Source organism: Choristoneura fumiferana, chromosome 7, assembly GCF_025370935.1.
Source record: "Choristoneura fumiferana chromosome 7, NRCan_CFum_1, whole genome shotgun sequence".
In the NCBI taxonomy this organism is placed as follows: Eukaryota; Metazoa; Arthropoda; class Insecta; order Lepidoptera; family Tortricidae; genus Choristoneura; species Choristoneura fumiferana.
In genome coordinates, this window is record NC_133478.1 from 3111957 (window position 1) to 3184045 (window position 72089).

Sequence of the window (72089 nt, forward strand, 5' to 3'; positions counted from 1 at the left end):
GCGTATGATCGACGTGACGTGACCTTTTTTCGGACATCTTTGATCCGATACTAATAAATAGATAGGTAAAGTTATTGAATTCAACAGTAGTATCATTTTGTAGGTATAAATAAAAAATACAAAATAAAATATACATGATCACAAAAATCCATGTACTTTTTCTTGTCAGGTAAGTAATAAGTTTTACAACCTAGTGTTAGTCGATATTAAATACATATTTGAAATAGATGTCTCGTTATAAATTGTACCCTTACTTTTTTTCAAATTTTGGAAAAATATATGGTTTTTCCTACTCTTTGAATCAAGAGCACAATCGATTCCGATCGTTTAAAAAAATGTCTCCATTTTTTCATACAAATTTTTATGAGTCAGTTTTGTCATGCCCATACTGGGTGTATGAAAAAAAGTCGCAAAACTGAAGTTTTTTTAAACTATCGGAATCGATTGTGCTCCTGATTCTGAGTAGGAAAAACCATATTTTTTCCAAAATTTCAAAAAAAAAAGAAAGGGTACACTTTATTTTGAAAACGCCTTATCACTATCCCAGACTTGTACGTTAATTTATTAATTTAGAAATGTAAAAGAATGTATAAATATTCTACACTACATTTTTGATTTAATATTTAAGTTCGGTTATCATTGCAAGTACAGTCAATAAAAAATACAGTCACCAAGTTTTTTTTTAAACTTGACTTTACAAGTAGATTATAACGGTGAAAAATATTAAATATCTAGGTATATAACAATTGTTATATATAGCATTTATCTATATAAATTAATTTTTTTTTTATTTGACTGGATGGAAAACGAGCAAGTGGGTCTCCTGATGGTAAGAGATCACCACCGCCCATAGACACCAGGGGGATTGCAGATGCGTTGCCAACCTAGGGGCCTAAGATGGGATACCTCAAGTGCCAGTAATTTCACCGGCGGGTTTATTTCAGACTTTATTACATCCATATAATAGTGTTAGTAATTCTATGTTAGTTTATCGCCTACTTAAATCTAAACCGCGCTACAGCCTTTACTTGACCGACCCAGTACTCCAGAAGGGGGCAGTCGTACCTATCAGCTGTGGCACTCGAATCAGGATGGATTAGTACTCTTCCTGAGTCTGCCCAGCAACGAGACAATCTTCTTACGCATGAGCACTTGAAAACCGTCCGTGCGAGCCTCTGCAAACATCAGCGATGCACTGCACCACCTGGGCAGTCCCAACAGCAACCTGAATGCATTATTATATTGCACACGCAGGGCTTTGTAAGACTCCTTAGTGTACCTAACTCATAGGCTGCTCGAGTAGAAAGACTGGCAGTATGCTTTGAATAAAATGTGATTTTAACTTCGGTGGAACATCGTGGAAACCTGCGAGCAATCATTTTAGCCCTTACAGCCAACGCCCTGCGCTCACGTTCAATATCTAGGTCATCACTAAAGTCAGATGCCCTAAATATTAAATCTATTAACAACCGCTAGGGGGGTCCCATGGAGCACAATTGGTACATTAGGCGTATACTTTCCTGCCTTAAAATATAATACTGACGTTTTTTATCTGATTTATTTCAATTGACGTGAAATATGGCGGAGATCGGATCGATTATCCTCTCAGGGCCACACAGATAATGGGTAATTAGTGACTAGTCTAATGGGAACCGGAAGATAACATAATTTTCAGTGTTTTATTGGATATACTTACTTTGCAAAAAAAATAGACTTATTCGTTCGTCATCATCAGCTGGGAGACATCAATTGATGAATAAAGGCCTTTCCCTTAGAACGCCACCACTCGCCACTTGCATTCACTGATTGCCTGCAACTGCAACTCTCACGATGTCAGTCCATCTGGCGATTGCGTGATCGCTGAGCACGTTCAACTCGCACCTTGTCTTTTTTTTACTACTCTAGGTACTTACTCCTATTACCCACCAACTCAGAACAAAATTTAATACAGAACGAACAACATTTTTACCATTTCAGAATCGAATTTTTATATCTATTATAAATATGAACTATGGACCCATGATTTCAATATTTGACATTTGAATGCAAATTCATTTAAGACGTTTGCTTTTGCTGCTATGAAAAACTTACATACATTGGCCGATTGTCATTGCGTCGATCGTCTCACAATGAGGTTACGAGTTACGGCCGTCCATCGATTGAGAGGAAGTGGTCGCAATTGTACTTGTTAATCTATTGACTTTCCGAATTAGGCGAACCGACATAAACTTGACTCTTTACAGCTACTTAGCACAAACGTTGCCCGTTCTTACGATGTGCGTTTAGAAGGAGCTTCTGGTAGCATGGTGTACAGTTGTGTTGCTCTGAAGATGAGCTCTGGTTGAGTTCGAAACGCGTAAGTGTAGTTTTGTGTGATTTGTGTGTGTTCTTACAGTGTGGAGGTGGAGGAACTGCATGAACACGCATATCTTGCATAAACAGCTATCATAAGGTCGCGGGTGAGCAAAGAAATTCTTCATTGAAGAAGTTCATTATATCATATGTTATTTTGTTAGTTGTTTTTTGTTCTAAGCTAGAATTTAGCAAAAAACATCATTAGCGCAACAAATAGACCAATTAAGATAATATTAAGTACAATGTAAACAAGAAACCAACTAGGTAGTTTCCTGTTATTGTACGTGTACAGTACAGTGTTTCGGAAATGGCAGTGTTATCGCTGTCTCTTAGGGGCCTTTAAATTATTTTAATGTTCTGTCAACTTAGGTTGTACAGTCACCAGCAATAATATCTGCAACAGCGGAGCGTGCAAAAATATCTGACACGTCCTTCCGGCCCTAGGAATAGAGTCGTATCAGATATTTATGCACGCTTGTTGTGTCAGATATTGGTGCTGGTGACTGTACCTATTGTATTGCATAAGAGTACGTACATTGAAAATTACATTTAATCAGTAGGAAAAAAGATGAAATAAATGTCCGCAATGTCTTTTCGTCCAAAACTCCTCAGTGCCTTAAGACGCAAATCTTCAACCAATGTGTGTTGCCAGTACAGTACATATGGATCCGAGGCGTGGTGTTTTACTGTAGGCCTTATAAATAGGTTCAGAGTTGCTCAGCGAGCTATGGAGAGAGCTATGCTTGGGGTTTCTCTACGGAATCGAATCAGAAATGTGGAGATACAAGAACAATGGTCACCGACATAGCCAAGCGAATTAGCTCGTTGAAGTGGCAATAGGCGGGCCATATAGCACGGAGAATAGATGGCCGTTGGGGCCGAAAAGTTGTCGAGTGGAGGCCGCGGATCGGCAAGCGCAGCGTAGGACGTCCACCAACGAGATGGACGGATGACCTGGTTAAAGCCGCGGGTTCAATTCACGGTGGATGCAAGCCGCTGCCAACCGAAGCAACTGGAGGTCTATGGGGGAGACCTATGTATGTCGAACTGTGGACGTCCTACGGCTGAGATGATGATGATATATATAAAATAAAACTGAATAAAAGTAGCTCCGTTATGTGAGTAGAATCGAACCTTGGATTTAAAGCCTGACCATGGCAGAGACACACTGTAAAATGTTTTCTTTATTATCACTCTATTGGTTAATTCCTCTATGTACAGTCACCAGTATCAATATTTGACACAAAAAGCGTGCATAAATATCTGATACGTCTCTATTTCTAGGGCCGGAAGGACGTGTCAGATATTTTTGCACGCGCCGGTTTGGCAGATATTAATGCCGGTGACTGTACTCGTACTTATGGCATTTTTAAGTCATATTTTATGCCTCTTGCGGGATTCCAGTACGGGTCACACTTAGGGACTATTAACCTTCATCTAGTTTCAAGACTGTACGTTTGGCTTTTTTTCTATTAAGTTGTAATGTTTTTTGGAAAAGGAAAATGCACAAGGTATAAATTGATGCGAACAACTTTTAAAACGTGTATTCGACGACCATTTAGTACAACAAACAGATAAAATTAACACCAAATAGGTATGCTTATGTACTATGATACCAACATAATTATTTTAAGCTAGGTAACGTTTGACTAGAATTTGATTACTTAACTATATCGCAGACATAAGAATAGTAGTTATTTTTTGTTCTGATGACCAAGGGAAAATACTGCAAATACTGCATGTAACACAAAATGATCCAACTATATCTACAAGGTGTAACAGGAGCAAAAAATTAAACCACAGCTTCCACTCTTCATCTTGAGCTTATTTAGTTCTACAACTTTTGAAAATATAGGTAGGTAATGAAATTGTCTTTAATTAATATGTAATTATTAACAATTAGTATTATGTTTTACTAACAAATATGTTTAACTTTAAGGTTTAACGTACGCTGCGCTGCACAGCTTATGTATTGTTTTCTCTGTAAGTGAACATTGTTCTTTTGAGAAAAATAAATGTCTTTAACCTGAAATAACTTGTATTATGATGGAAAATGTATGGACGATCGGCTGTTGCGGTTTCTTTGCAGTTTGGATGCAGTCTGGCTGTAACGGGCAGTAACTGCCTCACCCAGGCTCGTCAATTCGGCCCTCTCGAGGCAAAAGGTAAAAAACACTTTTGAGTTATTTGTACCATCAGATGCAGAATTTCGTAAGCGACATATACTTAATGGTACAAATAACTATTTTTTTTGAGATATCATCTTTTGCCTTAAGAAGGCAGAATTGTCATAAGGCGATAGTACCACATAGTACTATACATTATTAAAAATAGTAAGAGTCAAGGGGTTATCACACTTAATAACAGTCTCCGATAACGGAAATTAGAATTAGAGTATAAAATTAGTCATAAATTTATTTTATATTTTTTGTCGGTTTTTTTTTACGAACAATTATAGGGTAATTGTTCAAATGGAAACATCTTGCCGAACAACCCTGAATAAAAACGGAGTGTCTCTACCGGCTGCCCCAAATTAGCGTCATATATAGGTACATACAATGTTATTGTTCATTGTTCTACAATCATCTTTTTTTCTGGATTATCGCAGATTAAATCTCTACGTTGATAAACGGAAATTAAAAAAAAAAACTACTAATATCACGTTTGGAAGTAAGCCCAGTGTCACCTTCTAGGTCCACCTGAAGCTTAGTGATGTGGTGTTAGTCTAACACTACGACCACGACTGCTTATATGACCTACTTTGGCTCGAAAAAACTACTTTCCAGTACTCGTAATATACTCTCTCTCAAGGATCACTTTTTCAGAAGGTGAAGAATCATATCATAACATCTAAGCATATTGTTAAACAGGAGCGGATGGCGACGTCTCACGAAGGCCCTTTGTACCACTGGGGTACCATAGGACAACAACACACACACACACACTTGTTAAATAAGGGGAAGACCATGTTTTACATTTGTGATTGCAGGAAAAATGTAACACAGCCTTTTCTTTGACTTTACAGTGCCTGTAGAAACTTAAAATAACGTTTTAAAATTTCGTGATTTTCACTCATACTCAAAATATCACAAACAGGACTTATCAGGCTAAAACACACGAGTAATATTTACTTCGACGTTTCGACCACATTACAGTGGCTGTGGTCACGAGTAGATACCACTCTACTCGAAGACACCCACCCGAGACTCGTCACCACGGCCACTGTAATGTGTGATAAGTCCTGTTTGTGGTATGCTGTATGAACTTATTTGAAAAAAAAAAACTTATTATTTGGATGCAGTTAAAAATTTTATTTAAATCAAAATGAAGTCTACTTTTTCCCTCCATGCGACATAGCCGTATACTTACTACTTAGCCTGTATAAACAGCCGAATAATGAGAAACTGAACGTTTTGCGGAAAGCGCACCTTTAGAAAAAAAAACACTTTTTGGGAAAATATGTTTTACGTGCCTTAACCGCGCGACCGGCTTAATAATTTGTTCCACTGAATATTGGAGTATTCCTTTATTTATATTTTGGCAATAAACATTATATTAAACGTCTAGTAAACTAATGATAAAATCATATAAGTACAGAGCATTATTAGTAAATTACTTACTAACAGAGGATTCAACCAATAGAGTGATAACTAGGTATACTTGTCACTGGTACTGTATATTATGGCCTTTCTTTCATGGTAGATGACTCTATAAAACAACAATTTCAAAATGCACTTAAAAAAAAGCACACTTTATTTTAGGCCTGAAAATCAAATAAATTATCAATTATTTGCAAAATTCCATTTTTTGTTGCATTAAAATAAATAAATAGTTATACGATTTAGTTGTAAAATAAGTGACGTCTGAAGCTAGTATACTAACGATATCGAGAATAATTCAGCTTGTCAAACTATAGGGTCTTGCTTGATCTTAGCCGGCCAACCAGAGTATAGAAATAGCTGCCGTAGTGTGGAGATTTTTTCTTCAAACAATTCATATCACCATGTCCACTCTATTGGTTAATTTCCCTACGCTTACTAAAGTTTTTCAGGATTTCAAAATCACCTATCTACTTACACAGTTATAGACAAAATGTCTTTCTTAAACATATTAATACACCAATATTTGTCTCGAATAAAAAAAAAACTTTAACCCCCTATTAAAAATTACAGTGCCACAAAGATTGCAGATTGTAGTTGCACGAGGTCGCCACAGTCAAAGCAACACTAATTTATGTGCTAGTTTCGTTTTCTGACACGTTCAATAAGATCTTTGGCGCACTGTAGTTTCTTTTTATCTGTCACTTTGACATAATGTCCTTGACACAAACAAAACCGTAATTCTGCTAATCTGACAAGAATCTGACAAAAATCTCATAAATGTGCGTGACGTTTACAGGAGGGCGCAGGATTTATTTTTTATTTTATGATTAAATTAATATTATCAGCTTTATATTAGTGCTAAAACCATGAACAAAACAGCGACTTTCACGACGACCTGTTAAAGATAACTTTGTCGCACTTTGATCACAGGGAAATATATTTTTGATTGAGATTAATCTACAGAGAGCAGGGTTTCTCAAAGTTCTGTATCTTATTATATGTACTCCTAAAAGGTACGTACGCCAGTTCGGTAACTCAGAATATGGAGTACCTATATACCAGAAATCTCGTATTACTTCTTTAGGTCTATAAAAAAACAATTTTCTTTTCTTCTAGAAACGTAGGAATCGGTAACGTTATTAACAGAAACTCTGCCATGATCACAATACTGTAAGCACAATGCGCAGCGGCGTCTTTAGCCCATGTAGCGCCCGTGTGCAATTATTACTTTAGCGCCATCTAGGAAGCGCGCGGTCAAAATGGAATTGGTACAAAGTGCCGCGGCCGGCGCCCCTAGCACCGCTTGCACCCGTGTGCAACGCACACCCTTCACTATAGGTAAAGACGCCTCTGACAATGCGTCTGTTTCTCAATACTCTTCTTACTTCGCGTTTTGACGGTTCGGGATTCGATCATTAATACAGTTTGCTATTGACCAAGTATTGACCGCATGAAATAATGAAAAAATAAGGCCATAATAATTTAAGAGTGCGATATTATATCATCTGCAATTCAAACTGAATACATTTGGAAGTCTGAAAATTGCTTCGCCATCATTACAATTGTTTGTTACTAATCTAATAAAAATATTCGGGTGAGAATTTCATCGGAGCAATTATTGTAAAATTTAAACAGCTGAATATACTTAGGGTCGATTTGCTTACACGCAGTTCATTAAGTACATTAGAAAACTTTGCGAGGAAAACGTAATAGTAAATAATGTACTATAAAGGGTACAACATAGTTTGTAGTGCCGTAAAACATTTTCATCTCTTAAGGCCCACGTTGTTAGTCTGTCCGTTTAATTTTAAACTCCTATACTACAATAGTTATTTAAAATTGTGTTGAACTTCTTAGGCCAGAGCTCCACATAGAAGAAGCTTCACATCAGTATATACATATACCACGTATTTGTCAGTTATATTATATTCTATATAATATAGTGGCATTCTGTCCCTTTTGGATTAATAGCATTCATTTTATAACTTTGCAGTTTCATCTTTAAATAGTTAATTAAATTTTTGTTCAATTACCTGCTAACCGTATCTGTGTTAAGCCAACAAACCTGTTTTCAGTTTTGTTTCCCGTTTATTTACTTTTACTTAAATGAATCAGTAAGTGGTGGCAGCTTTATTGGTTTATGTAAATTGTAAATTGTTTATTTTATGAACCATTATACCGTTTGTGCCCAAATAAACATTAAAACATTCTTTACAATTTGCCCAGAAAAAGCACATTCGTAAAATTCAATTAAACAATATAAAAAAAACGCACTGCATCATGAAAATAAAAGAAATATATGTAAGTTCGTGCATCAGTCTGTTACTTCTTCATCAAAGGATATGCAGTCTATAGTGAAATTTAATAGGAGTACGTGTACTATAAGTTTGAGAAACCCTGTCCTACATCCGTAACTAATAAATAGTACAAGCAAATCGGCCTCAAAAGAAACTCTTGCGCACAGTCAGAACTCCTTCGAATCCAACTTGGCGAGCAGCAGCGGCGGTTTAGCACGAAACCTTCTTCCTCTAGTTTCAATAGACTCGTGAAACGGAAAATAACCGGGTATTTGGACTTGCCTCCTTTCGACTTCGTATAGGTAGAAGAGTTCTAGGTAGTTGGGTTGCTCGGTGATCAGGGGGTGTTGGGGCCTACCGCCCCAGCCCCGCCCACAGCAGCCCCGGGTCGTGACGGTTGGCCCCCGGGTACACGTGGTCCTCCACCAATGATCTGCGGTTGTAAGATCTAAGTACAACGAGGTTGTGTTAGTATGTTAGCGAATTGAACCAATACAGTAATTACGAGTACACTAGTACTAAACACTATGCCAAGAATTGCTAGGGAAGCACTGGGGGGAAGAATTAGTACGGCGTCTGTCCGGCTGTAAGTTTACATAAGTCATACAGTAGGTACCACATGGGGTCATGTATAATAAACTTTTGACGGCTCCAAAGTTACCCAAAGTTTCCAAAGTTAAAAAACAAGTCTGCCTATAAGTTCTTGAGGCGAGGCGTGTGGTTAGCGGGGGGAGGCTCCCTCTCTTCACCTCAGACCCCGCGCGCTATCTGTAGCCCATCAAGATATCCACACCTATCAACGCGGCTATGGAGTTCAGGCAGACTTGGTCTTTTTTTGTTACGAAGTCGGGCCCAAAGTTAAGTCCACACTTGTCCCCACGTGATAAGTAAACTTATACTAAGACGTACAGTCAGCAGCAGAAGTGGATGAGCAATTATGATGTTCAAAAAGATCTAAACACTCTTATTACCTTGGCAGTAGAGTCGTGTGTAGATCATTTTGAGCACAGTAGCCGCTCGTCCACTTCTGCTGCTGACTGTACTATATTTAGTAGGTAAGTAGCGTGTGCTGGTATAAAGACTTAATTTTTTTTTATCTTTTTCGATTTACACTTAATTTTATTACAGTGCTAGCTTTTGCCCGCGACTTCGTCCGTGTGGAATTCGGTTCTTATGCACTGTTCCGTCGGTAACTGTGCATTTTTTCGGGATAAAAAGTAGCCTATTTCACTCTCTGGCCCATAAACCTATCTCTATGCCAAAAATCACGTCGATCCGTCGCTCCGTTTCGACGTGAAAGACGGACAAACACACAAACACACACACTTTCACATTTATAATATTAGTATGGATGTTCAAACTGTAATAAAATAAGTAGTCCATTCACATTACTCAATTTCTAACAGTCTGGTAGTGACCACGGTCACTTCAATGTAGCCGAAACTTCGGCGTAATTTAGCAATCTAAAATATTTTTTGAGACGTGAGTTATCCGGTACAATATCATAGGTAACGTTAAACTTACAGAAGCTTAACAACCGTATATGTATATTTTAATTGGTGTACAGATAGGTATGTATAAATTCATGTAACTATCATTATTAGTTTCGTTAAATCCCCCTAAAATTATGACTAACGTTATAAAATGCCCAAATTATAGTCAATTGTAAGATTTGTTGTGTCGTTAGCATTCTAGGCTCTCTAGTATAGAACTGTAAACCTAAAATGTAAACTGCTTTAAATAAATGAGATAAGGGGACAAAGCTTCTCAATTTTAAACACGGAATTTATGGGAAAAACGTTATTTATTAACTTATATTCACATTACGTAAACAATTACGTAATAAGGATAAAATTCAGGGTACCAATGGATGGTCGCGGTTTTGCCGAAGCTAACTACATAAAGGCCGTTACAGACGGACTCCACTCCAAGCATATTTATGGTACAACTGTAAGCAGTCTGTCTGTAATGGCTCTAAGGCTACGTATAGGCGGTGGCAGGAGAGTTGAAGTTAATGATTGCACACACAGATACATAAAGAACTGATTGCATGTAACCTTACCAACAAAAAGTTGGAAAACTCCCGACTTTGTCACTTCAAAGTTCAATATCTCAAAAAAGGCTGAACCGATTTTAATAAAACATGACTATGGTTCCATCGCTAGAAAATCTGCTTTCAAATAAAAAAAAAACGTATTCAAATCGGTCTACCCGTTTAAGAGCTACGGTGCTACAGACACACACACACACACATACACACACACACACAGACACACAATGCGGTCAAACTTATAACACCCCTCTTTTTGCGTCGGGGCTGAAAAGGAGAATGAATGAATGCCAAAATCACGCTGTACGTGACCTCAAATCTGGTGGCACTACCTATTCGCACTATGCGGTTAGCCGCGCGGTTTTAGCACACCATCACTTCCAGCGTTTATTTTTTTTATTTTCTTGGGCACATGTTTGTTTAGGTACATAATATAGAACTGGGGTCGGCAACGCGCGGGCCGCGGGCTGCATGCGGCCCGAGACCTATCTCCTTGCGGCCCGCGACTGCTTTGTAAATGAAAGTCTTATACCCGCCTGACCTATAATAAGTAGATGACTAAGTAATATATCTATAAAAGGTACAAAATTATGTTACAAGTGCGGCCCGCCTTCATCTATTTTTGTATCACTAATATTGCCCAAATGTCTGCCAAAAGGTCGCCGACCTCTGTGATTTCTATCACATGTGATTCTGTTACAGTTTCCAGACTATCTAGTAGAAGGACAGGGCGTATAAAAATAAACGAAAATGTCATCAAATTCTACAGCCAATTAAAAAAAATGTGACCACGAAAATTGAAGCGGTTGAAACGATCAATCTAAAACCGCGCGGCTAACCGCTTGCGTTCTTGCACTTAACGCCTATAGGCGTGTTGTGCGACTAGCGCGCGCACCTGATGTTGCCCGTGGGCCGGAGCGGCCGGAGCGCATGCAGTTTCCGCATCCCGCTCCCGCCGCCGCCTCCTGCGCACACAAACATAGCATAAGCACAAAGTTGCATAAGCCAATACATACATACCGGGTGTGGCCTGTAATATGAGCAAATAATTAAAACATAGATCGTAGGTACTCGTTAAACTGAACAATTAATTCAGCGAATTTTAAAAATAATTTGTTTTTTTAATTTTTATTACACTTTTAAGTTTATGCGAAGAAGAAATGTAAAGCAAAATGTAGTGTGACAGGCGATGCCGGTATATTCTAGGATATATTTAATTTGTATGAAAAAGGGAAATCTAAAGACTCCGTTATTTTTAAAAGTCACTGAACTAATATTGTTCAGTTTGACGAGTACCTAAGATCTATGTTTTAATTTTTTGCTTGTCTTACAGGCCACACCCAGTATAAGTAGGTACAATCAATAATTCAATAGATAATAAAATATATAGATATACACAGAGCGTTTGCTTACCTACTGAAATCTAAAGGTTTTTTTTGGATAAAAAGTACTGTCTGGGATGCATTACATTGCCAGGCTGTAAAGCGAATGAGTTTTTAGTGGTCAAGCGAACGCCGCAATGTAATGCAACTTGCACGCTTTTTCTTGCAGGCCTAAATTTTTCTTTATGACAATTATGAGTTCATTAATGTTAACTGTTTTGGCTTTTGTATTATGTACCTAAAGATTAATTTTAATAATTGTTTCCCATTAGCAATAAAAAAACAGGGTGTTTTCAAATACCTAAAAAGTTTTGAGAGTGTCACAAACTTTTGAATTTAGATTTTTAGTAATGTTTATCATTTTCTGTTTATTTATTTGTTAGGTCTAATTGTTTGTTTACTGCACATTGTGGTGTAATACAATAAACAGTCATTGTACCTATTGTATTGTAGGTTAGCTAGACAGGACCCCTGTGTTAGGAATAAATTCGCCTTTGTTCTTTTCCTGTGAATCTGTATTTTTTAATTTATTAAATGCGTTGAACATTTTAGGTACATATATGTATGTAAACTCTTTATTGCACATAAAAATAAAATACAAAAAAATACAAATAAACAGAAAGGAGAGCAAAAGCGAGCTTATCCCTAAAAAGGGATCTCTTCCAGCTAACCTAGTTAAGAGAAGACAATTTATTATTGAAGATAGGCAAACAGTTATATAGGTACATAAATATTTACTGCACAGTTAAGGTATAAAGTAGTTCCTAATTTATTAATTGTAGCAAAAACATTAACGGATTTTTGTATATTCTTCAAGTGTGTAATCTAGAGGTACAGAGCAAGGACCATATACATATATTTAATAGGTATAGTACCTACACAGTAAGAAAAAAATGTATTTCGGTTCTAGATTTAGGAGTCAGCCTGTACATACATGTATACTCGTACATATCAAAATACTTTTCATTTAATTTTACAACTTTTTTACATCCACGCAAAAACATCCAATATAACCTACACATTGCATTTTTTATTCATAAAGTTTCCTAGTCCCTTGACACACAGACAGGCAGATAGCTAGCTAATTTAACTTAGTTCCTAACTCGAACAGTCTTGACGGGCCTCGGCTATTGTGGGATGTTACAAGTGTACAATGTTCATCCCAACGGATTGTTGGTACAGTCAGCAACAAAAATATACATACTACGTTTGAAGTGTCAAAAATGTATACAGGGGTGTACAAATGTGTACAAGTTTTGATGTAGTTACAAAATAACGATGTTTTTCCTCACATGCAAGATTTTGTGACGTTTTCCTGACGTCAAGAAAGTTTGGATGTTTTATGTAGTTTATGTTTTATGATCTCGTCCTTTAGGGTTAATAATTTCTTGAAAAAACTGACATACACACACGAACATACAGAGCGATGTTGTTAGTGTTGTGTGCTACCCTACATTTGACAGTTGTAATGAAAATGATGATGAAAACGCGGGTAGTTGTGTGCCGGTGTCGCGCGCAGTGCGCGTGTTGCAGCAGCCGCCGAGTCGCGTTGCTCCGAAATTTGTCCAAAAACTCCATGGTCATTCCATGGTGTTACTTCAGACGTCAGGCTATTTACATACCAAGTTTCATCCAAGTCCGTTCAGCCGCTTTAGCGTGAACTGACACACGCACGCACGCGTAGGTGCTCGTATGCTCACAAAATTTCGCATTTATAATATTTATAGAATACTAGGATAAGATTGTCTCCTGTTTTAACAAATATACTGTTTATTTTCTGAGCAACCTTAGTATAAACATGAACTTTCCGGACACGTATAATATTGATTCAAAAGTATAAAACTATTTAATCCTTTCAAAGTAGTTTACCCTTAAAAGATAATGATTTGATTAACATAAATGTTAGGGTAAATATACCCTTATAATCATTTTATTAACTTAGTAATGCCTCTAAAGACAACCTTAGGTAAAGTGGAGTGGTTCATTGGATGATTATGTAACTCTCGACTTCTTTTAAAGTGATGTTAATGTCTGTTTATAGGCACAAAAAAGCACAGCTTGCGAATGTTGCAACCTATATTATCCAAGTAGGTACCCGATATATACCTTGCATTTTTTAAACTATTTACATAATTGATACATAACAAACGTATATTAAAATTGTAAATAATGTTTTGGGATTTTCACTAATAAGGATTTTTGGTAATGCACCCTTTAAAGCGGTTAAAAGTGGGAGAGTTTGGGTATAAAACTTCGATAATTAAGCAATACAAAGCTTTGTAGTTGGGCTACGTATATCATTAATAAAATTGCAAGTTCATATTAACATACTAATTAATATCGTGAGCTCAGCGAGTATTTTCTATTCATAGAAGTAACACGACTTTTCGCTACAGACTACGAGTATCAAGTTAAAAGGTTTAATTTAGAGGTTTATTTAATTATTAACTTAGTGTTGCTAACAAATGAGTTGAACAAATATCCGCTGTTTGCTCGAGCTTCCGGATAACTTTGATCTTGTTGTTGTATAAAATTTACGTGTACAATCTATTTACGAGTATAAATAACTGCACTTTACTTGCGGTTATTCCGTTTAGTCCGTTAGATTTGACAGTTAAATTGAAATTCTAGGATTTTAATAAATTCCCACAGAAATTCTCAAGATTACATCGCGGCCTTTATTTGCGTTGGAATAACACCCGTGTAAATTTCATGTTACTTATTAGACTTAAGTGGTTGAGATTTCGGAATTTTACATATGGGAATATCAAAATATAAAGTAGGCTGTAAGTTATTACTCGTGTTGCTCTGAGGAAACTCAGGTTGAGTTCGAAACGCGTCAGTGTAGTGTGGTGGTAGTTGTGATAGAGGTGGAAGTGCATGAACATTGTTGCATAGACAAAGCTATCATAAGGTCGCGGGTGAGCAAAGTAATTGTTTATAGTTCATTTTAACTTACTTTAATACAATACAATACAATGAATGACTCTTTATTGTACCCCAGAAATAGTAAGCGATACAGAAAACAGGTACACAGGGAGAAAATTACAAGGTAAGCAATAGGCAGTCTATTTATTAATTCCATGGTGTTTTATCGGAAAAGTTCGTATTTTTAGTGTTCTCTCAATTAGTTTTATAACCCATCATAGGCATCGGAGTTTAAATCGCACGGTAAGACGTTTGCGAGCCATGGAGTCGACATAAGCGATACAATTAAACTATAAAAAAATAAATATTCAACGCGGGGCAAACAAACCCCAAATGTTTAATAGACACATTTTATCCTGAACAATAATCCAATTGGTTCGTATAATAAAACAGCGAATTTTTTTTTGTTGGTTCTATTCCCGGGTGAGACAAGGGAAGTTTAGAAGATCTTTGAATGCAGTTTTGTTCGATTTTAAAAATAAAGGAATGTTTCCTTTCAGTACAATAGCTAACTAAAGGATTTAAGGTAGTTGCCCTCCTGGGCCCATTGATTCTTTCCACCCTGTATACCTAATAGAGGGAAAACGAGCAAGCTGATCACCTGATGGAAAGCATCACCACCGTCCATGGACATCCATAACGTAAGCTGAGTTACGATGCGTTGCCGGCCCTTTGAGAAATGAAACAATGTAACTTTGAACTTGTGATAATGGACGTCCTAGTCGTATTCTACCATACTATATCTAAGTATTAATTTAGATTGCGATCATTGACCCTGCGGACGAGGAAACATGTCGTTCTGTCAGTTCCGGCGGCCTCGGGAGAGCGTGACCGAAATCAAAACGACTAATGAGATGAGGAAAAATCAAAACAATGTCGCCTGCGCATGTCGGCGACGTGAATGCGAAATATTAACCCTTTAAACGTCATATACCCTGTATCCTTGGGCGTGCAATGAGGCAGCGCTAGTGCTGCCTACCCCGCTGCGGTTAGAGTTGCCATTATAGAAAAATGAAATATCGTGATAAAAGTCCTGACATTGCTTATAAAAGATTTGGCATGGATTGTAATAAGAGTTTTAATAAAAAAATATATGACATCTCATTAGCTGTTCATTAACTCGCGACACATTCTCGGGCATCTCTGGTTTAAAGCTAAATCATTGTTATTTCCTTTTGATGATGGCCGACAGTGATCCCCTTGTATCCCTCTGATCCCGGACGGAGCAAGACGTGCAAAGCCGATGGTAAAGACAGCGTTTGATATGTGACGTGGCGTGGGAATGCTTGCTTTTATCCAAGCTGGCGTTGTCTATAACCTCGTACCTACATCCTTCCTTTGGGAAGGACATAGGAAATAATTATAATTGGACACTGATGGCTTTTGTAAAGAAGATAGTGAAAAACTAGTAGGAAAAGACGAAGATTTTTCCCTCTATTTTTCCTGAACATCTTAAGCTCTAAGCAATATAATTTGTAAGTTTAACAAAATTATTCCTAAAAAGTACCTACCTACCTTTGGTAGGCAGAAGGATAAATAAATAAATATCATGGACAATTTACAGCAATTGACCTATACTTAGTTTGGATAGGTATTTAACTAAATGTAAACAAAACAATGTCAATTGGTGTCTTAAATATTGATATTCCCCCATTAAATTATCTAAACATTTACATTTTTGTATTGAAATAAACTACCTAGTCTAGTTTATAATACAATGACAGATAAGTAAAATGTTTAAAACCCTTGAATGTACAAAATCTGGCACCTGAAGTTTGTTTACATTTAGTTAATTATTTATTCAAACCAAGTATAGTCACAAACTAAGCAAAGCTTGTACGGTCGGCTCCCTAACTTATGTATCCACTATTTCATACTAGTTGCATAGAAAAGTGGATATTTATGTTAGGGCACCGACTGTACTATGAGTACCTACTAGGCCACGGATAACATACCTACTTATATATAGATAAATATACTTAAATACATATTGAACACCCAAGAATCGAGAATAAACATTCGTATTTTTTATACAAATACCTTTTACTTAATCTCCAATTCCACACTAGTGCATGATTTGTACTTGTCAGTTGCACTTTGCTGTTTTTTAAAGAAAACTGAAACTTAGATACCTACCTACATGAAAACTGCTAGTTTCAAGAACAGAATGAGGTCAGAAGTAACTAATTATACGTTAATTACAACTTGTTCACTCTTGCCTAAAATTAAATGTACTAACCTTAAAATTCCTAATTAATTATTACTTAATAGTACTTTAAAAGTACACTTCAGCCGACGAGCATCGTATGTAGTAATTTAGGCGTTAGGAGACAGTTTATTAAATTGTCTATTAATAAATATGAACGAAAAGGGCGCAAGGTTAAAATTAAAATGAAGCAAGTGATTACGGTGATTTTATGAACCCAGAATATGTGAAAACAAAAGGAGCACTTTTAAGTTACTTTTTAAGAAACTTGAAGCAATTTCGGAATCCTACTAAATATCATAATAGCGAAAGTTTGGACAATTTATTGAAACAGGCTGAATGAACTAAAATAATTTCTTTGCTCACCCGCGACCTTATGATAGCTAAGTTTATGCAAGATATGCGTGTTCATGCAGTTCCTCCACCTCCACACTGTAAGATAGGGTTGCCAGATACATGCATTTAATTTCCGGGACAATACGAGGGTTACAAATTGGGTCGGTAGTTAGTCAAATATTAATACGAGCACTAAACCAACTATTTGCTTCAAATTGACAAAATCGTTACAATTGGTCGTTTTAAAAAAGATTATGTCATTTGGCAAGTCTTTTAGAAGGACCTCAAAAACAGTTCTCAGGCATGTGCATTCTGAATACACGCCGGCAATGTTAACCACAGCTTCAATTAATAACGGCACGCCCATCTGTCAAGTGTTAACTCCAAGTAGTCGTACTGTACCATGAATTGACGTGGAAAATGTCACAATGGTAATTACATCTTGCTTGGTCAAGCGTGAGCGTGGGCTGCCGGTAAATGGTCGTAATTGACACGCGAGATGCGTATCTAGAGTTCAATGACAATGGGAGGTCTTTGCACGACGGAAACTGCCACCATACACCGTGTTATTTTTGATATCCGTTAACTTTAATGGGACTTTCAACAATTCAAATGATAACATAACGGATAACTCACGTCTGAAATCGAGTTTAACTAGACATGTTTCGGGTTAATCCGTCCCCCCCCTTCGTCTCAACGACCAACGACCAACGTCGTCTGGGAGCAACGCGAATCAGCAGCGGCTGCTGCAATACGCGCACTGTGCTGGATAAGCCCGAAACATGTCGAGCTAAACTCGATTTCAGACGTGAGTTATTCGTTATGTTATCATTTAAAATGAGTGAGTCTCACGGTAGTTTCATGTTCAAGACTTTCAACAAGTAAAATGAAGCTAATTTCTCTAAGGCATAACTCTTATATATCACGTTAATGTAACTCGTCAATTTTATGCATTTTACAACTTGAACTTTAACAATGACTGTGAAGTTATTTATTATACGTAAGAAAAAAATTGGGAAAGGTGAATTACCATGTAGTTTCCATCAATGACTGCCGAAGTTAATGGAAATCAAGAAAAACAAGGTGTGTAGCAGAAACAAAGCGTATCTGTCATCTGCCTTGATAATCATAAAAAAGTCCTAAAAATATGTACTCTGAAATATTCCGGATTGATATTTTGACATAGTTCAGTATGTGTGTTTCCTAAATTTTTTATTGTTTTTATTTTTGTATCCTTTATTTGTGTTTTACAGCGCGTTGGTTTTTTACTGTAATGCTGTTATTTTTAATTGATAAATAAATAACAATAATATCTAAATGATGTTTCTCCTCAGAATGGTTTTGGTTTCTGTTTCAATAAATTAAAATCAAGAGGACAATGAGACGAGGAGGAGGAGGGGGGAAATGTCTACTTATTATAAAAAAACTGAACCTAAATAAATCTGCGTACCGAAATGTATTTTCGATATGGTTTCACGGGATACCCGTAAAAGTACAAATTTGGAGTTGAAATAAAAAATACAAAAAGACTCCAAAAAAAAAACCAATCATAAATCTGCGTACGTCATAAATTCAACTCCTAGGGGGGTTACTTCAAAATTCGAACCATCCCTCTCGCTCTCGTATTAAATAATATAAGCATCAAGGGACGGCAAGATACGAAGCTCGAATTTTGCACTTCATAGTAAATATAGGGTCCGCTTGTTTAAATTGGACTTCTATCCCCAGACACACAAGTAGGTATATTGGTGTCGCCTAAGTAATCTTACGCATGGTTAATATTCTATCAATCCGTTTAATGTTAAACAGTTGGTATCAATGGATAATATTGAATCAATTGCACGAAAGACTAAAGAAGCCTTAGACAATTGTGCCAAAATACTATTTTATTTATTCAATTTATTCATAATAATCATTAAAAAAAAATGTAACATTACAGGTGAAAACCCAAGTCATTACAATTTTTCCACATTTAAAATACCATACAAATTTCAAAAAATTATAATAAAAATAGAATACAAAGAAAAAGACAATTGAAAATTATATTAGGTACCAGTCACCTAATAACAATAATAATAAGAAGTATTACTATAAGTATAAGATACTATGCTATAAGTATACTATTACTATACGAGTACTGCGAGTACAGATATAATAGTAAATAATGTATTTCCATCGAGAAAAGTCGAATCTCAAACAGAATACGACGGTACCCGAAACATCAATCAATTATTGTATTAAATGAATGACATTTTCATAGAAATTAAAATTGGAACTTTATTATTCAGTACCTATCAAATCATCATCAAAATCCTAGCCTATATACGTCCCACTGCTGGGCACAGGCCTCCTCTCAGAACAAGAGGGCTTGGGCCATACTTCCCACACGGGCCCAGCGCGGATTGGGAACTTTACATGCACCATTGAATTGCTTCGCAGGTTTGTTGCAGGTTTCCTCACGATGTTTTCCTTCACCGTAAAGCTCGTGGTAAATTTCAAATGTAATTCCGCACATAAATTTTTGAAAAACTCAGAGGTGCGAGCCGGGGTTCGAACCCACGACCCTCTGCTTGAGAGGCGATAGGTCAAACCACTAGGCCACCACGGCTATATCCTATCAAATGTCAAAATAAAAATGCTAATGTGCCCTGCCTACCCTATTTGTGAATACACGCGTGATGTTTGTGTGTGTAAAAGTCAAAATGAAAATTATACGGCTATACGATGAGTACTGAAGCTAATTAAGATCGATAAATACGAGGTTCTCAGATAAAATAAGATGGAAATCATTATGAAATACATCTATGGTAAATTAACTCACCAGAGCCGGCGGTCGCACGACGTTCGGCGGGTCGTAGAAGGTAGCCCGTTCATCGGGCGTGAGCGACGCCATGCCTTCCAAGTTGCCGCGCAGAGCCTCAAAGAACGTGTCCATGTCGTTCAGGATTCCTGAGGAGACAGCCTCATGAAGATCTTCTTCTAAGTCGCTACATTTTTAAAAGAGTTGGTCATAGCCATCGACATCTAACTGCATGTTTCTTACATCAAAACGGCGCACAAAATTTGTTCACAGCGCAGATTTATGAACCTTTCACTATAGTTTGTTGGCGTCCGTGACAGGAGTTTTGTTAAAGTAATATTGATGACTAGCTTTTGCCCGCGGCTTAGTACGCGTGGGATTAAGTTATCACGCGCTGTTCCCTCGGGTATGTGCATTTTTCCGGGATCAATAGTAGCCTATGTCATTCTCTGGCCCATAAACTATCTCTATGCCGAAAATCACGTCAATCCGTTGCTACGTTTCGACGTGAAAGAAGGACAAGCATACAAACACACAAATATACAAACACATACTCGTAGGCATGAACTAAAAACAATTAGGCACTTAGCTCACCCGTGACCTAAAATATGATATAGGTGAAAACTTAAGTACCTAAATGACTTGTTGTATGTAGCATTGCAAAGAATTAAAATGGAGCTTAAGTCATTTTCGATTTCGAATTTGAAAGTTATCCTACTTCCCTACTCCCTACTAATATTATAAATGCGAAAGTAACTTGTCTGTCTGTCTGTCTGTCGTCTGTCTGTCTGTCTGTTACGCTTTCACGTCGAACCCTGACCGATTTTATGAATTTGGTTATAGGTATTTTGAACCCCAAGGATCAACATAGGATACTTTTTCGAGTAGAGGCGCCACCGCCGATTAACCTAGATCCGCGCAGACGAAGTCGCGGCTTAAGCTAGTGTTATAACATTTACTACTGACACTACATACAATATACGTCTACCTTATGGCGACTTGACCACCGCCTCAGTGTAGTGTAGCGGTGGTGATATTTGAGTATGTGTGATTTGTGTGTGTCGTTACAATGTGGAGGTGGAGGAGCTGGAGCTGCATAAACACACATATCCTATCCTACTACTTACTATTAAAAATATGAAAGTTTGTGAAGATGTTTAGATGTTTGTTACTCAATCACGTCTAAACCGCTGAACCGATTTAGATGAAATTTGGTATACAGATAGTTTGAGTCTCGGGGAAGGACATAGGATAGTTTTTATCCCGGAAAATTGCATAGTTCCCGCGGGATAGGGATAAACGAATACTACGCGGACGGAGTCGCGGACAACAGCTAGTAGAGCATAACAAAGAGTCAAACAAAGAACTCAATTTTTTTAACTTACTCATAAAAATTTAATTGAGATGGTTTTCTGCCTTTTCCCTACTCACGTTTCCCAAATGTGTTATTTGCCAACTCAGGATTTTCTCTGAAACTATATATTTTTCGGAACTTTCATAAAACAAACCTAACCTAACCTACTGTGTTCTAAAAAGCATAAGAAAATACACTACAACAATAAATATACACAATACATTGCAGGTGGTAGGACCTTTGTGCAAGGTCCACCCGGATTGCTACCACCATCTTGCTCGCTAATCCTGCCGTGAAGCAGCAGTGCTTGCACTGTTGTGTTTCGGCGTGGAGAGTAAGACAACCGGTGAAATTACTGGCACTTGAGATATCCCATCTTAGGCCTCTAGGTTGGCAACGCATCTGCAATCCCCCTGGTGCTGCCGGTGTCTATGGGCGGTGGTGATCTCTTACCATCAGGAGACCCACTTGCTCGTTTGGCATCCAGTCGAATAATTAAAAAAAACAGTTTTATTTTTGGTTTCGGAGAAACTCTAGAGAGTTGGGAAATGAAACAGTTGCCAAATGACGGTTCCGTCTATCCCACTAGTCCCATTGAGTTGTCCCATTGATGGGACAACTGAGACGATTTACTCCCAGTAGTCCCATGGGACAAGTGGCACTAATATTTTTATCATATTATTGTCCCAAAAGTCCCATTACCGTCATGCTCAAATGGAACTCATAATTCAATAATTCTGCGAATGATGAATGAATTGTGTAACGATGAATTTGAATGACACGCTTTGTCCCAAGTTTACATCAATTAACGATAAGACAACAACAAATACAGCCTTTTAAGGACTAATCATAATGATGTTCAAATTTAAATCATACGAAATGTAAACAAGGTCCTTTATTAAAAGGGGTCAAATTGTGTTGACTCAGGCCCTCGTCTTGCGTCACCCTTTTATTTCGGGTGTTTCTAATTTTAGGCATGCATTCCATGCAAAATATTTGCAAAATTGGCTTTAAACCTTCGCCGCAGAAATGTTGGTAAAAAGGCTACGTTAATTGGTATTTTTTAACCGCCTGAAACAAGTATGTATCTGTGTGTCTTTCTGTGGCATCAAAGCCCTCAAAGTGCTTTTTTACCCCACTGCAAGGTAAGGTATATTATTTCGATCTTTTCAGTTCATTTTACCTTAACTGTTAGGTATATTTATTATGCGGGTCCTATGATTTTTTTTTAAAATTATTAACGTTAATTAGTTTAAAATCTAGATATTATGGTTACACATGTATACCGAATTTCAAGACAATCCGACCAATGGAAATGGGTCAAATGAACTTAAAAGATTTGACAAAAACAGTAACAACAAAAACAGGGCTAGTTCAATAAAAAATTGTAAAATCATAGCCCTCAATATTAAAAGTAGGTGTAAAAAGAGTGAATTATTACATGAATATTTTTAAGTAAATTATACCTGGTGCCATCCACGAAGACGCGTGATTTTGTCAAATTAGCCATAATGACATTGTACTTAATAAGAACCACGGCATGTGTCATCGTGAATGACTCTACCTATACATTCTATTCATTACTCAAGTTCATAATATAAATGTCGTATACCGGGATGTCGTATGTCGTATACTACTGATCTACTTATCGTAAACAAATATTAATCATAAAAAGTCGTTTTCAGTATCATATAAAGTACTTGAGTTTATTACTTCTGTATTTCGGTTTTTATTTCCGGATCGTAGGTTATAGCTAAAGATCGACCACATCATCTTTCTTTCGTCGAGTTTTCTGACAGTATTCAGTATTGTAACTGCCGTTACTGTTAAAATACGTAAGACTATAACGAAAGTTAAACAATTGCATGTATTATTTTCAAGAACGTGTTTGCTTTTTGTCTTACGTCATAGTGCGACTGAAAAGGGGCAAATTTTTAATGAAAATACAACTTCAATTACTTACTCGTGTTCATACAAATCTTAGCCGTTTTCAAGCATTTAAAAAAATATGAGAGCTCAGAGCCAAAGGAAATTAATTATGCCCTCAATCCCTACTAATATCCCTACTTCCCTACTAAATATTATAAATGCGAAAGTAACTCTGTCTGTCTGTCTGTCTGTCTGTCTGTCTGTTACGCTTTCACGTCGAAACGCTGAACCAATTTTGATGAAATTTGGTATAGAGATAGCTTAAGCGCCAAGGATCAACATTAGGATATTTTATTCCGGTACGGGCGCCACCGCGCGATAACCTAGGTCCGCGCCACGAAGTCGCGGCATAAGCTAGTAATTTATATTCTTTGCTGCATTCGTACTCAATATGATTTCAAATAAAAATAATATGAACCTCTTTATTTTTATTACAAGCTTTTATTTATCACCTGTCCCATTGTCTGTCTGTCTGTAGTCAAATCTGCAAGAATCTTAAAGTCGACCAACTTCCAGCAGTCGGATTGACTTGAAATTAGGCATACTTATGTAAATCACGTGACAATACAATAATCTAGTAGTGACATCCTGGTGGTCCAGCCAGCATCGTCTCCGCAGGACGGAACTCTTCAATAGCATTGACTTGATATTTGGTATGCAAATGTAGTTTGGGTGACAATGCAAGTACAGTCAACAAAACCATTTCGGAGCTCTGCTCATAGCCCCTGTAGTGGAAGGTGAGCATAAGCCATTTGCTCGTTCTATCAGCGGCGTTGCTTACCCACGCCGGGAAAACGCGTGACGGCCTTACCGAGCGCGGGCGCCGGCCGCCGGCGCGGCCGCCCGGCGTTCAGCGCCGTCGCCACCGCCGACCGCTTCGACGAACCAGCGCTGCGCAACAGAAAATCTACAGTTAAACATGATGATGACACAATTTAACAACGCAAACAAAACTCACCTCAAATTTCACACATAAAATCACAGGAATCACCCAAACGCACACACAAACATCACGCCTGTATTCCCAAATAGGGTAGGCAGAGCACACGGAACGTTATCTACCGCTTCGGAGCCACTTTTAGCAATTTTAGGTGTGAAGTTTGACAGAAACGGTGAAATAGTGACAGGTGAATACCGAAAGACGTAGCGTCTGAAGTACAACACTCCACAGGGGGTGTTTAGTCCGTAGGCGTCTGGTGAGCAATGCCCAGATGAGTCGGGCATGCTGCTGAGACCAGGTCGGCAGTATACTATGAGTATTCTCCACCTCGCTCGAAAAAAAACATGATGATGATGGTGATGATGATGATGATGGAGTCATATTTAAGCGTTTCCAACGCCTCATTTTCCTGGTTACATTTTTTACGAATTGGCTGTAGATTTTGATGTCATTTTCGATTATTTGTTAGTTCCTGTATTTCTAGATAACTAAAAACCGGCCAAGAGCGTGTCGGACATGCCCGAAATAGGGTTCCGTAGGCATTACAAAAAAAAAAGTAATATTTTTCTAAGGATTTCGTATTTGTTAGGAGTATTCCAAGTTTAGGTATATTTTATACCTTAGGCTGCTATTTACTCTGAAACTACTAATAATTCTCAAGAAAAATTAACCGTTATAGTTTTCCTTGTAAGTTTGATATAAGTACATACTACCATCCTGAATTTCCTCAAATTTTTCCACCCACCTGTTTAGATTTTAGAGGGGGGGGGGACGTTACATTCGATTTTAATGAAAATTTGCACTTTAAAGTTAAATATTTTGCAAACAAATTACTGAATCGAAAAATCGTTTCAGCAACCCCATAATGGTTTTAAAAGACCTATCCAACGAGACCCCACACTACAAGATTGAATGAGAAAAAAATCACCCCCACTTTACGTCTATGGGAGGTACTCTAAAAAAAATTTATTTTTTATTTTTTCTTGTACCATTTTGTCGGCATGGTTTACATATATATTCGTGCAAAATTACAGCTTTCTAGCAGCCGCAGACGTACAGACAGACAGACAGACATGGCGAAACTATAAGGGTTCCGTTTTTGCCATTTTGGCTACGGAACCCTAAAAACTGTAAGTATTAGAATCTTCGGTCATTTTTACAAAAATAGTGTCAACAAAAATGAGACGGTTGAAAAGCTTGAATGAATAGTGATCCGATGATGATGATGGGACTGAGTTCGGCCATGTCGACCACTTCGACTCATAATTATTTGATTGGCGCTCATCCACTCTAAAATGGCTTACACAACTGACCTTAGCTGTGAACGACCGCTAAGTTAAACGTATTAATTTATGGAATCACGCGTTACTTAGTTAGCGCAGGTCCATACCAATGTTTTTCTAGTAAATTGTCAGTTAAAGTAAAGAGAGATCCGACGTGGACTGAGAACTTCATACATATTATACGACGATGACCATACCAAAATTTCTTTTTTCTAAAAAGAAATGGAATGCAAAATGCAAACTTCATCAGCTCATACTTGCTTCTTTTTCAACATTTAAGGGCCTACGCTAGCTGCCGCGGTTTGCACGGAGCGGGTGGACGCCTGTTGAAAAGTAGTATGAGCAGCGCTAACTGTGCGTGTCGCGTGCGACGGTATTTTACTTGCATCAGCGTCCACAGGCGTGCGCCCGCTCAGTGTACCCGCGCCAGCTAGCGTAGACCTTACCCCCTTATTCATAACTTAACAAGCCTATGTTAACTAACAAATGCTTTGTCCTTTCTAACAAAGCAAATGTCGAAGTGACAGATAAGGACAACGAATTCACGGCATTTTAACTAAAATAGGTTTGATTGTCGTTTATGAATAAGGGGTTAGTAGTTATTTTTACGTTATTTATTTAATTTTCCAGTTTTGTATCACTTTAAATTAGGAGTATTTAAGACAAATCCAAATGTGTTGCAGAATTTAATCAAATGTGCAGACCTGCTAGACGTAACAATGCATTTCTCATTTGTCTCATAAGCATTAGGTACTTACATTGTAATTACCTGCAGGGCTACTACGGAACTCGAAACTCGAAGTTCGTGTCGTGCGGTCCCTCGAAACTTATTACTATTTAATACGAGCGATAGGGACGGTACGATACGAACTTCGAGTTTCGAGTTTCGTAGTAGCCCTGCTGTACCCCTTTGTCTAAATTGGTAAAGTAATTTCCATATACAATATTAATACTTGCTAGGTACACCTTGTACGTTGTTCCACCCACTTAGCAGGTAATTTCTTGACGAAGCCCTTTGTTAATATCTAATATCTCACCCCCCGTGTCTCTTACGCCCAAATATCGTATTTATAAACGTCCAATATTTTATTAAGTAGGATAATAATTATATTAAGCTCTAACGTAATCAGTGATCACGCTATTAATAAAATAAAGGATTATTTATAGAAGAGTTGATTTTGACGGTCTCTACATCTGTCATTTAGATGGCGGATTATTCCCGGTAGTTTCTGTGGCTGTTCCTTGGAAGGCACTAGGTATTGCTTTTTTTTCGCCCTTGTTCCTTTGCAAGAACTGAAGGTGCTACCGCGAAAGGAACAAAAATGAAAAAAAAGGTTTAATAATAGCTTGTGAAGGAACTTGTGCGAAAAATAAGTTTTTGGTAAAATTTCATTTTTAATACAAGCTTTTTTTGCTGGCTGTACCCAAACTACATGGTGCATTCCAAATTTCAAGTCGATGCCATTAACCGTTGAAGAGTTCTATAAGTACTGCGGAGACGATTCTGGCCGGACTACCAGGATGTCACTACCAGATTATAAACAAAAACTTTAATTTAATGTCAATTAGAAAATTAAAAGCTCCAAAGTTCATTAAAAACTATAAAAAATAATTAGAATTACGATAAATTAAATTAATAAAATAATTGAATAAAGATATTTTGACTTTGATTTGACTTTGAATTAAATTATTGTATTGTCACGCAATTTACATAAGTACATAAGTATGCCGAATTCCAAGTCAATCCGACTACTGGAAGTTGGTCGACTTTAACTTACAAGATTTGACTACAGACCGACAGACAGACAGACAACGGGACAGGTGACTAAATGAAAACTTGGAAACAAATTGGAAATGGAAAATGTATGTAAAGCGCGGAATATAATTCGCGCGAATAAATATCGCGCGGAAAAAATTCTCAATGCGGACAGGGGCCAAATATACTGAAACCACCAAAGGTTAGAGACGTCGTCAATAAGGCTTCTGTATACAGAGTTCCTTATCCGGTTACTAGATGGCGTTAGGTTCGCAGCAACATGAAACCTTACGTGAGTCCTCGATCCAAGCTGCCAGCATCCCCGTCGTAGTTCCGTTCGTGGTCGAGGCGCTCCTCTATCCCGGGTCGGCGGTCCCAGCGGTGGTGGCCGCCGATCACAGGCCGTTCCATCAGAAGGCGCAGCAAGTCCAGACTCTGGACTTCCGCTGAGATCAGTCCTGCAGGGAAGGGAAGGGTAATAAGCCTGTAAACTCTGTCAGATGAAGTGATATAAGGTAAAGATAGGAATTATAAAGTCTGAGTCAGAATGCCCTTAATAGTCTTTGACTTTGGGCTTCTAAATTCCTTACTTATCGATCACCTTTAGGACATAAATGGACGAGTTTGATAATGAAATAATAGAATTATCATTAACAAGTTTCAGATAATCCTTAATAGAATACAACTGTGTGCGCTCTACAATACGACAGTATATAAGTAAGCTACTGCATCAGATTTTGATCACGTCTATGGATTTTTATTGAAGCATAATCCTTTTTAGCAAAGCCGCGGACCGGAAGACGAGCTGTCGGTAGGCCTCCATCAAGATGGAGCGACGACCTGGTTAAGATCGCGGGATCGCGGTGGATGCGAAAAGCACAAGACCGGTCTGAGTGGAGAGCCTTGGGGGAGGCCTATGTCCAGCAGTGGACGTCTTTCGGCTGACATGATGATGATGATGAATCCTTTTTAGGTTTTTCAGGGCTTTCAATCTTTGCTCCAGTGAAAGGTCGGATTTCAACTTTATAGGTATTATAAGTTTCTAAGAATAATTATCAACTTGTTGAAACTTTTCATACTTCACGTACCTAAACGCTAACAAAGAAACATAGGTTTTTCTGGCACAGGAACCGAACTGGTGGAAAAAGATTAAGAAGAAGTAAAAGCAGAAGTGAAAGAAGATTTTTTTTAAGCTGAAGTGAGTCACGATGAACCTAGCCTTATCCTATGAAGTTTGATATTCGAACTTGGATACGTGCTGTCTCGCTCACGCTAATAGTATTAGACAGGAAAGTAAGGAGTCCCCTGTTATTCCAACGCAGAGATATGAATATGTACAGTAAAAAAAGGGATTAACAAGAGAAACACGACTTGATGTAATACATAGTGTATCGATTTTATTCTCGATTCGGAGCAAACTACTTTCTGGTTGTCAGGTTGTCATGCAGTTATTTAATTAACACTTTGTTTATTTTTATACGGTCAACAAGAAGACATGAATGTAGGTATAAAGTAATACTAATAATTGTTTGTTGTATAATACAGATAACCTGGCATGTTTTTATGCAGGAGTATTATAAACATCAGCTACTGAAAATTAACCATAGGCGCGTCAAATCTCGAAGTCCTTCCCACTCAACCCTGCATGTTATTAAAGTGTGATGTTTTTAGTTAACTATTTGTTAGGGGAATACTATTGCCCAAGGGGCAAACAAATTGCCACGGCATTACCAAATGAGTTAAATAAAATGGATTCACTTTAATGGGATTCATGCATGAACACACCTCCATGTATCCATCTTGTACTAATAAATGTACGAGCAAATCTTAATTATAGGCTTCCGAAACTGTCTAATGTGATGTATTTATGTCATCATCATCATATCAGTATAGGAGTCTACTGTTGGACATAGACCTCCAGTTGCTTCAGCTGGAAGCTGCCTGCATCCACCATGAACTCGCGGCTTTATCCAGTTCATCCGTCCATCTTGTTGGTGGAGGTCCTACACCGCGCTCAAATTGACCTAAATAGATGTTTATCATTCCTCGGGAACAGTTGTTATCGCGGGATAAAAGTCTGAAAATTCCCGACTCCTGATATGATATATGCAAAAATGTATGGCAATCAGTTCAATAGTACAGGCGTGAAAACGAAGTACCTAAACAACGAGCTTACTTTCTCGTTTAAAATATTAGTAGGGATTACCATAGCATTTGAAATTCACATGTAATTGACTTTCCATATTGAATTCATAACGAACTCTCCCACTCCAACTATCTAGTTCAAAGCCATGCCAACGAAGACACCCACAAAAGTATACGTTTTTCTGATATATCGGCAGTTCATATCAGGGATGTTACGGAGCTCCGATTCCGTTTCCGTTAACTCGGAACTTCCGTTTGATATAAAACATCCGTTCCGGTTCCGTTACTTTTGAAACGGAAGTTATATCGGATGTCAATGCTTACCGCGGCGACTGGACATGAGCGGCGTACATCAAAAACAAACAGAAGGCTAATTCTGTAACGTTTCTCACTCGCGATCACAATGTAATGAGAGTTTTTGTATGCGAAAACTATCATTTGATTGTGATGGCGATTGTCAAAAACGTTACGCAATAGACCCTCATATTTTTAGTAGATCTACCTTTAACATCTCGTCCACCTATCACTAAGACTCCGATTCTTGCTCCGGTTCCGATTCCGTTTCTGGTTCCGATAAACTAAATTGTAAACATCTGGTTCCGCTTTCGGTTCTGATAAAACCACATCCGTTACATCCCTGGTTCATATCTAATTTAAATAAACTGTAGTATAATAGTGAAGAATAATATAGACCAATGTATTCGTACGTAAATGTCTTCGATATATTGTTTTGTTATGAGATTGCGTCCGACCTAATTTCAATTTATATTAGCTTAGGACTCAGTTATATATCTCGCCCGGTAATAGTTTCCCCAACAAAAGAAAGAAAATATTCACTCGTGACATTACGAAAGTCTTACTTATTATTTCATACGAGTGAGAGGGACGGTACGATGCGAACTTCGATTTTCAAATTTCGAAGTAGCCGCCTTATCCAAATTGCTGCATATGGTAGGTAAATTGTACGCAACTTTGATGGCATCTCACAATCCAGATAGGTCTCGCTAAGATGGTACAAAGAATAAGACACTTCAGATAAGCAGCAAAATTTACGTACATTAATCAAAATGCGTGCCCTAATCCTATCCTGAATAATCCTTTGAAATCATTAATTGTCACACGAAAGCCTCAATTATGAATAATGAATTCTAGAATATAATCCGACGATAGAAAGCTCAAAGTGTCACAGCGACTTAAGAATAGGCGGGAGATTACCGTCCAGGATATCTGTGCAATTTAATGCTCTATTTTCTGAAGAACCAAATTATCGCTATGTACATATTCGTACAATAATATGTCCAACCTGATTCATCAGGTATTATATTCCTTGAGGGCCATAGAGGTGCATTAAAAAGGAATTTTTCAATATTTTCAATAAGATATTGCTTAAAAACATATCATTAAAAAAAATCTATATCAATTAACAATTTTTCTATTTATTTATTCACTAGCTTTTTTCCGCGGCTTCTCCCGCGTGGAATTCGGTTATCGCGCGCTGTTCCCTCGGGAACTGTGCATTTTTCCGGGATAAAAGTAGCCTATGTCACTCTCTGGCCCATAAACTATCTATGTCAAAAATCACGTCGATCCGTCGCTCCGTTTTCAAAGTCAAAGTCAAAATATCTTTATTCAATTTAGGCTATAACAAGCCGTTAATATTATAAATGCGAAAGTGTGTGTGGTTGTGAGTTTGTATCTTTGTATGTTTGTCCGTCTTTCACGTCGAAACGTCGTGATTATATCATGGACAGGATATTTGGAAATAATTCCGATCCGCATTAGCGATCCCTTCAAATAGCGAACCTACTGTGTTAAAAATAAAGTTGTGTTAAATACTTGTGATGTATAGTATCATTTAATAATATTGTAAATCTGTTTTAAAAAATACCTCGTTGAGTTTCTTGCCGGATTCTTCTCAACAGAGGTTTTCCGAACCGGTGGTAGATTTTTTGACATTCATAAGTGCTTGTTATAGCCTAAATTGAATAAAGATGTTTTGACTTTGACTTTGATGAGAAACTTGACTCAATTCCCAGCCTAAGCTTTACTTGTTTTCCTCAACATGTTCCAGTTTTTACCTAATTTGGTTAAAAAAAAAACTGTTTCAAAAGCTCAACAAATGGCCAGTATGTACGGAAGAACAACCTTGTTTTCCCTCTAAAACAACTTCCTTGTTTTAATTCACTTAATATTTAAGGAGTTCCTGAGATGAGAGGACTAAGGTGCTTTTGAGATTAGACACGTAATATATTCATTGCACGTGCGCTGTAAAATATAAGTTTTTGTTAAAAATATCATTTTTAATACAAGCTTTTCTTGCTGACTGTACTTGCATTGTCATCTAAACTACATTTCTGCACCAAATTTCAAGACGATGCCATTTACCATTGAGGAGTTTCGTCCTGCGGAGACGATCCTGGCCGGACTACCAAGATGTCACTGTCAAATTACATAACATACATACATTGCATGTTAAATAAAAGCTTATAAAAACTATTAAGGCCAGTGTAGATCTGCGAGGAAATTCGTGGAAGTACATTGCGGCCCTCGATTGAACACCTCATATTCCTTCGCCTTGCGACCTAGCAATGTAATACAACTCGAGCAAGTTTTACGTGCAGATTCACTGTGCTGGCCCTATGTTACGAAATGCAAAATTCGAACTTCGTACCTATGTTGCCGTCCCACTGACGCTTATCTCATTTAGTACGCGAGTGAAAGGGACGGCGCGATACGAACTTCGTTTTTCCAGTTTTGTAGTAGCCCCTCTGGGACGAACAGGTTATAGGTGAAAAAAAAAACTCGAGATTATTTATCTGTTGTATGTCGTCAATAGTAACGTGTCCGTACAGATAGATCCATATTTGAAAAATTGCTTCAGTGGCATATCAACTCTGTGCACTACCTAACCTACTACATACAAGTACTACAGGTCATTAATAATAATTGACAAGTTTTCATTTTTTTAACACCTGTACGAGTAAATTACTACAGGAATCGATAGAGTTTTGAGTCCTGAACATGGGAAAATATTTATTTTAATCTATTTCTCCATATTTAAAAAGTACATAAAATTTAAAAAATATATCCTAATTTGCCAAAACTATCACAGGATAGATATGTTTCCTTTGCCTTTTTCGCCAGAAAAAGGAGCTGTCATAATTTTGACAACGTCTACGTCAGATTTGCATGATCTTTTTTTTTAATAGAGACTAGACAAAAGTACCTAATGATCTATTGTTTGGAGTTATGCCCTTTTAGAATAAGCACATTTTAAAATAATTGTAAAAAAATAATAATAATCGTAGCGAAATTTTAAAAATATCAGCGTCTTTCTATTTTCAAACAGAATACAGAGAACGAATCAAATTATAGTCTTAGAAATATTAAATCTTGTCAATTGCACTTAATTTTTTCGCTTATACTATATTATGGTGGCCTAGCGGTTTGAACCTATGGCCTCTCAAGCAGAGGTTCGTGGGTTCAAGCCCCGGCTAATCAAACCTCAAAATTTTTCGAAATTCATGTGCGAAGTTACATTTGAAATTTACCACGAGCTGTACGGTGAAGGAAAACATCGTGAGGAAACCTGCATAAACCCTCGCGAAGCAATTCAATGGTGTATGTGAAGTTCCCAATCCGTAGTGGGCCCGCGTGGGAACTATGGCCCAAGCCCTCGCATTCTGAGAGTGCCTGTGCCCAGCAGTGGGACGTAAATAGGCTGGGATGATGATGATATATACAGTGTTCAAAAAAATATCCCTAAAGCGGAAAGAGGGACTAATAAAAAACTGGCGAAGTGCGAGTCGGACTCGGGCACCGAGGGTTCCCAGTATCTCTGAATACCTAATGTTAATGAGCGCAATAGAGAGCAAGGCCGTAAGCAAAATGTATGCAGTGTGGGACCATTGTAGATTGGTTACTATTATGGATAAATAATTAATGACGTCGAACAGCACACGTCCTACGGCCGATATGGTGATGATGAAATCTAAGTTATGTTGTCATAGTACTAAGTTATCCGAAGTAAGTAGGGTGGAGCGATTTTTTTTTTGGATTTTGGATGCTTTCTAGTGCTAAAAAGTTGCGATTTATTCAAAGGTTCATGAGAAAAATAAAAATAAAAGTACTCAAACCTACTTTGAATTCCGCAAAATATTGAGTTTTTACTTAAAATTATGTTGTCATAATAAGTTCAAATATACCTTAGTTTAAGTAAAACGCCTTTGTAACGCACTAAATGTATCAAAATTATAAATGAAATAGACTGCCAAAACTACCAATACCACCAATTTTCGTTTAGGCATATGTTTATGTCATTGTAACACGAAACTATATGTATTGATACAATTTTTGATTGAAGCTGAAGTCCCGTCACTTTTGAGCTTAAAAAATATTTATTTATTCTTATGTGAAATTACGAAGTTTTCATACAAGAATCAAAATCTTCGAGTTAAGGTAGAGGGCTAAAACATATGTCGAAAAAATAATACAAAACTATTTATGTAAGAAACTATGCCATATGCAAGTTTTTACAGGTAAGTATTCGAGACTCAATCAAACAATTTTTTTTTCTCCATACATAGACGCTCCACCCTATTATTAAGTGCCCCATCTCCGAAGTAAATGCACCTCTCTCGCTCTCTCGGTGACAAACGAGATAGTTCGCCTGAATAATGACTTAATTTTAGTCATGTAATGAGCTGTACTTAAGATAACATGAAAGAATTGTTGTTTTGTAGATGATGGGGAGGGGGGGGGGGGCTACAAGGTAATTCGAAAATTGAAGTTCGTACGTACCTCTCACTCTCGTATTAAATAATAATATAAGCGTCAACGGGACTTTCCATAAATATGCAACCCGATATGGACCCGGTATGCATACGGTATAATTACAATTTAATAAAATTTCTTGCTTACGGTCTCTCATATGCGACATATTGAATGGTGTATATTTCTTCATATGCGACAAAAAACTGATAGCGTTTGAAACTCTCGTAGAACTACCCAAGGAAAAACAACATCAGAAATGCTATGTGGGTGCAAAAAGTCATTTCCTTATTACATTTCGGGGAGGAAAAATCACAAAATAAACAAGAATTTTCATCAATAGCATTTAGAGGCGGCAAACCACTAAGCTTTATTACCAATGTGTAATTAAATAACACGTGCAAGTTTGGTCAATAATGTCTTTCAAGACAAAAAATAAATTTTGGGGCAAAGAATCGCCAAGGGGGACAGGGAAGGGGAAATGAAAATTACCTAAACACTTTAATACCTAAATCTTTACTATCTTAATGCTGTTTGTACCTTATGGTTAGTACCTTCATCATTTTGGGAGTTGGAGCTGGGCCCAGTTGCATAATAATCCGGTTATAACGACGGCCAAAGGACCGGTGATTATACGTCGTACTAACCGAACGCCGTCCTAAACGAACGGATGTACTTTATGATATGTTATTTATGTACTTACTTATAGATATTTTTTTTTATTGTTCATACATTTGACGACCAGATGGCCTAGTGGTTAGAGAACCTGACTACGAAGCTTGAGGTCCCGGGTTCGATTCCCGTGTCGGGCAGATATTTGTATGAAAAATACGAATGTGTGTTCTCGGGTCTTGGGTGTTTAATATGTATTTAAGTATGTATCTATATCTATATAATTATATTTATCCGTTGCTTAGTACCCATAACACAAGCTTTGCTAAGCTTACTTTGGGACTAGGTCAAATGGTGTGAATGGTCCCGGGATATTTATTTTATTTAATTACACAGTGTAAATTGTTTCTGAATAAAAAAACTGAAACTAAAACACCATGCAACCATTTCATAGTTAACGTTATCATAGTGACATCGCATTAATTAACAAGGAAAATCGTAATGACTTTTTCTTTGCAAAGGTTCCATGGTAGCTCATGAGTTAAAGTACCTTACAAGTACACTTATACTATTTTGCTTGTGTTTTATTATGCAATTGCATGATCCTTAGTTTGAGGTTGGTTAACTTGGTTCCAACCCACACCAAATTTGTGAAGGTTTCCGTGAAGATATTTCCAACGCGGGCGAACCCGCGGGTTGAAGCTGTTGTTAAAACAACGTAAACAACAACAAGAAACTATGGAAATATTGGGCTTGGTCTGAAGCACTGCGTTTGTTTGTAAAGATCAGGACTTACAAGGACACTTATGTAACTTTATTTTGCGTATAATTAAATCAAAGCAAAAATACTCAAATAAAGTTATTGCGGCCAGCCTCGCGATTTCGAAGCCAATCAAACACTCCTACAAGTTGGTAAATTACGATTTCGTGCAGGTCAGTAATTTTCCAGTTTGTGATGAAACGTGCTTATGTTCTTGTGGAAATTTGTAAGTAAGACGTTGGTAGCCTTTGGTAGACAGATAAGATAACATGTTGATAACGTATAATCATCCCTTAATTTTTTTTCCCACACGGGCCCAGAATAAACGAACATTACAAGTTAAATAAAAGCTTGTGAAATTACCCGATTTAGCGCAGGCTTCATTGGACACCAAAAAAAATGTACTTACTTATTTTATAAATAAGTATTCATTTGATAAGTGGAATGCACAGGGTGTTACAAATTTCATCGAATACAGCGCAATGAGCGTGAAATAAGAACCTGTTTCTTAAAATCGATATTAAGTCATTTTGGCACCCAATTCAAATTCTTGGGACAACTGTACTTAGAATCCCTGATAAGTATATGTTCAACAGAAATCCTCGATTATAATCTCAGGGAAGTAGAAGTATCATTCGCTTTTTTTTATACAATTGTAAAACAAGTTTTATAATTTTATTTTATAAATTTATAACTAAATCAGTACCAAATTAACTACTTATTTGCATGAACCAAATTATATTCAAAAGATAGAGGGTTTAGTCACTTTTCAATAGGATACAAAATAAAATTATTTACTAAGAAAAAAATCCAGAAAAAAAGAAGTGAGAAATGGGCCAGGAATCAACTTGGTTAGCTGTACCTAATCTAGTAGAAGATCCGTTTAAGAACGACCTTCACTTACCTGTTTAATGGATAAAAAGCAAAAAAAAACCTGACCAAAGTAAAAAAAAAACTACAACCGTCATTCAAATTCGAACCAGATTTTTTACAGCTAGGTAACCCTAAACCATCATGTTTGCAGTGAAATAGCGCTTATGCGATATAATATTAATTTATTATACAAATGGGTAAAAAAAACTAGAATTGATTTACCTGCCAACCCGTTGTTATGACACGACAAAAAAAGACAACATAACGTTTATACATTTTATATGCTTCATACTTTCGATTGGTATTAAAATTTATTCGTGAAATTCATAACTACCTATATGAATTGAACAAATAGGTTTTTTTTTAATATAGTTCGGACAGGATTTTTTTACCGAACCCACTCGCATACTAAATTTGATATAAAATACTTTTCATCCATTAAACAGATGGGTGCAAATCCTCTCTAATTCAGATCTTAGACTAATCCGGATTTCTCGAAGCAAATTCGCGCAAATAGAAATGATAGCTACCGCTACCATGCAGTACAAAATCTAAAAAGCAAATGAAATTCCTCATTCATCATGGTACGTTTCAATTGGATTACCGGTAATAAAACGGTATGAGATTTATTGCTAACGGGCTATTAATTACCGTTATTTATATGTCTATGTAGGTACAGAGCTCCGTAGGTATATTGTAAATTAATAAATAGAGCACGCAACTTTTTACTCTCATCACAACCACAATACGGCGAGTCGCTAAAAAAATTGAAAATGTGTTCCTTAAAAAACTAGATAGGTATTACTACAATTTATTTATCACATTATTATTTTATTATGTACTTTTAAAAGGAAAATTATATGTACTTATATCTTCAGTGGGTACTCATTACTATAAAATGTGAAAATCAGTATTTAGAAGCACATCAAATTCAAAGAAAAGGCTAGTATTCATTTTCATGAAATTGTAAATGCAAAATTACATGGTCTTCATTTTATTTAAGATGCTTTGTTAACTAGATGGAAAAAAATAGTCTTTCCAATTGAGCCTTTTGATCAGTATCGTAAAATTACGGGTGTCGTAATTTTTTTTTACCATTTCGCGGATTTGATTCCCGTTTCAGACAGGCGATTATTCAAAAAATCTTTGAATGCAGTTAAAATTGTTTTTAGGATCAAAATGAAGTCTCCTTTCAATAAAATTGTCTATATACAATATTTATGATACTTTCCCTCCATGTGGGACGGTCTTGGGACATCCTGTACCTATATCGTGTTTCCACTGTTGTTATTTATTGTACATTCACTAAATTGTTTTAGTGTGTGTTATTTAATAAATTATATTATTATAACTAGACACTAAACACTATTCATTCAAGCGTGACATTAAAATATCTTTCAATTCTATTTGTGCTTAAATCATTACAAAAACCAGCGACCAGCAAACGTAATATCTAGGTGTTATTTCCATTCGTGGCGTTCCGTATCATATTCCAAAGGCCCTCAAACAAGACACCATTCCCGAAGTACAATAAAAAAGCATCAAATTATCTGTCAATGCTAAGTCTAACCAGATCGCGTGTCTAATATCTGACGTTTGACAGAAAAGGGACAGTGATGCCGATTGTGACAGGATATGGGATAACAATGAATGTAACCTTACGCTAGAGTTACTAACGAATTTGTCCCTTCGGCTAATAATATACAATACGCAAAATGTGCAAACATAAAAATGTACATACGCAAAATCTACATCATGACAAACGTACAGTACACGAAATGTACAGTACGCAAAATGTACTTACGCTGAAAGCACATAACGCAAAATGTGTAAAAAGAAAAATACACATTTTGCGAATTGTACAATGCAAAATGCACAATCCGCAAAATGTGCTAAAAGCAAAATGCTCAATCGTCAATCGTACAAAACGTTAAATGTACAAGTACAAGTATACAGTAAGCAGGGTGGTTCTCTCACTACCGCAATTTTCTCAGAGAATTTTAAATTAGACTACGACTTGATACCTCTGATCTATAGACACACGCATAGAGACAAAGTGTTGCCAATCACTACAAGGTTCAAGTATGTACATTTTGCGTATTGTTATTTTTCCGTAATGTACAATTTGCGTGTTGATCATTCTACCTTTGTACATTTTGCCACTATCACGTGGAGTACATTTTGCATATTGTACAATTACCATATGTACATTTTCATGTTTGCACATTTTGCGAATAGTGTGCATTTTGCGTATTGTATATTATTAGCCGAAGGGGAATTTGTCATTCGGTGTAAGTAAATGGAAAATCGTCCACTTGAAATGACCAATACCCCTGGTGTTGCAGATGTTTATGGGCGGTGGTGATCTCTTACCATCAGGAGACCATTGCTCGTTTGCCATCCAGTCAAATAAAAAAAAAAACATTTTGAATTTGGACCAAAACGAATACATCCAATTATTTGGTCACTTTTTTACGAATTGGCTGTAGATTTTGATGTTGTTTTCGATTTTTTGTTAGAGTTCCTGTATTTCTACCAGATAACTAAAAAACAGTATTAAAATATTCGGCCATTGTGTCAGAAAAGTGTCCAGAAAAATGAGACGGTAGAAACGCTCAAATAAATGCCCATGTGTGTTGTTTATGCAGATGTTTCTCTTTCTAATGAAGAGACCAAATATTTGCATTTTTCTAATTTATTTCTTATGTCATAAAAAATCCAATCCTTGTTTACTTTACTCCATCTTTCACTGATAGCTCTAGCGACACCGCGGACACTGGCCGCGACACTCCGTACATCAATCTCCGAGACAGCGCACGTGCCGGCACAAAACGACGAGTGTCGGACACCGGTTGCCAGATCTACAGAGATATCTGTAGATATAGGCAACGCAATCGAAACATATTGTCATTAAGGTGTTTCCATACAAATTGCCGCGAAAAACCTAATCTGCTTATGTCCTAGAAACTTGAAATTAGGTGTGAAGGTTATTCAATATGAGAAATGTTATTTTTTATATCTGTCTGTTCTGTCCTTGTCAGTAAGAGCGTTTATAGATTATCCGACCCGATATCGGTATCGGACGCCGATAAGATATCGGGGCAAGTAAAATGTATAAAATATATGATCCGATATCGGATCGGATAATCTGAAAGACAGGTACATGCAGGTTGCAGGTGGCAGGAACTGTGCAAGGTCCGCCCGGATTGCTACCACCATGCAATACCCCTGGTGTTGCAGATGTCTATGGGCGGTGGTGATCTCTTACCATCAGGAGACCCACTTGCTCGTTTCCCATCCAGTCGAATAAAAAAAACATTACATATTTCATACATTTTACTTGCCCCGATATCGGTATCGGCGTCCGATTCCAATATCGGATCGCATAATCTGAAACCTCCTCTAACCATCTAAAATTACCCCACGCTGTTTTTCTTAGGATAGGGGCTTTGATAACACGCACTGGATATTCATAGATACGTACCTTACTTACTTATCCATACTTAAGATTATAAATGCGAAAGTGTGTGTGTTTGTATGTTTGTCCGTCTTTCACGTCCAAACGGAGCGACGTATCGACGTGATTTTTGGCATAGAGATACTTTATGGGCCCGACAGTGGAACCGCCCGAGGGAACAGCGCGCGATAACCGAATTCCACGCGGGCGAAGCCGCGGGCAAAAGCTAGTAGTTATATACTAATACATATATACCTTAAAAAAGCCGTGGTGGCCTAGTGGTTTGACCTATCGCCTCTCAAGCAGAGAGTCGTGGGTTCATACCCCGGCTCACACCTCTGAGTTTTTCGAAATTCATGTGCGGAATTACATTTGAAATTTACCACGAGCTTTGCGGTGAAGGAAAACATCGTGAGGAAACCTGCACTAACCTGCGAAGCAATTCAATGGTGCGTGTGAAGTTCCCAATCCGCACTGGGCCGCGTGGGAACTATGGCCCAAGCCCTCTTGTTCTGAGAGGAGGCCTGTGCCCAGCAGTGGGACGTATATAGGCTGGGATGGATGGACATATATACCTTTATTTTGTACTTTGTAATGAGGAAGACGTTTTAAAAACAGGTAAATGTGCCTCATGCGGAAGAAAATAACAGAAAATACACGTTTTTGATTATGATAAGTAGGTAACTAAGTTTCCCTCCGCGGTCGGTGGCATATAAGCAGGTTTGACTCAATTAACTTTATCTCAAGTAACTTGCAATAATTACTTCTTAGTTTCTTTGTAGATTTTTGTAGAATCAAATTTGTAGTTTGGATGACAATGCAACGTACAGTCAACGAAAGTTATAGTCAACAAAAAAATCTTGTGTTAATCTTTGTGTATTTAATGTGGTAATAGACGTTGATATATATTTATCTTGAATCATTATTTATGTTTCTGTCCGTACTATTTTTTATTTCTATTAAAGTTAAAGTTAAAATACAAAAACACAACAGTTAAATTAGTGTTAAAAATACAATATTTTCCATTTTACAAAGTAAAAGTAACTAAAAATATACAATACTGTTATGGTTGGCAACCTTAGCTGCAAGTGAATAACCGGATTATATTTTTAATTAAATAAATTGAATTCTTTAAAGGTTATGAAATTCGACAGGATGACAGAATGGTACCTCACTATGGTACTCATATAATTTGTGAGTCGGTATCCATCTGTGCGTCCGTTTGTCACAAGGCTACATCTTTTTAGCCGTAACAGGTAGACTTGAAAAATTAGTGTGTTTAATACTTGTACCTAACTATAACAACATTTTTTTATAGCTTATACGGTGCCCCACTGCGGTGCTCCACACAAAGTCAAAGTCAAAGTCAAAATATCTTTATTCAATTTAGGCTATAACAAGCATTTATGAATGTCAAAAAAATCTACCACCGGTTCGGAAAAACCTCTGCTGAGAAGAATCCGGCAAGAAACTCAACGAGGTATATTTTTTTTTAAACAGATTTACAATATTATTAAATGGCCATATCTCTGGCCTCGGCAAAATGTTGCCAGACCGGCTGGAATCGTTACAAATCGTCCCGCCACCTCCTTTCAGGCCTACCTCTGCTCCGGTGCCGTCGCATGGAACCCAATCAGTGGTGATTTAGGCCCAGCGAACCGGATGCATCCGGCAGACATGTCCTGCCCAGTCCCACGTGAGTTTGGTCGTCTTCGTCCCCACATCAACAATTTGAGTTTTGGAGCGCGTGCAAATAATAATATCCAGAATTAAGTAAATCCGTCTTAAAATAAACGAAAACATGGATTTACGGCCTGTTTAAAAGGTTCTAAAGAAATTAAGGATGAAGGATCAAAATAAATGCCCATTATGTATTTCGTATGTCATTATTTTTAAACTGTATTTTGACACGTTCCTTACAACCAGTGCCGCCCCACAGCTTTCATCAAATTACGGTTTTTTACTACCTCCCCGGGGAATCGGCTTTTAACGCATCTCTTAATTAAAACCTTGCTAACGATTCACCTAATAGTGCTCGGCAACTATGGAAATAAGTTTTGCAGTAATTCATAAAATACTTCCAGCGAGTAGCTAAAAACCTCTAGGTATGGTAATTCACTGAAGCTTTTGCCCGCCACTCCGCGGTAACTATGCAATTAGCCGGGATAAAACTATCCCGTATCCTACCCCGGGACTCAAAGTCTAAATAACAGTGAAACTGTGAGCCTGCTCAGGGTTGTGGCCTAGGTGGCTACAGTAAATCCCACCTATCCTCACTGTTACTTTTACGCACACTGGCGAGCGCACACACACACACACACACACACACACACACACACAGTTGCATACACACCTACTGTTTTTAGTTTAAGCAACCCTCCCCCCCCTGTTTTGTCACTTTACCTATTTAAGTTTTTTGTCTTTTTTTTTGTTTTTTGAAATTACCCAGTGATTTTAAGTTTTTAAGCTAAATCATGTAAAGAGTTACCCGAGTGTACCCGATCCCGGTTGCCACGTGACAGGCTTTGCCTAGTGTGGAACAACGGCAATGCAATTTTGTAATGCGATACCTTTTCAATAAACTATATATATTTTTTTTTTTAAGTATCTGCATGACGAATTTCATCTAAATCGGTTCAGCGGTTTAGACGTGAAGAGGTAACAAACAAACATACTTACAAACTTTGGCGTTTATAATATTATTAGTGGGATTAACTTATGTGCTATTTTGGGTTCACTAATATGTTGCATAAATCGAATCTCGTAATTTAGTTTTTCATAACAACCTTTAGCAGAATCATTCATATCACCGAATTACTTTTCGCATATATTTTCTCATACTACTTATCATTTCTCATAATTTTGTAAAGCAGAATAATATACATTATAAAGTTATGAATATGCAAAAGTATCATTCGGCTAAAAAAATATGAGATACCTACCTGTTATTGATATTATGCAAGATAAAGGGAACCCGCTATTTTGATATCCGTTAACTTTTAGGAACATTCAACTGGTCAAATAAAGTTAATATCTCTGAGACACTATTGGCCTAATTCTTACTGGTTAAAACGTCGAACTCGTGCACCGAGGGTTTCGTACAAATTTGTAGGTGGGTATCTATAAAATATCCAGTGGATATTAGCAATAGCTCCTCTCCGAAGCAAAATGTGTGCAGGGATCGTTTTAGATGCTTATAAACATAGACAGACATAAAAGATTAAGATTTGCTGACTTTTCTTATAAGTCATAGTCATACTGTAAGAGCTACATTCATACTAAAATTTAAGTTTCTAGGACAACCGGAAGCATCCTACAGGTTTTTTCGGTCACTTCAATATTGGTAGGTATGCGTAACATATTCATTCAATGAGTATCTTTTGATCGTCTTCACTGCTCCAAGAGTCAGCAAGTGAAAAATCCGCTGTAGGAAACGGCGTATCTGACTGTGCCAGACAGTCTGCCAACAGATCGTGCGGAGAGCTTTATCCGGCTCTACCACCGCGGACTCCTCAATGTTGACCACGACCGCGCTGCCAAGAGCGACACGACTAAGAAGAAGAGGGGTCAGCAAACCTGAGTGTTTTGAGTGCTTCAGTTTGATAACTTTACACGTTCCCGAGAAAATAGGTCTTGATCTTGACGGACAATAAGGTGATCCTATAAGGCAAACGTTTTCAAACGGTGTGCCGCGAATATTTTCAGGTGTGCCGCGATTGACAAGATTTCATTTTTTGAACACCTGTAAATTACTACAGGAATCGAAAGAGTTTTGCCTCCTGCACATGGGAAAATGTTTATTATATATTTTTTTCTCCATATTTAAAAAAATACAAAAAAAAATAAAAAATATATCTGAATTTGCCAACACTACCACAGAATACATATGATTCCTTTGCCTTTTTCACCAGAAAAAGGAGCTCTCATAATTTGACAACTTCTACGTCAGATTTAAGTGATCTTTTTTTTAATAGAGACTTGACAAAAGTAATGGATCTATTGTGTGGTAGTTTTGGAGTTATGCCCTTCTATACATATAATAAAGCTGAAGAGGGTCGAAAGTCTGTACATGGAAGATATTCGAAAAAAAGTTGTCTGGGGATACTTAGAATCGATAACAGAACACGTTCCAACAGTTTTTAGAATTTTTGTCTGTTTGTCTGTTTATCTGTTTGTCGTTTATTTGACCGCGCATCACGTGAGAACGGCTGAACGGATTTTAATGCAAACTTTACTAATCTGACGAGAAAATCCCCGGCCAGGTTATAGGCTACAAAAATTCGACCCTTAGGGTATAAAAATTCAACCCTTAAAAGTGGAGGTAGCTACTACATTCGATTCGATTGAGTTAAGTTTCCACCTTCAAGTTTTCAAATACGTGCTATGACTATCAAGTACCCTGATAAACTAACAGATGGCGCTGAAATTAATAAAGTTGTGACTCGAGTAAGCCACTGAGGAAGGATTTTGCCAAATTAACTGTAAGTTTAAAAGAGGGAGTACGGATATCAACAAATTTAATTGAATAATTTAATTGATTTACTAATACGACTAAAATTAAACGACAATAAAGTAATTGCCACACATTGCAATGCCATCTTTTGGAGAACTGGGTAAACAGTAAGTAATGGAGTAAACTAATAAAAAAGAGTTTACTTACATAGTTACTTAGTTTTTTAGCATTAGAAAAAGGGTAAACAATCTTGACGAGTCTTTTTATTGAAAAACGTTTTAAAAAACAGTTGCTACTACTTTTATGATACCAAAAGCATATATTATATCCTTGCTAATTGTTACTATTTGTTGTGACTTATTTGCAAAAGTTTTTTTCAATATAAAGACACATCAAGATCGCTTGCCTTCTTTCTAATGCTAAAAAAAGAAGTATAAGTAATGGTAAAATCAACACACATATCAACACGCGTACGAGTATAAGTATCGCTATCGAGTACCCTGCTACACTAACAGATGGCGCTGATTTAGCCAAATTAACTAAGTTTAAAAGAGGGTGTACGGATATCAAGAAATTTAACTGAATAGGTAATTGATTAAATAATACAACAAAAATAAATGAATTGCCACACATTTCACAGTGCCATCTTATGGAGAACTATGAAACAAACGAGTTAACATAGTTACGTAGTGGTTACATCAACACTCATATTCAACACGCGTATAATTAATTAATATAAAAATGTCATAAATTATTCTGTAAGGTATTTATTGTATGGGCCAAGTTGCCCGAAATAAATGGATTTATTACGAGTATTATTATTGTGGCGTTGTAAGGGGTAGGCCTTTTTCGATCAGTGGACCTCTTCCGGCTGATGATGACGAATTATATCGCATCCATATCCATACGTATTGCCTCTTTTAAGCACTTAATAAACAACATTTTTCTCTTTCTTTTGCGGAGTAAATTTAGAACGATTTCGGATTTGGGACTCGCATTTTATAGGCTTACCATGCCTTCCGAAAAAAACCAATCGACTACCAGGGGCACGGCACGGTCTCAGGAGTCTGAGGAAAGACCGCGATGGGAGACTCAGTGCCGCTCTAGCGGGCAGGCCGCTTCGCTTTCGGCTGAAACGGCAAGCCAGCGCGAGGCTGGGTTGCGATCCCAAGACATAAGTAAGCGAAGAATAAAAATCTTATTTCTTGAGCAATTTAGATGTGAAACTTGGTGATCATGATCAGATTTTTCAGTTGATTGTTTAGCTGTAGTTTGAAGGGATTTTTCGAAAATTCCAAGAAACGGCCAATGCGGGACATTAACTTCATTCCTATCGAGTATTGTGTAAATATAAAAATCTACGCAAACGAAGTCGCGGGCAAAAGCTAGTTTAGAATAAGCACATATTAAAAAATTGAAATAAATAAATTAATAATCGTAGCGAAATATTAAAAATATTAGCGTGTTTCTCTTTCCAACCAGAACGAATAAAATTATAGTCGTAGAAATATTAAATCATGTCAATTGCCAAGTGTACCCACTGTAACAACTGACACGTGGCGTGTGCGATTCGTACCTAAAGGTGAAGCCTCCGCCGTCCGTAATGTATCATCATCCCATAATCCCAGCCTATATACGTCCCACTGTTGGGCACAGGCCTCCTCTCAGAATGAGAGTTCTCCGTTATGTTATAGGTACATATTATAGGTATACTGTACGGAACTCTCTACACGCCAGTCCGCACTTGGCTATTTTTAGTGGTGTGCCGTGAAACATTGATGAACGAAAGTGTGCCGTTAAAACCAAAAGATTGAAAACGCCAGCCATAAGGGTTCCGTTTTTCCTTTGGAAGTATAGAACCCTAAAAATGTAGGAGAGCAATTATTTATATTTATTGTTTGTTTTAAATATGTGTAAAATAAAAATGTTTTTCCTGGCTTAAAGTAATTACAAATTTGAAATAGGTAATTAGAAACACGAGTACGGTGGGTGGTCGACGCTACTGTGGCTACCAAGAAATTGTGAATTTACTTTGTCTAATTAGCTTCGTACAGTCACAGATGATCTCTTATCATCAGGAGACTCACTTGCTCGTTTGCCATCCAGTCGAATAAAAAAAAAAAAAAAACCAGCACCAATATCTGACACAACAAACAAGCGTGCATAAATATCTGTCACGACTCTAGGGCCGGAAGGACGTGTCAGATATTTTTGCACGCTCCGCTGTGGCAGATATTAATGCTGGTGACTGTACATACAAGGTTTCACGAAATAAATCCTACTAATATTATAATTGCGACAATTTTAAAGTGCGTTGCGTGCGTCTTTGTTACTCCTTCACACTAAAACGGCAGACGAAACGAGAAAGAAAGAGAAAACCGTACCACTACTATGAGTTTACAGTGACCGTACTCGAGAGCGACGGCGAAAATTATTTGTAGAGGCGCTGTACAAATCTCCATACAAATAATTTACGCCATCGCTATCGAGTACGGTCACTGTAAACTCATGGTACTTAGTGGTACCGATCTCCTGTTTGGAGTGCCGATTTTAGCAAACTAGTTTCATTGTAAGTATGCGAAATGTAACATTTCTAGGTTTAATTTCTTAGGACTGGGTATCAAATAATCAGTATAAAAATCAGGATAAATGAACTCTAGTGTCATGTCGGCACTGTGGTAATAACTTTAAAATTCTCGTATTTATTGGCATATGAAAAAAACTTTTTTAGGACTAAAGATAATATAAACAGAAGTTTTATTATTTTGTATCAAACAAGAACATTTTTTATACAAGCTTTTATTTAGTTTCAACTGTCCCGTTGTCTGTCTGTCTGTTTGTAATCAAATCTTGCAAGTTAAATTCGACCAACTTCCAGCAGTCGGAATGACTTGTAATTTGGGATGCTTATGTAAATTGCGTGACAATATAATAATCTGGTAGTGATATCCTCGTTATCCAGCCAGGATTGTCTCCGAGAGCGGAACTCTTCGACAGTTAATGGCATCTACTTGAAATTGGGTATGCAAATGTAGTTTAGGTGACAATGCAAGTTAAAAGTCGACAAAAAGTACAGTCAGCAAAAAAAGCTTGTATTAAAAATGAAAATTTTACCATAAACTTATTTAACATTTCAACGTCAAACGTCACGCTGCAGAGCACGAGCCTTTTCTCAGAATTAGACGGCTTGGGCCATAATTCCCATACGGGCCGAGTGCAGATTGATAACTTCACACACACCAATTTTTGCGGGTGGGTGCAGGTTTCCTCACGATGTTTTCCTCAACGGTAAAGCTCATGGTAAACAAATGTAATTTCGCGCATAAGTCCCGAAAAACTCAAGAGGTGCGACGTCAGGCTCGAACCCCACGACCCTTTGCTTAAAGGTTAAACCGCTATAGTCTACATTAATAAGAGGGGTACCTACCATGACTTGTTTTATATGAGTTTTTCAAACGTCTGTCAATAAATATTGGCGTCATAGATAAATTTAATTGCTCAATATATAGTTAAAAAGTGTAGCCTTTCATTGCTGAGAGCCTTCACTCTTGTCTTTGTATGTTGGAACTAAAAAAAGTACTGAATTCTAGTCTCATATGTTTTAATAAGCACAAATTCTGCTGATTTAAAAATACGAAAAGATTGCCTCAAATTCGGCACATTCTGTGTCAGGACATACGACTCTACTAAAACCTACAATAACCCTTCTTCTTCACAGTCGGGTAAAACATGAAAAACGAGTGCTCATTGACAGTATAGGAGGCGTAAAAATGGCGACATCGTTGTAGAAGGAAATACACACGATGACATACAGGTAGGTATCTGTTCCTCTTATGAACTAAACTAATATACTTCTAAACATGAGTTAATAACTGTTCCGTTTCTGGAACTTTGCGACGCTGATGAAGTTTGTGCCAATTATAGAACTTTTATATAACAAAGTATCTTACCTGTTCATTGCATTGTAAGTTTCACAGTATAACAAAGGGGACAAAAAAAACGCAACAAAGTGAAACTAACAAAGATATGAATTATTATAAAATAGTAACAAAATAGTAAAAGATGATAATAATTTAAATCCTTATGTATTTTTTCTCTCTGTGTACCTGTTTCTGTATCGCTTAGGTTTGTGGTGTACAATAAAGAGTAATTTTATTGTATTGTATGATTATTAAATAGCTGAAAATCTAAGAGTAGTTTGATCAGAATCGAGAGGAGGATCAGTTAATATTTTGTAAACTATCGATGCTCGAAATAAATAATATTGAATATTATTTTCTTAAATTACACGATAGTTTAAATCAGGTTTTGTTTTATTTTATCTTTTACTGCGCCCAGTCGAAATGTTTACAAATGCGACATGCTAATTAAACGTTTAAGCGAGGTTGCATATAATTTTGGTGGGTTAATACAAGCAGTTTTCCTGTCAGTATTGTCTTATTTCAAAAACCGGCCAAGAGCGTGTCGGACACGCCCAAAATAGGGTTCCGTAGCCATTACGAAAAAAAATAAGTAATATTTTTCTAAGGTTTTCTTATTTTATACGGAATCTTCCAAGTTTAGGTATATTTTATACCTTAGGCTGCTATTTACTCCTAAACTATTAATAATCTAAGTCTTAAGAAAACTTAACCATTATAGTTTTCCTAGTAAGTCTGATATACTTACTACCATCCTGATTTTTTTCAAATTTTTTCACCCACCGGTTTAGATTTTAGAGGGGGGGGGCTCGATTTTAATGAAAATTTGCACTTTAAAGTTGAATATTTTGCAAACAAATCACTGAATCGATTTTAAAATACCTATCCAACGATACCCCACACTACAAGGTTGGATGAGAAAAATCACCCCCACTTTACGTCTATCGGATGGAGGTACTCTAAAAATTTTTTTTTAATTTTTATTATACCATTTTGTCGGCATAGTTTACATATATATTTGTGCAAATTCACAGCTTTCTAGCATTGATAGTCTTGAGCAAAGCCGCGGACGGACAGACAGACAGACAGATAGACATGGCGAAACTATAAGGGTTCCGTTTTGCCCTTTTGGCTACGGAACCCTAAATACGGCGAAAAGCAACTGACAAAGTACAAATTACAAGTGTAGAAGTAGAGTTACTGACTTAGCAAAATATACGATTTTTTTAATAATAAAGATAGGTTGAGGTTTTTGAGGTTTTCAGTTGGTCTAATACAAAGAGGAAGGAGAGGTCTAATATAACATAATGTCAATCCAGTCGTTAAATAAAGTAAAAAAAGTAAATTTCCGCAATCAAAATTTACTTTAACTGAAGATTTGACGCATTTTTTAAAATTTTAACGTAAGCTATCTTTGAAACTTTCTACGATTCAATTTAAAATAATTAAAACAAGGTTATTATAAAACCAATTTCAAGTCAGTAGACCTATAGAATAACGAAACCGAAACTTTGTTTTTTTTTTTTAATTAACAATTGTCCGAATTAACCGTCAAAAGCTCCAGGCAAAAAAAAATGTTAGATAAAAAAATAGTGTAAGTTTCAAATTTGGACACTGACCGGCGAGCAGGGCTAGCACGGCGGCGGCGCGCGCTGTCTTCATCGTGGCGCGATGCGTTTGCCGCGCGGCAACGCGCCGCGCGCCTTATATCCTCGCTGGCACGCCGCGGGGTTAGTAAAGTTTGAGTTGACTCCTGAAGTTACCGGTGAGAACAAAGGTGAGAACAAATGCAAATCTGGCCATAGAGTTGCCACTCTTTTTCTATATAAGTACTTATACTCTTTGGGTGAGAAACACATCGCTGTTTTAATTTGACGGTGACACATCTCAAAATTCTAGGGCATAACATTTTAAAATATTTCACTATTCGTAACGTTCAATTTTAATGATTTAAACGGACTTTTTGAAAATCTAAATAAGGATTCGGCTGTCATCGTTCATCCAACATTACCTCTCATATTTCTTTTTCTATCATAGATTGTTTTCGTTCGTTTTTGTTGTCCAATGGACAGAGCCATAATCTTTTTAAAGAAACAACAACAACGGACTTTTTCTTATGGATTGTGTCAAATATCAAACTGAAGTAGCGAAATTTCTGCCTATACGTCGTGTTACTTCTGACTAGACTTTACCGCTGCTAAATTTGAACTTAAGGAGATTTAAAAAAACGAGCCTCTTCTCAAAGAACCGGCAACGAAACTCCATCCGTCCATCCATGGGCGATGGTGGGTTTTGACCTGCTTCCTCGTTTTCCCCCTATCATTTATAAAAAAAACGATGGAAAAATCTTAAATTACATCACGCTGTGCAAATTTCTGTGGCTCTAAGCAGTTGTAATTTCGAGATTTTATCCCTATCCCGTGGGAATGCCAGGGTAAAAAGTACCTTAGGTATGTGTCCAGTTAGCTCTACATAGGTACCATACACACGTCTGAGATACACACAAACATACTACAAAATGAAGTTAATTTTTTCAAGACTCACTCACTTAGTGCAAATTCTGAAGAAGCCTGTGCCCAACAGTGGGACGTATACCTAAGTTTAGGCTGGGATGATGATGAGCTGTTATGTTGTCTTAGAATCATCAAGGACATTTGCCTTTGATCAAGGCATAAATTTCCAAAAGAGCAACAAATCGAGATTAATGAATCTGTTTGAAATTAAGAAGTATCTCTTCAAAATAGGAAAGTAAAGCGAAATGATAATTAATTATTTTTATATTCAGTGATGCAATTAAGATGTAAATGTGTTTTAATGCGAAAATGTCTTTTATACCTACGTTAAGCAAAATAAAATCACAAGTTCGAATTTCGAGCCAAAAGCGAGCGATCTATTATCTATGCCAGTGTTGCCATAAAGAAATCTATTCATTATCCTGCATTGCAGTCTGTAAAGCTCTTTACCCATTCATTGCCGCGCGCCAGATTACGCTAGGCTTAGTTAGAGTCATGAAATTTGGTATGTAGATAGCCGGATGTCTGAAATAGCACATAGGCTACTTTTATTCCAATATTCCCACGGGATAGTTGTTCTTAACACAACGCCTCAATGAAGATTCCGATATAAATTTTGGGATTTCCCACGGTAATTTTGTAAAATCCCGGAATTTCAATTGTAACTACCAGATCGAATAGTTTACGCGTGCGAAGCCGTGGGTAAACTCTAATATAGTATAACAGCCTTATTCATAAAAAGTTAGAGCCTCCTTGAAGGCTCCTTGAAGGCCCGATGCTAAAAAACATGATTCATAAACGTCTGTTAGCGCTAATCAGTCGATCAAGGCTCTGCTAAAGTTAGAGGACCGTAGACCCTCCTTTATCTCCCTGCTAAGTCACAAAATGGCCGCCACAAGTTTGAACAGCTGACTTTGACAAGAGCAAAAAACCATACCGAAGATATTTATAGTGAAGGCAGGGCTACGTAAAGATTAAAAAAAAAACTGGAAAATTTATTTTCAGGAATTTGTATTTAAAAATCCTCTAAATTAGCAACAATAAATTAACAATAAATATGAAAAAAAATAGGATGATTAACATAATTATGACTTTTTGCACAACATAAACATGCGGATCGGAAATGGCGGGAAAACAAACATCTCGCTTTTATTTTTTTCCTGCTAATTTGCTGTCACTGCTGTCATTTTTTTTTTTTAATTATCGATTTCGCCATTTTTTGTCTTTGATTTGTCAAGGTGGCCAACATAACGCGTCTAATCCGTCTATCAGCAGCTCAACAACTAGCAGACTAAAACTCTCGAAAAAAAAAGCGCGGGAAACGTTCGGTCGTTTGGTTGTGTTTTTTAATTATTTTTATAAATTTTGTGAAAATTGATATTTTCGTTCACAAGAGCTGATTATTTGGGTAGTGTAAATAATAATACAAGTATTATATGTAAATTTGTATATTTTTGTAAATTATTAGTGTAATACTGGACATATAAGGGTAAGTTTTTGTAATCTCTGTAAGTACTTCAGGTAACTCCTCATGGAGTTACCTGAAGACCAGGGGGACTGCCCCAGACATAGGACACAATGTAACTATTGTAGATGGATCAAGCACTGATGGCTCTTGTAGCCAGGATAATATTAACCGCAGGAAACGACACTCTGTAAAAACATGTCGCCACTGCAACAAAAAAAGGTCAAGACAACGTCATGGCGAGGCTTTAATAATAAAAGAAGATGATTGTGTTTGTAATTTTGATGAAAGCCGTCAAAGAATGCATAATATATTCGCTAAACCAACCCCCAAGCCACAGCCACAACACATCACTCCTTCTGCAACTAATGATTCAGTACCAGCACCAGCTCAATCATTGACTAACTCGACATCCACAGCTCCTCAACCAGTAGGCAGAATGATGTACCAGAAATCAGATGTAGCCCCATTTAATGTACATGTACAACGATTGCAAATCTCAGAAAATGACAATGTCTCTCTACACCCAGTAGTGTTTGGGAAATTTCTAAGGAAAAATAATATTTCCCAAATTGTTAATGGGAGCCTGAAACGCATTGGAAGAAATAGAGTGACTATTTCTTTCAGCGATTTTCAGTCTGCCAATAACTTTTTGACCAACCCTGCCCTGTCAGCATCCAACTACAAGACATTCATCCCGACTTTCTCTGTCACCCGGTTGGGAATTGTACGAGGCGTTCCCTCCGAGTGGTCAGAGGAAGAAGTCTTAGAGAATATCTCTGTTCCTATAGGCTGTGGACCGATATTAAAAGTTAGACGACTAAAAAGGAAAGCTATTGAGTCAGGTGTCAGTGAGTTAAAACCTACAGAGTCAGTGGTACTTACCTTTGATGGCCAAGTTTTGCCCAAACGCATATTCATGTGCTATGCAGCACTACCTGTAGACCTATACATATATCCTACTATACAATGCTACAACTGTTGTCGCTTTGGGCATGTCAGAGGTCAGTGCCGCTCAACTCCCAGATGTTACAAATGTGGTCAGGGACATACTGGAAAAAATGTGAAGTTGATGATGAGCATATACGATGTTGTCTGTGCAAGGTTCTCACCTAGCTACTGATAAAAAATGTCTAGAATTTGAGAGACAAAAAAATATAAAGGAGACATGGCTAAGAGCTGTGTGTCATATTTTGAAGCTAATAAACAACACCCTCCTATCTCAAAAATTTCATATGCTGATGCATTACTCAGTAATAACACTAATGGAACAGAAAAGGATTTCTCACACTCTAGTCCAACTACACCTTACTCACACACTAGCCCAACTACATCTTATAAGAAAACTATCTTTATGAACCTCGCTCCCCACCCCAATCTAGATCTAAAGGATATGATGTGGCAGCACATAATGCCTTGACAAGGGATTATGACATGCCCGTCACTAATAAAACTATTTATAAATCTAATGAGAACACTCAATCTGTGAAAGAATAATTCTGTTGATCATTAAGTTACTGTCCCAATCTGGATTGGGTAGTAGTATCTCACCGTCCCACGCTGCCCCTATTATGAATTTTTTCACTCAACTCTTAACCGATAATGAACAGCCAATTTCAAATCCTTCAATGGAACTGTAGAAGTATAATTCCAAAGAAAGCTGATTTACTCTATTTAATAAATAAGTTTAATTTAAAAATTATAGCCTTGCAAGAAACTTGGTTAAAGCCTTCATCCAATTTCAAAATATCAGGATTTTCTTGTATAAGAGAGGACCGCTCTGATGGATTTGCCGGTGTTGCTTTGCTTGTAAAGCATGGCATTCCTTATTCACATATTCCTCTTCCTGCTCATAACAATGATATATCTATAATTGCTGTTTCTGTTAATAATATCTGTTTCGTCTCATTATATATCCCTCACCCTTCTTCAACTATTTATAATGAAGTAAATGACATATTGTTACTGCTTCCGAAGCCTCTTATTCTTCTTGGAGATTTGAATGCCCAACATCAATCTTGGGGTAGTTCCACCACCAATTCCTATGGCAATCTAGTCATTGATATGATGGACTCCCATAATCTTTGTATCCTAAATGATGGTTCTCCCACCCGACGAACTGCACCTGGAGAGGGAATAAGTTGCCCAGATGTTTCTATTTGTAGTCCAAATTTATTTTCTTCTTTATCCTGGAAGGTCTCTCCTCTTTCATTCGGAAGTGATCATTTCACTATTCTTCTGTCATTTCCGTTTAATAACTCTCCTACTCAAAAGAGTCCTCCTCGTTTAAAGTACAATTTGAGTAACGCTAACTGGGATACATTCAAGGAACATCTTGATCAAAAAATTTCCTCTCTTCCTTCAATCGAACACAGCGACGAAGCCACATGTGCAGCCGCTCTGGCAAAGATAATGGTCGAGACTGCTGATAATGTTTTTCCAGTGAAAAAAGTAGGAGGAAACAACATTCCTTCTCCTCCATGGTGGGATTCGGAATGTACTGCAGCGGCCAAGAGGCGAAAGGAGGCTGAACTTGCTTACAGAGAATCTAGCACCAATGAAAACTTTGACTTTGTTTTGGAGGAAATAGACAAACAAAAAAGCTTTTTAAAAAAAAGAAGTTTGAAGGTTGGAGAAACTTTTGCTTATCTGTATCTCCTAATACAAACCCTTCTGTGGTTTGGAATAATATTAAAAGATTTCGATCTGCTTTTAAAGAAGACTGTTCCTCCAACCTTCCTTCTACATTAGCAAATGATTTTCTGGATAAACTCGCTCCACCCACTGTTCCTGAGTTTATTCCTTTACCTCCAGTGCTGGACCTGAGCGGGCTTAATGGTCCATTCACACTACCAGAACTCAAGGAGTCATTTCTAAAACTAAAGATTCAGCTCCTGGACCAGATGGTATACCATATTCATTCTTTACCCATCTAAATGATATTCCTCTTCTATACTTCCTAAAACTAATTAACAAAATATTGATATCTGGCGAGATTCCCGAAACTTGGAAATGTCAAGATGTTTACCTTTCCTGAAACCAAAGAAGGAACCTTTTGATGTGTCTTCTTATCGGCCTGTAGCTCTGTCCACTGTCCTAATGAAACTTACGGAACATCTGGTCAAAAATCGCCTAGAGTGGTTTATTGAAACTAACAATATACTTAGCCAAAATCAATTTGGTTTTAGGCGTGGCAGAGGTACCATTGATAATATAGCTGTTCTTATCACGGACATTAGACAAGCATTTTCCGATGGCAATACTTTGATTGCAGCATTTATGGACATTTCAGCAGCGTACGATAATGTCATTATTTCTCGCCTCCATAAAAAACTTCAAAATCTTAAAGTACCACTTTTGCTTTCCAATTTTATTATAAATATGCTATCAGGAAGGTGTATTAATCTTACTGTAGATGGCACTAAGAAATCTAGGCTTTTGTGGAGAGGGTTACCTCAAGGCTCGGTTTTAAGCCCGCTACTCTACAACATATACAGCCATGACCTAGAAGATACTTTAGGTACAGAGGTTAAAGTTCTGCAATATGCCGATGACTTGCTTGTATATTGCTCACACCGAAATTCTGAAATGGCTTCAGTTTGCTTAACTGAATCCCTTAATCACCTGAAAAACTGGCTGGATGACAATGGCCTTGAGATTTCCCACTCTAAGAGCGTCGTGGTTCCTTTCGCCAGGACAAGGGTACCGCCTGTGGTTTCTGTCAATTTTGATGGCCACCCCATTCCAACGAAAAGCTTTACACGTTTCCTTGGTGTTGTGTTGGATTTTAAACTTACTGGTGTTCCCCACTGCGACTATACTGTAACTAAGTGCGAACGACTTTTAAACATGATACGATGTCTTTCAGGTGTCTGGTGGGGTGCTCATCCATTTTCGCTTAGACTCCTATACAACGCTTTGATTAGAAGTAGCATCGATTATGGCACATTCTTATTAATCCCGGGTCAAGTTAATGGCTTTAAACGTTTAGATGCTGTCCAGTCCAAAGCTCTACGCCTGATCTGTGGTGCAATGAAATCAAGCCCTATAAATTGCCTACAAGTCGAATGTGTGGAACCACCTTTACATTTAAGACGTCAATATTTGTCAGATAAGTTTTTATTTCGCTGCTTTCAAAATTCCAATCATCCCTACGATCAAGCCTTCCACTATTAAATAACTCTTTGACATCATCTAGTTATTGGTCGCATAAAATAACTCCGTGCCTTGTGAAAAGCTATCAAAGGTACAGGTCCCTACAATCTCCAACCTATCACTATCCAGAATATCCCCTTTTCTGTGATAATTTCTCTGCCCTTACTTTATCTCCTGATGTTCATCTCAATTTAGGAGTAACCAAAAATGATATGGACCCTAACGTTAATTTCAATTCTATTAAAGACGATCGGTGGCATAGCTGGCATCATATATACTCTGATTCTTCCAAACATGCGTCTTTTGGCCATGTGGGGGTTGGGGTGTACCATGCTCAATACAAAATTAGTCAGAAAATTAAACTCCCTCCTGAAACGTCAGTATTTACGGGAGAATGCTTTGGATTACTTAAAGCCGTGGAATATATCTTACTTGCCAAACTCAGAAAAACTTTGATTATAACTGATTCAAAAAGCGCTCTTCAAGCTCTTAGTAAATTCCCATTTAACTGCAAAGTAATATTCCCTGTCATTATCAAACTAAGAACTCTCCTTGCTAATTGTTCTGATTTGGGGTACTCAGTGTCTTTTGGTTGGGTTCCAAGTCACTGTGATATTTCTGGTAATGTAATTGCTGATCGCTAGCCAATGAAGCTGTTAAAGATGGTGATCTTTTTCCATATAAGAATTACAGTCATGATCTGGCCGCTCTCGCTGGTTCATCTCTTAGAGAGAGCTGGAGAGAGAAGTGGATTGAAAGTTGCCAGATCAAGGGCAAATATTATTATTCTATTCAACCTAGCATTCCGTGTAAACCTTGGTTTGGCAAATTTAAATTTGGTAAGAGAGCTACCTGCTGCCTTATCCGTATGAGACTGGGTCATGTTTGTACTCCCGCCAGCCTTGCTAAATTTAAACTGATCGAGTCTGATGTTTGTGAGTGTGGCTTGGGCATTGCAGACACTAATCATATATTTCTCTCATGTCCTCTCCATGACAACTCCTTCCTTTATGAACAGCTTACATCCTACAAGGTCCCATTACCTACATCCATCTCTGTCCTTTTAGCCTCTAATGACATAACTATATATAACTTATTGAACATATTTATAAATAATAATGATATTAAAATTTAAATGTGTTCCTCATCTCACTAAATTTAATTTATCATGTGTACCTATGTAAAATACTTATCTTTATTTCTTTCGTTTTAATCCCATGTAATCTTCTCCTGTTGAATTCCGTTTTCCGTATTCCAAATTCCCGTATTTTCTATTGATTTCGTTTCCTTACCTTTACGCGTCTGTGGCGGATGCGCAAGCCGCGCGAGCCAGAAAAAAAAAAAAAAAAAAAAAAAAAAAACTAGCAGACTGCTAGCAAGCGTTTATGAATCATACTTCTTGACAACCGTCTATTAAGCTTAATCAGTCTGCTAAGTAACAGACCGATCAAACCTCAATTAAGGTTTTTTTATGAATAAGGCTGTAAGTGTTTAGTTTATAAAATACTATAATACTAGTACAATACATACACTACTAGGTACGAACTTTTTTATAAAACTCGTTATCATTTTCCCGTTTTTTCTCCCGTGACCTTTAACGGTATCCCATTAGATGTTATTCGCTTTTCTATTCAAAGGCGGTTCCATGGAACAAGTGGCGATATATCACACGTTGAATAAATTACTATTATTTATCATAAGCACAGAGTCATAAGCGTAAGGCGTAACTTCGGTGGGCGGAAAATGACACTAGGTGTCAAGTTATGAGAAATTTGATAATGATTGGGAAATGAAAAATTCGCACAGTAAGGGTAAAAGCAATAAAAAGAGATGTTAAGGGTTACCTGAGGCATTATGAAAAACTGGCCAAGTGCGAGTCGGGCTCACGCATCGAGGGTTCCATGCAAATTTGGAGATAAGTAGGTACGTCAAAATATCCGCTATAAAATGGCCATATCTATAAACATCCAGTGTTAACAGAGCCTGTTTCTAAGCAAAATCTACCACCACGTGTCAGAGCCCCAGATCATCGCTAGTACTTAACACACACTGTTCGAAGACTCTAGTCTTCAGGCACTGCGGAATATTGGACGAGAAGACATTATTAAGTTTCCCGGATGAGTTGGATTATTCTATTCGGGTGACCTGATTGCTCGTTTGCCATCCAGTCTAATAAAAAAAACCCTCTGTCAAAATTAGACCTGCCTAACTGGATAAAATAATCCTTTATGATTGAGCTTTTAAGCCGTGGTGGCCTAGTGGTTCGACCTATCGCCTCTCAAGCAGAGGGTTGTGGGTTAAAACCCCGGCTCGCACCTCTGAGTTTTTCGAAATTCATGTGCGGAATTACATTTGAAATTTACCACGAGCTTTGCGGTGAAGGAAAACATCGTGAGAAAACTTGCACAAACCTGCGAAGCAATTCAATGGTGCGTGTGAAGTTCCCAATCCGCACTGGGCCCGCGTGGGAACTATGGCCCAAGCCCTCTTGTTCTGAGAGGAGGCCTGTGCCCAGCAGCGGGACGTATATAGGCTGGGATGATGATTGAGCTTTTAATCGGTATCGTAATAAAAGGTGTTTTTTTTCTTTCGTCTTTCGTTTCGTTCTTTCTTCGAATGCAGTTTAAATTGTTTTAAAGTCAAAATAAAATATTATTTTTAAAAGTTTTCTAATTATAATGTTTAAGATACTTTTCCTCCACATGACACAGAGCCCTGGCACGCCCTCTATGTCATTTATTTATGACGCACAAAAAATCTAATTTCCAACCGCACAAATCATCCCACGTGCTTTACAACTTGAATGTCAACTATGGGACGCCATTAGGTTGGATAAAACAACACCCTTGTAAGCACAAGTAACAATTAAAATTTTAATTAAGTATGACACTGCGTTTTTGCCATATAGGTATGTATGTAACAAGTACGACACTCGACAGAATGCTTACGAGACTTTTCTACCTTATAGTTCCTACCTCGTTTTTTCGGTGAACTTCGACAACGATTCTCGCTTACTTACTGGAAATTAATTGGCCTTATATTTGGAGAGTTTTAAATAGGTATCATTGAGAGGTTTGTTTTCGTCAAATTATCTATTAAATGATATTGTAACGGATAACTCACGTCTTAAACCGAGTTTAGCTCGACATGTTACAATATCATTTAATACGAGTGAGTCTCACGGTAGTTTCATATTCAAAATATCTTATCTATTGTCTAATTTTCGAAATTAGTCTTAGGTTGTTTAAAGTTTCCATAAGAAAACCTATTCTCGATATTTAAATACGTAGGTGTACCTACTCTGTAAGTAACAAGTGAAACTAAATAAACTATAAATAAGGATGTTGAATATAACTTGTCGCCAAACAAAATTGTTGCAACAGCTTCGACGTCAAAATTAAAGTCGTAGTTTTATAACCAACAACCTTCTAGGAACTTGAAGGGATGCCATATAACCCGAAGAACCGAGAACCGTTGGGGTAGACGAATTCTTGAGTGGAGACCACGGATCGGCAAACGTAGCGTAGGACGTCCTCAGACTCGGTGGAGCGATGATCTTCGCAGGGCGGCTGGCAAGAGCTGGATGAGTGTGGCCGAGGATCGTGCTCAGTGGCGTGCCATGGGAGAGGTCTATGTCCAGCAGTGGACGAACATAGGCTAATGGTGATGATGATGACGTTACTTGTAACTACGTTTTTTTCTGTGCTGTTTTTAGGGTTCCGTAGCCAAAATGGCAAAAACGGAACCCTTATTTTCGCCATGTTTGTCTGTCTGTCCGTCCGCGGCTTTGCCTAGGGACTATCAATGCTAGAAAGCTGTAATTTTGCACGAATATATATAAACTATGCCGACAAAATGGTACAATAAAAAACTAGAAATTTATTTTTTAGAGTAGGTACCACCCATAGACGTAAAGAGATGTGCGAGGGTCTATTGCGAGGAATGTGTTTTTCCACTATAAACACCAATATAAACCTGAAAACAATAATAGGTAGAGTTTGAGCACGATGACGCGTGCCGTGGTTCTTATTACAATATATTAATGGCTAATTTTGTCAAAATCACGCGTCTTCGTGGACGGCACTAGGTACCTATACGGTGAAATCGTTTGAAGATCTTCCAGTAACCGAAGACGACCGAAAACTTAAGTTATTTTAAGAATTTAATTCCGCTTCTTCGAGCACTAATCCCGGCAATTAATTTGCTGCCACAAGCTTTAGTTACTCTTTCCGAACCAGTTGAGATGTAAACAACTTTCTACACCCGGAAATAAGAGAATACACGCATGTAAGTATTTGTATACTTACATTGGTTAACCAGACACCATTATCATCTTAATTGAATTAAATAGGATAGTTTGTGAGTGAACTAAAAGAATTTCTTTGCTCACCCGCGACCTTATGATAGCTAAGTTTATGCAAAATATGCGTGTTCATGCAGTTCCTCCACCTCCACACTGTAAGAACATACACAAATCACATAAACCCATCTATCACCACCACCAAACTACACTGACGCGTTTCGAACTCAACCAGAGCTCATCTTCAGAGTAACACAACCGTACACCATGCTACCAGCATATACATACATATGCTCACTCACTTTTTGTCTGTCCCTAACTGAATGCCTCTACATAAACGAGACGATTTATTATCAAAATTACTGTGACGTTTCAGCAAAATTAGAGAGGAGTACCTAGATTGAATGCTGGACATGAGACGCCGCGACGCAGTTTGGGAAACTGAAAGCGTATAAAAAATAAAAGATAAGTAAGTTTACCCTCTGTATATAAACACAGTCTAAGTTTGCGAAGTAATTAATCTGTTATAAAAGTTTATGCGAAACACGTGTTATAATAAGTAAGTTTCGGGCAAACAAGATTATGCCAAATGAGGAGTAAGTACCCGTGATATCTTCACACAAAAACTGCTGAGCAGATTTTGACATAACTAGGTAGGTACAGATAGTTTAGATTAGACCATGGTTTCGCATTCACTTATAGGATACCTACCTTTTATTGCAGAAAATTGCATAGTTTCCGCGAGATAGCGATATACAAACTTCCCCCTAATCGTAGCGTTCAAAGAATTCTTGTGTCAGACAAAATAGTTAATAGCTTACTAAGGCTACGTACGCACTATGTGGTTAGCCGCGCGGTTTAGCGTACCTACCATCCCTCTTCAAAATTAGGCTAAGGTTCAGAAGAACGCGCGGTTGGCTCGGCGCGCGGTTTGAGATTATAACAAATCAATGCTGTGGGTCTCCTGATGGTAAGAGATTACCACCGCCCATAGACACTTGCAACACCAGAGGGATTGCAGATGCGTTGCCAATCTAGAGGCCTAAGATGGGATAGGTACCTCAAGTGCCAGTAATTTCACCGGCTGTCTTGCTCTCCACGCCGAAACACAACAGTGCAAGCACTGCTATTTCACGGCAGGATTAGCGAGCAAGATGGTGGTAGCAATACTAGCAATCCGGGCGGACCTTGCACAAGGTTCTACCACCTGCAAACAATTTCAATAATTGTGTAATTGCTATGGGTTTTTCCTGAAAATAAATAATTTATAATTATTATTATAAACCGTACGTTTAGCCACATAGTGCGTGCGTAGCGTGGCCGGCCGTGGTTATTTAGCAAAAGGAGGCGTAGTTTCCCGCGAATAAGGCGTTATCAGTTCTGAACTACTAAATTGATTAGAAATGTTCTTAGAAACTGAACTGAACTGTTCTTAGAAATTTAGACCAAGACGATAGACGAAGGGTTCGGTCGCTGGTGCCAGGATCAAAGGCGATGTAAAAATACGAGTTTGTTCTCTTAGGGTAGGTGTACTGTACCTACAGCCAAGGAAACTGAATCACGTACTAGGGTGGAACCTTTGTGCTACTAAAGTCATCTTGACATCACATGCATTTGTCAAAGAAATCACAGCAAAATTGATTATGAAAAGGTTCCACCCTCCTACGTGATTCAATTCCCTCGACTCGATAAGCCTTTTTCGAATCGTTTAATAATTAATTTACCTAATTGTCTACTTCGCAGGACTGTCTAACCCAAGGCCAGTCAGAATGCGTTTCCCTGAAAAACTACGTCACCGCAGCAACCCCCTATTTATTTCAGTTGTTTCGCGAACCGCTAGTAGGTAACTCTAGCCTTGAACTCATTCATGATGACGAATCTTCAGAAGGGCGATGTATTCTACACTAGCCTTTACTTTTAAACGGGACTCTTAAGTATTCATTCGCATAATAGGTATTTTGTTACAAGCTTTTATTTAACTTGCAATGAATGTACCTATTTGTATGTTCGGGTCAAATCTTGCAAGCTAAATTTGACCCACTTCTAGTGATCAGATTTGACTTGAAATTTGGCATACTTATGGCAAAAATATGGCACTGACATCCTGGTATTTCGCCCAGGATCGTCTCCGCAGGATGGAACTCCTCAACGCTTAACGGCATCGACTTGAAATTTTGTATGCAGGCAGATGTAGTTTGGGCGGCAATGCAAGTACAGTCAAAAAAAGCTTGTAATACACATTTGCGACTGTATTTGCTACGCGCTACGCTCGTAGCACGTAGCAGCGTTTTTCCGCTTTGTAGCGAAAACTGCCTCTACGAGAGCCTCTACAGAGAACTCGCCTAGCGGGTTCTTGGCACTGCATGTGTTTGAATGAAATGTTTACCAAAAACTTATTTTATTTATTGAATCAGGCGTTACTTCGTAATGGTACATATGTCGATGAACTAAAAACAATTTGTTGCATACGCTACCTCTAGGTCTCTAGCTATCATAAGGACGCGGGTCAGCAAAGTAATTGTTTTAAATTCATTTAGTTAGTATTTTTTTAAAGTATTTTAGATAGGCAACAAGGACGTAACATAACTGATGTCACTTGGAATATACCTAGGCAACCCGAGGCAGTATTGCACGATTTTCAGCTGTCGTGTTTTGCTGACTATGGCGTTCAAACTAACTATACTTGGTTTGGATAGGTATTTAACTAAACGTGCTAAGCCGTGGTGGCCTAGTGGTTTAACCTATCGCCTCTCAAGCAGAGGGTCGTGGCTTCAAACCCCGGCTCGCACCTCTGAGTTTTTCGAAATTCATGTGCGGAATTACATTTGAAGTTTACCACGAGCTTGGCGGTGAAGGAAAACATCGTGAGGAAACCTGCACAAACCTGCGAAGCAATTCAATGGTGCGTGTGAAGTTCCCAATCCGCACTGGGCCCGCGTGGGAACTATGGCCCAAGCCCTCTTGTTCTGAGAGGAGGCCTGTGCCCAGCAGTGGGACATATATAGGCTGAGATGATGATGATGAAACAAACTTCAGCCGCCAGATTTGGTACATTCAAGGATTTTAAACATTTTACTTATCTATCATTGTAATATAAACTAGACTAGTGTATTTCAGTATAGAAATGTAAATGTTTAGATAGTTTAATGGGGGTATTTAAATATTTAAGACAGCATTTATAACAGTTATTACGCCGCCACACTTTCGAGTTAAATGAATGCAAGGTAACGGAATAAAAAAACTAAAAAGTTAAGTTAAAAATATATTCTATATTTTATTTCACAGCAACTATACAATGACATCGTGGCGATAACACTGGATCAAACAATTTGACCAAAATACATTATTGTAACCGTTTTCCCTTAAAAACAATAATCTATCTAATAAAATCAAACTTTCAACCACTTGCGCCAAACATAACCTTATCAGATAAAACAAAACCATTTTTTTCCACTGGCAATCTACATTTCCCATAGCACTGGCAGGTAAGCTTTCAAAGAGTTCTAAATTCAAAATTGAGTCCGCCATTTTGAAATATTGTACGAAATCTTGCGTTTTGGCCGCGACGCGCTTCAGTCTCCCTTCCGCTAGGACGAAGTCAGGTTTGTGCTTCTTTATAAGTTCCTGTAATAGAATATTTTAATGAGTTTCGCGTTTTGGTTCAGCTAAAGACTAACCCCCTTATTCATAAAACTTAACAAGCCTATGTTAACTAACAAATGCTTTGTCCCTTTCTAACAAATACAAATGTCGAAGTGACAGATAAGGACAAACGAATTTTAGCGGCATTTTAACTAAAATAGGTTTGATTGTCGTTTATGAATAAGGGGGTAACTGACTATTAAACGAAGCTGAACGAAATTGCCAGTTTTAAAAAGTGATCATCATTTCAGCCATTCTGCATATATACCTACCTCCCACTGCAGGGCACAGACCTCCTCTCAGAATGAGAGTAGGGCTTGGGCCGTAGTTTCCCACGGGCCCAGTGCAGATTCGGAACTTCACATACACCATTGAACTACTTCGCCGGTCTGTGTAGGTTTCCTAACGATGTTTTCCTTCACCGTAAAGCTCGTAGTAAGTTTCGAATGCAATTTCGCACACAAATTCCGGAGAACTCATAGGTGCGAGCATGGACTTGAACCAACGACTCTATGTAAAGTGTGTGTGTTTGAAATTTTGAATGTTTGTCCGTCTTTCACGTCGAAACGGAGCGACGAGACGTGATTTTGGCATAGAGATAGTTTATGAGCCAGACAGTGACATAGGATACTTTTTATCCCGAAAAAATGCACAATTCCAAGGGAACAGCGCGCGATAACCGAATTCCACGCGAGCGAAGCCGCGGCAAAAGCTAGTTTACTTGTACCTGTAAGAGAGCACGGTGTAGTAAACTCTTGGCCGGCAATTGGCGTTGCGCCACCACACGGTCTATGGACTGTGCAGCCAGCATCCTCGCATTACGGCCGAGGTTGTATCCTACAGCGACCATTACATATTAGTGATGCCAGCCACAAATATTCGGTTACACAATACAATACAATGACTTTAGTGACAGTGTAGCGACATTAACAGGGTTGCGTCTCACTCTTCGGGTACATTATCAAATAATCATACCTCTAAAAGGTCAGCAAAGTCAAAGTAATAGCAAATTCAATTTGTGCCTCTGTGCCTTTGTGCCTCATGCGTGACCTTACTGGTACATCCATGAGGCACGTGATTAGTGGCCAGTGATGTAAATAATGCAGTTGTTCTTTAGATAAATAATCAATTTTATTACGTACTATATTATATTATTTTTAATCTTGAACCACATTTAGATAACCAATGAAAATTACTATGGGGTTATTAAATTACTTTATCATTACTATGGGTATGAGTCAAAAGAACGCTGCACGTTGCTTCGGGACAGGGAACCTGTTTAAATTAATAGTAAAGTAACTAAACCCCCTTGCAAAAAAAAAAACGAGCATATTTTTCTTATTTTTTTGCAAGGGGGTTTACAATCACAAAACACAGATAGTTCAGATCAGAAGTCAATCTCCTGTATGCATTTCACTTTTCATACCTACGCTCGGCGGTCGCTTTAAGTTTGTCAACTATGGCTTATGCACCAAAAAACTATCGTGGTGGTGGCACTTGTATCTAGTTGTTTGATTTATTGTTGAGAATGAAACGGGAAGAATGGAAATATAAATTAATAACTAAAATATTTTCATTTTAAGGTCATTGTTATATTATAAATTGGCCACAGAAAATATCTTGCAACGATTTCGTTATTGGCGAAATTCACGATTATTTAATTTAAACTAGAGATGGGCCGAACATGGGTTTCACCGAATACGAATATTCGGCCGAATGTTCGGTAAAATTTGTACGAACCGAATATTCGCCGAATGTTCGACATAATTGACTTATAAGTAGAAAATAGAAATATGATTAATTTTTGTTGAAATGTTGAAATTTAATCATGCAACTTGACTAAAACAAAAAAACTTGCCTTATTTCTCACAATAAAGACCTGATTGATTATATTAACATATTATTTTATTATAAAGATCACTGTAGTTTAATCTCAAAACAGCTACCTACATACTTATATTTTGTTTACAATTAATAACCATCTGTTGTATCTACTGTTATTGGAATTATAACTACAGTGTCAACAAAAACATAAAAGCTTCACTGTAGCTCATAAAAACAATACATTTATCATTCAACTCATACATGGCTCAATACAGTAAAAAGTTTGAGTACCACTTTTACGAACATTCGGTGATTTAGCCGAATATTCGGCCGAATACGAATATTCGGTAAACCTGCCGAATATGCCGAATACCGAATATACAACGAATATTCGGCCCATCCCTAATTTAAACAACCGTCCTATTATAACTGAAGTTATAAAATTTTTTTTTGTTGCTCCATTATTGCCATAATTAATTGCACAAAAAAGTTCACAGACGCGTGTCTCAAGCGGATGGCACTCGCGCTCGCACTGGTCCCAACCGGTCCGAGATATCGTGTCCGTGAGCAGTGTCTATGTGTGTGATGCCCGAGCGCACTTGTATGGAGATTGAATTCTGAACTATCTGTGTTTTGTGCTATAATACACATAAAATATATACATATATTATACGCTGCATTCGCTCACCTCTCAAATGTTCTGACATAGGGAACCCCCTCCTCTCGCCTTCACCCCATAGTTTATCTGGAACACGTCGAAGAGAGAGCTGTCCAGATCCTCAGTGAGGAGGTGGTAGCAGCAGGGCACGTTCAGAACTGCGCAAGTGGACGGTTGCGATGCGAAGATGCGGAGCGAGGATGGCCCCAGGTTGCCACATGTATGGAGACCTGAGTACGAGTACAGTCGCGAAGGTATACAATAGAACAGAATATTTTGTTATAAATGCGAAAGTTTGGAAGTCTGTTTGTTTGTTTACTCCATCACGCCTAAACCACAGAACCGATTTAGATGAAATTCGGTATACAGATAGTTTGAGTCCCGGAGAAGGACATAGGATAGTTTTTATCCCTGAAAATCGCATAGTTCCCGCGGGATAGCGATAAACGAATACCGCACGGACGGAGTCGCGGGTAACGGCTAGTTTCAAATAATAATGATCCATTACATTTTGACATTGTGAATGTTTAATGTGAACTGTCAATTGACTGTGACAATCAATAAATAAAAAAAATTGTCAGTAAACATTTTCCATAAAAAAATGTAGTTCACAAAAATGAAAATTCACAATGCTCATATTATGTACTTGTATTTTTAAAAATTAAATTCAAAAAGAAAATTCTGGTACCTACACAATTTTTTTTTAAATATTAAAGGATGTTTATTGAACGTTAACACACATTGACCGTTTGTCACCCTTTAAGTACAAAACCGTTAAAATTAAAAAACCCTCAACTACCTGTGAGAAGTATCCTCGCATCATCGGGCTCCAGTTCAGGGAATTTCTCCTTGACAACGGCCGCGAGATCAGTGTCTTCCGTTACAAAGAGCTTCGCGAACCGATGGAGCCCCTCGCCTACAGGCTTGGGCACGTTCTGCTCTCGCCCGTCCTCTACCTGCTTGGCTATGGCGTGCCATTGTTTCTGAAAAAGTTTATCCCATTTTTAAATCATTAGTCTGTACCCGTGGCCTTTTAATTGAATTGCGAGATTTTTTGAACTTCCCATGGGATATAATAAAAATTTGACTGTGGACTTTATTTATGCAGCATGAAGAACACCCATGCAAATTTCATGTACGTATGTGTAGATTTAATTTTTACGATTTTGGGACTTTACTTACACATGTAGAAAATCGCCTAAAAAAATGCCTATTTAATATTGGAGAGATCTTGCTCTCTACGCACCAAATTCCCAAGCAGATTGTAATAAGGTAATTTTCAGTAACGCTATGTTGCGCCATAAGGCATACAAACACCAATCAGATATTCGAGCTGGTGACTGTACAGTCACCAGCATTAATATCTGCCACAGCGGAGCGTGCAAAAATATCTGACACGTCCTTCCGGCCCTAGAAATAGAGTCATATCAGATATTTATGCACGCTTGTTGTGTCAGATATTGGTGCTGGTGACTGTAAATTGAAATGTAACTTCACCTGTATAACTTTGCCGCGCTCCTCAGCACTGGCGAGTGTGTTTGCATCACAGTCCACAGTCAGGCAGCGCAGCCTGTAGGCGAGTGTGGCAGCGGCGAAGAGGTGGCCTCGCCCGCCCCCAGCTTCCACAGAACACGAAGCACCTGTCGCGTGGTAGAGGGAAGAGAGAAGACGAGACATTGTGCTGACCTGGAAAATGGAAACAGATTTAAATCACGGTTGACAGATATAGAACTCCGGATTATACCATACCACTTACTCCTAAAATTTGTAAGTCACTTCATCACGTCTAAACCATTGAATCAATTGAGATGAAATTCGATGTGCAGATAGTGGCAAGTACCGATTCATCCCCTCACTACACCAAATTTCTACCCTCCTTTTCCTTACCCTATTATCCAATTATGATCTAACTGGGGGTAGGAAAAAACAACGACACATTTGTTCATCTCTGCAGCGCGTTGGGTCGAGCTCCTGCTCCCTTCGACGTTTTCTTCGCAAATTAAGATACAAATCCTACATAAAACACCCTGGGATGAAAGAATCAAAGAAGAAAAGCGAGCGTCCAACAAGATCCAGCACGCGAGGGGGAGTAAATTCGAACCAGGTTAGACCCCTTCAACTTCCTTCTACTTCGCCTCCCCAGATAGTTTGAGTCCTGGAGGACATAGAATTGTTTTTATCCTGAAAAATTGCATAGTTCCCACAGGATAGCAATAAACGAATTCTAGGCGGACGAAGTCGCGGGTAACAAGCTAGTAAGTAATCTATCTATTCTAATTTTATTAATGCAAAAGTTTGTGTTTGTTTGTTTCTTGGCTGATCAGAAAACTAATCACAAACCTCATAACTTTTCTTGGAACTCATGAAGTCCTTGACTCTGATCTCAGGCTGCATCTCTCCACCCCAAGACTTGATGCGGTTTTCAAACTGCCCTACGGAGAGGCAATACTGGTTGTTGACTGCGAGGCAGTGAGAACGGGCAGCATGCACCCATCGGCTGAGCTCCGACTTGTCTGGAATTAGAAAACTACCGGTTAGACTAAACAACGAAACGGGAGACGGTGAACCGATATCTTGACTAGTTATTTTAAAACTACAAAAAAATTTAAAGTTAATCAACTGTTAACTAATGACGACTAATCTGGTTTTCCAGGTTAGATTTAAATGGTTTTTAGGGTCCACGCCTTAAAAGCAAAAATGGAACCCTTAAAAGATTACCTTGCATCTGCTGTCTGTCATTTGCACTCATAGCCAGGATTACAGTTGACGAATTCCCCCTTGGAGTAGATCAGAACGTTTTACTAGCATATTTATTTAAGCCTTGATTGTTTAAACTTACCACAGTCATTGTTTTCGCAGCTGCTCCAGAACAGTTCTACAGCGGTGTCCATTTCCATACCATCTAGTGTTTCCCTCAGACCTCTTGGCAGCAGTCTCTCCCAATGTTTCTCCGTCAGAAACTCAACCATGTGGCAATTGGCCAGCGGTAGAAGCGGTGTCAAGTATGTGACTATTGCGTCTATGTGACTTCTGAGCTTGAACATGGTTGAGTCCATACTGGAATGGCTGTTTGAACAAACTAGTTACTTACAGATAAAACAAAATGCTTGATTGAAACCAGTTACGTACATGTACAATAAAAGCATCGATTGAAACCAGTTTGTAACACCGGTTTAATAATATACTAAATAACACTTCTTTACTTTATATTTTGATCCTACTTCTAATCCTACTACTCGTACAATTATGCTATTTTTAAATACAATTTTACTACTTATCAAAATCATCATGGGCTGTTCGAATATAACTTTTTTTTATTTTGGCTTTTTTGCCACAAAAATTATATTTTATTATTATTATTATTTATATAATGCACAGGCAGCTTATAGCTGATGCGTGCATATCATTGTTCACTTGTGTAATTGTTCTTTATGTTCATTGTCCTTGCATTTGTTTTATTGACCTTTTGGACATATCATCATTAGATTTTAATAACGTATGGGAACAGCTGATATGCTTTAGAATGCGAGGCTCATTTTTAAGACTATATTATGCTATGCACTAGTGTTTACCCGCGGCTTCGCACACGTAAATCATTAGGTCCAGCAGCTGAATTGATATTCTGGTATTTTTAAAAATTCCCATGGGAATTCCCAAAAATTAATCGTTGTTTTCATTGATGTTACATTAAAAACAATCATGGACAAATTTCATGACTTAAGCCCAGTGGTTGTTGTTTCGAGATTATATCCCTATCCCGTGGGAATATTGAGATAAAAAGTAGCCTACATGTTATTCCAAAGGTCCAGCTACTTACATACCAAATTTCATGACTCTAAGCCCAACGGTTGTTATTAAGAGATTTTATCCTTATCCTGTGGGAATATCAGGGTAAAAAGTATCCTGTTTTAATCCAGGTCTCTAACTAACTTTTTGCCAAATTTCATCCAAATCCGTCCAGCCGTTTCAGCGTAATGAAGTAACAAACATACTCACTCACTCACTCACTCACACAGAGGCGTCTTTACCTATAGTGCAGGGTGTGCATTGCACACGGGCGCCGGACGCGGCACTTTGTACCTATCCCATTTTCACCGCACTCTTCCTAGATGGCACTAAAGTAATAATTGCACACGGGCGCTACAAGAGCTAAAGACGCTGCTGCACTCACAAACTTTCACATTTATAATATTAGTAGGATAAACATACATTTAGTTTGTTGGTTTTCTAAAATGATACACCGGCACCATAAGGGTTATTTGCTGGTATCTTCAGTAAAGCACAAGCTTTTTTATACTGGGCTCTTATCTTCTCAGCCATATCCAGTATATCATGATCTTCGGAATTGGTACGAGGGAATGCTTCGATGAGCTCTTTTACTTTGGTCAGCTGGCTCAATATTTTCTCTGAATGTTTTGTCTCCGTCTTTTCATTTGTGTTCATATAATAGGTTACTGTCCCTAAGTAGTACCCTGGAAATTAATTAAATAATATAAATCAATAATTGGCATTGTTTAGTTAAATATTGCTGAACTGAATATGGAGAAGCACAAGTAATTTTTTTTTGTGAATAATAAAGTCATAATTAAATTGATTTTAAGAAAAGAAAAGTTTATTTTGGCTCCAAAAGTACCACCTAAAACTAAGACTAGAACTAGCACTAAAACTATGTTACAAGGTGACACGGCAGGATACCAAAAAGGGTCTCCACTCAGCATGTGTTGCCGCACATTATGTGCAGCAACGCTGATTTTAATGAATATATGGGGCTACTTTTGGGATATACACTTTCAAACAAAACAATTATCATTGATATTGGTTTCATTGTGACAAGATAACGAAGGACATACCTAAATACAAAAAAGATCCAACAGGACCTCCTCTTTTTTAAAAGTGATAATGCCACCACTTAAGCTTACCTAGTTCTTTACCCAACTCTGCACCTCTGTGGTAGCCTAGGTGATAACCTTCAGGGTTCCCAGCCTCTTTGCCTGCTCTAAGACCTTCTTCAAAACTATTTTTGTATTCAGTTTCCTCATTGACAAAAATGTCCACTAAAATGTCATTAAAGTCTCGTTCATCAGCCATTTATATTATTGTTATATCAGTCTTTGGAATTTATGACATAAAATATTGAAGGCACATCAAGTCTAATAATAAGTTAAATTACATTTGAGGTTATTTCCATATAGTTGTTATCATTATCATATCACGCACTTGTTTACAGAAACTTTACTCAATTTAATTGATTGTTAAAACATGTAGGATTACTGATTACAGTGATTTCTAAAAATAGTCATGCACCAATCATAAAATAAGTATTT

At 37.6% G+C, this 72089-nt stretch overlaps 2 protein-coding genes across 2 annotated transcripts; both read right to left on the reverse strand.

The window, feature by feature from the left end:
* Window positions 1–3884: 3884 nt before the first annotated feature.
* Window positions 3885–49876, reverse strand: LOC141429508 (uncharacterized). The gene is made up of 6 exons (XM_074089836.1): window positions 49828–49876; window positions 27511–27676; window positions 24021–24130; window positions 19974–20105; window positions 11200–11269; window positions 3885–8702 (listed from the first exon to the last, which is right to left on the reverse strand). Exons 1-6 carry the CDS (start codon window positions 49868–49870, stop codon window positions 8609–8611), a joined length of 615 nt encoding a protein of 204 aa, XP_073945937.1. The 5' UTR covers window positions 49871–49876; the 3' UTR covers window positions 3885–8608.
* A 14014-nt stretch (window positions 49877–63890) lies between these two features.
* Window positions 63891–71066, reverse strand: LOC141429509 (probable methyltransferase-like protein 25). The gene is given in 10 exon segments (XM_074089837.1): window positions 63891–63980; window positions 63983–64265; window positions 65011–65120; window positions 66796–66835; window positions 66838–66995; window positions 67565–67748; window positions 68263–68451; window positions 69106–69278; window positions 69605–69831; window positions 70975–71066. Coding segments are annotated over 9 exon segments (1419 nt in total). The 5' UTR covers window positions 69822–69831; window positions 70975–71066; the 3' UTR covers window positions 63891–63915.
* Window positions 71067–72089: the final 1023 nt, after the last annotated feature.

Bases quoted from the DNA above. Each gene is read 5' to 3' on its own strand.
- LOC141429508 (XM_074089836.1), bottom strand. From the start codon at position 49,870: ATGAAGACAGCGCGCGCCGCCGCCGTGCTAGCCCTGCTCGCCG. The intron at 27,677-49,827 runs GTCAGTGTCCAA...CCTTCCCTGCAG, and splicing joins CGTGCTAGCCCTGCTCGCCG to GACTGATCTCAGCGGAAGTC. The intron at 20,106-24,020 runs GTAAGCAACGCC...CTGTCTCCTCAG, and splicing joins CACGCGTTTTCCCGGCGTGG to GAATCCTGAACGACATGGAC.